At 38.4% G+C, this 72,089-nt stretch overlaps 2 protein-coding genes and 1 long non-coding RNA gene across 5 annotated transcripts; 1 reads left to right on the forward strand and 2 right to left on the reverse strand.

Annotated features, from left to right (window-relative positions):
- Positions 1-1,932: 1,932 nt before the first annotated feature.
- Positions 1,933-11,470, reverse strand: LOC136780468 (uncharacterized). The gene is made up of 10 exons (XM_066738842.1): positions 11,266-11,470; positions 9,453-10,436; positions 7,640-7,825; positions 5,932-6,291; positions 3,685-3,761; positions 3,048-3,148; positions 2,841-2,940; positions 2,572-2,784; positions 2,385-2,498; positions 1,933-2,314 (listed from the first exon to the last, which is right to left on the reverse strand). Exons 1-10 carry the CDS (start codon positions 11,468-11,470, stop codon positions 2,159-2,161), a joined length of 2,496 nt encoding a protein of 831 aa, XP_066594939.1. The 3' UTR covers positions 1,933-2,158.
- Positions 11,471-19,450: 7,980 nt separating this feature from the next.
- On the forward strand, positions 19,451-22,644 carry Atf-2 (Activating transcription factor-2). Of its 2 annotated transcripts, none has more exons than XM_066738750.1 (7): positions 19,451-19,944; positions 20,058-20,151; positions 20,229-20,374; positions 20,442-20,743; positions 20,812-21,037; positions 21,106-21,427; positions 21,545-22,644. In XM_066738750.1, the coding sequence occupies exons 1-7, from the start codon at positions 19,894-19,896 to the stop codon at positions 21,958-21,960; spliced, it is 1,557 nt and encodes a 518-aa protein (XP_066594847.1). In that variant the 5' UTR covers positions 19,451-19,893; the 3' UTR covers positions 21,961-22,644. The 2 variants fall into 2 exon arrangements, with proteins under 2 accessions (XP_066594847.1, XP_066594848.1); XM_066738751.1 differs by having other exon boundaries at positions 19,452-19,944; positions 20,232-20,374; positions 21,545-22,640.
- Positions 22,645-22,711: 67 nt separating this feature from the next.
- On the reverse strand, positions 22,712-55,353 carry LOC136780416 (uncharacterized). 2 transcript variants are annotated; one of them, XR_010823757.1, is made up of 4 exons: positions 54,870-55,353; positions 30,637-30,741; positions 30,203-30,557; positions 22,712-22,814 (listed from the first exon to the last, which is right to left on the reverse strand). It is a non-coding gene; the product is annotated as an uncharacterized lncRNA (long non-coding RNA). The 2 variants fall into 2 exon arrangements; XR_010823756.1 differs by lacking the exon at positions 22,712-22,814 and having other exon boundaries at positions 29,994-30,557.
- Positions 55,354-72,089: the final 16,736 nt, after the last annotated feature.

A 72,089-nucleotide genomic window follows, 5' to 3' on the forward strand; every position in this document is an offset into this window, starting at 1 on the left:
AAATAGAAATGTTAGGAAAGTGAAATAAGCAGCAAAGAACGATTAGAGTGATGCAATAATGTGAAAGAGGGAAATGAGAGATTTTTGTGGTAGGGGATTGAAATAGAGAAAAAGCCTGAAAACGCGCACGGGGAAAGTAAAATAAGCAGGAAAAACGGTTAAAGTGATCCAATAATCGGAAAGAGAGGAAATTTGACGAGTGAGATGAGAGGTTTTAGTGGATAGAGATTGAGCTAGAGAGAAAGAGACTGTGTGATAGGTTTGTACATGTATAGGAGGAATGCCAAGTAATCCCAACTTTTATAGCGGTACACGTTAAACAAAGGGTACGGCATAATTAAAATGTCACGGACAATAAATAGTTGCATGGACAAACATAGCCTCGTCGAAACAGCTTGAAATCGAGCAATAAATGTTCACCGACCGTAATTTATTCCACCCCCAATAATAAAAGCTCTTAAACGAACGAGGATTTATTTGGATCTTATGTCGCTGCAACGGTTCATCCATGAGAATAATAAAATGGGGTAATTTGTTAAACAACAATTGAACAAAGTGTCCGAGTAAGAGAAAAGAAGGAAAATGCGAAAAGTTTAGGAATCGCGGGACACTAGTCCTAAGGGTGCTCAGTTTGAAAACCACTGGCGCAGGCTGATTACCGCGGTAACCACCCCCCGAGCGCCAATTAATCTTAACTTTTACGGGGCAAACACTTTTCATTAAGCCCACCCCTCCCATTGCTCTGCAGGCTGGAGCACCCCCCACCACCGCTCTACACTATCCTTCGACTACCACCACCTTCCTTTTCCTTCCTCTCCTTTTTTCCGCCACCACCATCTACACACCCCCACCTCATCCCGCGCACCCGCAATTCCAGCGACCCATCCTCCTTCCAGGCGAGGAACGGCAAGGAAAATGGCTCCCCAGACAAGCGTTTAATCTGGCTCTAATTAGCAACTTACCCTTCACCACCACCTCCCACCTCCCTCGTCATTCCCTACCACCCCCTATACCTTTACTTATACGATCTAGGAAAAGGGAGGGAACAATCCTCTCCACTTCCATTACCCAGCCTTCTTACTATTATCTCCTTTTTCCCAGTTCTCTATTTCCACCTATAACGTTTGCACTTTTAGTTTTTTCATACAACTGTTTTTCTCTTAAATTTATTTCGACCTTTCTTGCACCGTTGGTGATTCATTTTACATCGATTTTTAATTAACGGTTTACTCGATATCGAGGCAATAAACTTTGTTGTATATGGTGAAAAGCTCTGGTTGAGAGATCAGAGTGATTATTATTTTTTCATTTTATTCTAAAATACTTCATTCACAAAAATTTGGTATCCATCGTTATACAATTTTTGTTTCTTATTGACATTTTTTTAGAAACTTCGGTAAAAAAAGTTTCCGGGACGCCGATTTATCAGATTGTGATAAAAAGTTTAACAAGCTTGGTAAGGCAGATTCCTATTACAGTATTTGAGGGGAAACGACTGTTCTATATCGACAGGCGATAACAAGATTAGCTACTGAGGAAAAGAAGAAAAGATCATTACCAATTTATGAATAGACAGTGCTGTCAAATTAGTTTAATTAAAAATTACTTTTCTAAATAAATTACCGCATAATTTAAAATATTTTATCATAAGAATTTTACAATTCACTTAACTTTTCCTAGTGGATTTTCTTACTAATTAGAGATATTTTCATCGATTGCCTTATTATTATCGATCACGTGCTCAAATAAATTTAGTGCGTTCTGTGATTCGCTTCGTTTCAACATAGGTTTACAAAACGTTTCAAATATTCCAGATCAAGGAACGAACCGCTGGACCTGCGTAACTAAATTAACCCAAGGTTAACTCAAGTGCAGTTTCGGACTTAACCTCGATAAGATTTAACATATTCATAATTATTATCAGCACTTTGATAGAAATGCCACGAGTCTCGAGGTATTAAAATACATTTAAATACTCAGTCATCAACGTTAACTTAGGAGAAAGTGTCCTTTTTCACTCGTATAGGAAACAGAATTCGAATGTGTCCTTGTTTACAGCCAACTTTGGTAACAGTTCTCTCGTGTGGAACACTAATCGATTCTTCCTTTTATGTGTTTGGAGAAATTGTGCCTTTCTCGAGGCTACCCGATGTTTTTATTAACTCATAACTTTGTCTATCCATGGAACGAACTTTTGGATGTTGGTGTAAACACCAGGTAAGTGTTCACGGCCACAGCCTATTCCCCAAGATACCAAACCAATGAGAACGTGTCTTCCCTCTACGGACATCGTCAGTGGTCCACCAGAGTCTCCCTGTGATAAATTAATAATGAAAGAGTCGAGCGACTATATATAATTAATGACGATTCTAACTAAGACTTACCTGACAAGAATCCCTGCCACCCTCTTTGTAGCCAGCACATAGGAACACATCATGAATGGTTTCTCTCCTCCCAGCAGCCCTGAACCATCTTTGGCATCTTTCGTTGGGTATGACCTGAGGAGATTTTAATTTTTAATAGGACATTATTCCGGGACGTCGTTAATTTGTCATAACGAGCTGCACTTACTTCAACGTCAACCTCTTGAAGCACGGATGGCGCCGAAGTTTGTCCATGTCTTGTTCTTCCCCAACCAGCGACTGTCGCAGTACGACCGGAAAGCTTCAGGTTCCTCGCTGGTAGGCACACCGGTACAATATGCTGCTTGAAAGCAACCGTTCTGGAAAGTTTCACGAGCGCGACGTCGTTTCGGAAATCCGTAGGTGAGTATTGAGGATGCACCTGAGAAAACCGTTAATAATTTTATTGAGTTTCCGGAACAACAAAAAGCCACTTACCTCTTTTCGTTCGATATTATATTCTTCGTGCAAAAGTCGCTCCGATGAATCACGAACGTCCCATTCGCCCAGTCTCACCTTCAGATTGCTATTTGGTGTCCTAAATGCAACAATTTACTGTTTATTTTTTTAATCTATCATCGTTCTTCTTTCTTCGAGCGTTTTACTCGTTTCTTAATAATAATATTTAATCATTAGTTTACTCACGTAGCGACACAATGGGCTGCTGTCACAACCCATCTGTTATTTAACAAAGCACCCCCACACGAGAGCTTCTTTGAAAGGAATCCTGACTTAATAATGGCTGCCTGAAAAATAAATATGCAAATGCAATTGGTCCCTTAAAAGAAAAATTTAAAATTAAAAATTAACTGGTCCATAAAAATGCTGCTCTTTGATATTTCTCGGAGAATGAGAGTGCGATAATAATAGCAGCTAATTTGTGAGTTTATCTCGATTTAGTAACGTGTATTTGAAAGCGCGTTTAAGAAAATTAGTTCACGGATCATCGTATGGTATTTTAGAAATTCGTTCGTAAGTTATAGCGGATTGTATATGTTGTAAAAAAATGTGTGATTGAACGAACGCGTTTGCTGTCTTGCTTATATTAAAAAGATCGAACGTTGAAAGTCAGTGTGATTTTCATTCGTGTAATAATAGGGGAGATTTTACAAGGGATCCCGCGGTTCGAATGGATTTTGATGAATAATGCAAAGGAAAGGAAGAGTTTGCTGGTAAAGAAAGTGGGCGTGAAATTTATGGTTCGGAGCCGGTAAATTCAGAGAAAGACCGAGAGTATCTGTGGAAAAAGATGTGGAACGGTGATTCATTGCCAGTTTCTCACCTGCCACGGATGACTGCCGAAACTTGAGCTATGACCACCCACGATTCTGTTGCTCCTCGTGTATAATTCACCGCAACCTGTTATATTAAAGAACAAATTCTTAGTTTAGTAAAAGCTTCAATTGCTCGATTCAGGAAGCAATTTTCAGAATAGGAATTAAAAATGCTGTTGGACATTTAACATACAAGGTTTTTTACAGTGTTATCAGTTTATCAATGAAAATGCAATAGTACATAATTTAATTTGAAGTAATAAATAATTCTTCAATCATTTCTTACTTAATAATTGATTAGAAAATTAATTTGAACTTTTTGTTTTTAAATAAATAATAGTATAGTTTCCACAATGGAATTTTCATGTGTTTATTGTCTGAGCTTGTGCAAGTTATTTACATGAGCAGCTTTTATTCATTGTAAAATTATAATAAAACATTGATGTAACATGATGAATTTAAGTGGTGAAACAGTGAAGCACAGTGTGCAAAAGTATTAACCGTGATAATACACGTTAATTTAATGGTGAACATTGACCGTGAATAATAAACGTTTCTTCAAAAAGATTGGGCTGCAACATTTCTCCACAGCTTGGCGTAAATAAATGTTATTGCAATGGAATATCAAGTAAGTTTTCACTTTTCAAAAATTAAATCTAATTAGGGTCTGAATGTTATGAAACACAGGATTTTTGTGAAAAAAAGAATTTATGTTAATTTACAGTATTCAGTCAAGGTCATCTGTAGTATTCTTCAGGACCAACAGTCGGTGTTTGCTGTACAAGTTAATTATACATTTTAAAAGATCACTTCTTAAATCGATAAAATTGATTATTTTGCGAAGAATCTTTATAGATAATTTCCAAAGACTCGTTTGTAAAACATATCGTTTCGTCGGTTGAGTTGTATCTTCTCATTGGATGTTAAACTTTTGTCATTCGTGTCGACGCGAGCTGGGAATGTAGTCCTTGCTGCGCAAAATATCCTTCTTCTCCCCTGAGCAATGAAAGTTGAGTAAGCCTCATAGCTATGCCAAAGCACTCACGTCTAATAAACTGTAAGCTTTTAAGTTTTGATGTGTCCGACTTTTGCATATCTCCCGTGCATTTACACTCTGGTTTATTGATTCTCTTTAAACTCGTTTGTATGTATATCTAGCATCGAAAACCATAAAATATCTGAAATTTGATTTAAAATCGAACACGATACAGTCAATATTTTAGACTACATTTTTTGTTGCTTTCTTAAACGAGGAATAAGTGGATTTTATGGAGGGATCTCTTATTGAATTTTTCGAATAAATTTCCGATGTGCAATGGTGCTCCTTCTGTCAAGTGCGTTTCTTCCTTCGCTAGCGTGCCCTATCCCACTTAAGTAATGCAGCAGTGCATAGAAAAATTTTCAAGTACCATGCAGAGTAAAGAAAAGAGAAATCCGTGTGCATCTTCCTCCAAACTATCATAATGGAGATGCGTCGTAATAAGTAAAATGCAGTTTCCAAATAATCCACTTAATGTTTCTACCTTCCAGAACATTTTTCTCTCGCACATGACATTGATTTTATTCGAGCAAAGTCCTAAGTTGACTCTCTCATGGAATTTACCGTGCAATTCTTTGGCCTACTCGCAAACCCGAAACGACTGTCTAGTCGCGTCACACTTTAATACATACAATATTTAGAAAGTCTCCTTACAAATAATAAACATACATTTCGCACGTAACGTGTATCTTCGTCGTGTATTATATCGTAGAGTTTCAAAATCCAATTTGAAAGTATGTGGTGCAAGAGATAGAGCAATCGATAGAATATTTGGTGCGAGTTTCAGAGAGGTGCATCGTTTTTAAGGCATGAAGAGATACGTAGTCTCGGCGTAGATTTCCAAGAGGTAGGATACACCAGGTGTGCAAGATTAATTCGTGCCAACGCTAGAACCGTCTAGGCAGAACAGACGATTCCCAGTAGAAAATTGCTTGACTTTGGATCTTAAGAAAAAATTTATTACAAGAATGAAAAATTCTTTGATTCCAAGATCTCTATATATTTAACAGAACTACCTGAAATAAAAGAAAGATTTTTGATTATAAAAAAAACTCGAGTCATGCTTCTCAAAATTTTCTTCTCAAAAATCCCCTAATTCGTGTACGATTGTTGGGTTGGCAGGAAATAAACACACCTTTAGTGTACTATATAGTGTGCATTTGAATAGTTGGTGCGAGAATTTCTCGGTCCCTGAGAAGAGTTTCATGCGGATTACCACGATATTTGGAGTAATCGACGGAATTTGAGGGGTCCTCGGTGTCGTGGACGTTTTGCATGGCAGGGTAGCCGTCGTATTCGTCCTGTGGATATTCGTGGTATCCCGGAGGCCGATTGGACGGGTGAACCGATGGCCGATCGTGGCTGAGATCATTGGGCCGATCGTGGTCCCAACTGGAGTAGAGTGGATCATAGTTGGTGTTGGGTTTATTCGCGCTGAGGTACGAGAAAGTTGGAGGTGGTCTGTGTCCCGTCTCGTGGCCATAAGACGGTTTTAACGATTGCGATCCACCACCGTTATAAATCTGCACGTCGTCGTCCAGGTAAGGCCGCTGGTTCCCCAGGTGTAACGACAGAGCTACGTGTACAAACATTCGCTTTACTTTCCATCAAATTTCTCTCGTCTCTTCTCTCATCTTCTTGAATTTTCTTCCTCAGTCCCTTTCTCTCCATACTCATCTTCACAAGTTCAGAGTCTTCCAATACATATTTTATATAATTCGATTTTGTTGTCAATGTGCAATTGTAAAAATTGCAGAGTAAAGGTCATGCACTTTTGGTTTAAGGTGGAGTCGACAGATTTGCCTCATTGTTGTTTAGTGGCTGTATCAGTATTGTAATATATATACATACAAATAAACTTGACAAAGAGAAATTATGTTATTTATTTATATATTATTTAAAAATTGAGGTCACGTGGTGAATATTGTGGAGGATTCGCGCGAGTACTTGAACCCGAATAATGGACTATTGTGATTTTGAGTGGTCCGATTTCTAAGAAGGGTATCCGAAGTTGCACAATCGTCGACTGACTTGGCTTGGTACATATACGACCTGGACGACAGTCTTACACTTTCAAATACAGTTATTTACGCCTAGTTTGCGACAGATACCTATACACACAAACTCGACTTTTCCCTCAATCCGTCTCGAATAGTCTGCCACGAAAGGATCTCAGCAACCTCCTAACTCTTCAGCAGTAATCTTTTCCACTTCTCAAATATTCCACCAATTTGATCATATATTTAATAAATTGATCTACTAAACACTCTATCAAATTAATTAAGAATCTACATTAATTAATATAACTATAAAACTCAACAAGATTTTTTTATTACTCTAACCTGTAGAAATAATAATGTGGTAGTTTTAATTGGATACAATTGCAAATATCTATTTTATTTACGTGTAAATATCGAGGAGCAAAGTTGGTTATCTGCTTGTGCTTTCTTAAAGGATTAGAGAGGGCAACTAGATTCTTGTTACAGTTGAGTAAAACTCTGGTTTATCAACCGAATTGTCACGTTGTTAAGGTTTCAACGAGTAAAACGAACGGCGAGTTAATTAAAGCACGCTCGATCTTGGAGATTAAAAATATTCTCGTGAGAAAATTCAACGATCTCAGGCCATGCCAAGAAAGCTAAATAAATTAAACCCTCCAGTTTCAAAATTAACCCTCTCTAAATTCCTTCCTGTCAACCAAATGCACAAATAGGAAATTATGCTTTCATGTTTTAATTAAGCAGAATTATTACTGCCAAATTTTTTAGAATTTTTATCTTATAAAACAATATATTTACATGGATGCTTATTATTTTAATACATTGAAGTATTTATTAAGGACGTGAAAGTTGATTTGAACCAAGTTTATTCGTAGTGTAGCTGTAATAAAAACAATAAAAAGGATATAAGTGTCTGCTACTCACTGGCATTCTGTAGGAGGCCAACAGTGGGCCGTGGAATTTTGTCTGGAATATCGTCGTCGTCCACGCAGCAGCTCCAAATGAGTCCCCCCGAACAAAGGTCGACTGGGCGACCTCCACCTAGTACGCAGCTGATGCTCAAACCGCACTCGAATTTCGCTCCCTTGTATTTACATGTCTGCGGTATCACTAAAAAATATGCACGATACGCTTAGATAGATTCTATTGGTTTATTCGTAAAGTCACTGCAAGAAAGTGGTTCGATGACTCAACTTTTTACAAATTTAATCATCAAACGTAAAAGTGTTAAGAAAGGTATCCAGCTGATCGAAACTAAAGTTCAACCGAATTTTAATGCTGAGCCAGCAGCTTTCTATTTTGAATTCGACACGTCCAAATCCATATCAATTAGATAAAAACTAACTTTTTTTTCCTCGTCTTCCATTGTAAGAAAAAGTTTGCTAAGAAGAGTTTCTACATATATTAACTCTTTTAACGCTGTGCCAATTTCATGGGGGGATTCTATCGTTTTTTTCAATTATGTTATTTTCATCATTACATTGCTCTGATGGTTTTTAGATAGTAAGAATATTATATAGGGTATACAATTTAAATTGGGCCAAAGCACGGGGATAACAAAAATTAATTCTCCTAATTAGAAATGATATTAGTTTTTTATAATGCCTTACCAAAACCAGCCTATTTATATATAATACTTTGAATTATATTTTCCATAAATAGATTTCGTGGAGCCAGAGCAAAAGGTTGTTAGAGAATTTTTAAAGTCCGTTGACTGCGCGTAAACAAAGTGTGAAGATGAGGGCATTAAGCCTGGGTATAAACGTGCCACTTTACCGGTACAGTTATACTAATCTGGACGACTCCTTCACAAGCAAAACGATCAAATGTTTGAAACCAACCTTAGATAATTATTTTCTAAAAATAATAATAATTTTCTACCAATTTTATTAAAGCCTTTAAAATTTCAAGAATTCCATTTTCATTCAGAAAATAATTAAAAAAAAAATAAAATAAAATCAAGATATATCACTGATTAAAAAATTAGTAACGATCAACGATGCAGCGTGAAAATTGTATTAGGAAGTAGTTGAGCGAATAAAACTAGGGCGAAAGGTTAAAATTGGGGGCTGTCGTTGGTAATTTGGAACGACTGGTCACCTTAACGTTCCGGAGAGCTGGGAAGTCACGTATATTCGTCTGCTCTGTTTCTCAAGGTAAACGATCGGACACTTTCGTTCCGAATGGCAGTTTCGTAAGTGAAATTTAGGACTTAGGAGCGCGGGCGAACGTGAAAGTCCCGGGTGATATAGTCGCCCGCTCCGTAGTAGTCACATCGACGCTCGTTTGTTGGCTCGCCAACCGATTCTGGTCTGGCTCGAGCCTCGACTGACTTAATTGCCAACGCAATTACCGCTTCGCCACCACAAACACACCCGAGTCTCCCATAAACCCGGTTCCACCAATTTCTTCGTTTACCCCATCAAACTAATTCCAACTAATCACTCAAACCCTGATCAACACCTCCCCCTAAAATCCTATCCAACTAGATTCACCGACCAGACTCAAATAGAATAATATACTACGTTCGATCTACAATTTTGCATATCTTACTTCAAACACGCACCCTGCAATCCCCTCAAAATTTCTATAAACACAATCGAGTCTTGGAGAACGTCCAAACCGAAATCTCGCAAGACAACACGAAGTTGTAACAGAAGATTGACTTCACGACGTGATTAGGACGCGTTTGTTCAACTAGCATTGTGAGACTAATCTGTGATCTTCGTGAACGTACTTCTGCCAAGCATATCCATAATACCACTCTGAAGATTGGAGCTATGTCCTCGATGGTCATCCGCGCCAGTGTAGTTCCGTTTCTTTCTGAGTGTCTCCACTAGTAGGGCACCCTGCTCCTGGCTAGTGAGTTTTCCACGCCTCCCCTGCCTGTTCTGCTGCTGACCACTCGCCAAATTCTTCAATTCACCGTTTATCCTCCTCCTCCTGATGTCATCGAGAAATCCCTGAACATCCACCTCCTCCCCCTCCGATCCGACCACGTTTCCCTCCTGATTATCGTTAAAATTGTTCACCAACGCGGTATTCGAGTCCCACTGATTACCGATCGTCACGCTCTCCTCGTAGGAGTTCGTAGAGTAGCTTCCTTTCGCGTACTCGTCCTTGGAGCTTTCCGGCTCCATGGTGGACTCACCAGCGAAAGGAAGTCCCGTATAAAAACGATAATTCTCATTTTTAATCGACGACGGTCTACCACGCTCTATAACGTTCTTCAGATTGCTCTCAATGGCACGATTCTCCCGCACTAGATCGTGCCTCTTCGTAGCGACTCCCTTGGAGTTCCAGAAAACTTCTCCATCATCTCCCTCCTCATCCTCATCATCCGGCACATCCCTAACGCTCACGCTTCTAACCGGCTGCGAACTTTGCCCGATACCATCAACTTTATCCGATCCTTCGATCCTCAAACTGGAGCTGTCCTTGGATCGCGTGGATCTCCCAGGAACCACCGGTCGTCCTCGATATACAAATTCGTCCTTGATCCTGGATCCAACCGGATGCGACAACCTTATCTGGGAATCTTCAAGTTTGTCTGGCTTCTCGTCAAAGTCACCGGACCATTTCGTGGCTAAAGCCACTCGAGCTGCTTGGTTGTCCTTGACCCATGACCTCGAGACCAACTCACCCTTCGCGTCAAACTGATCAAAGCTCAATGCACTCGTTACCATCAAGCACAAACACAACGCGCTTATCTTCATCGTTGCTATAACTTCCAGTTACGATTATCACAATTTTCTGATCACTTTCCTTCGATCGACCACGAGTAAAATTTCAAAGATCTCAATAACTCGTACGTTGCTCTCATCTCTGATCAATGTTGCTCTGTGAATTCTATATAGAGTTATCACTGGATAACGACTTCTCTTATCGTTTACCATGAAACGTGAATAAACTCACGGGTAGACGACGAATGACTAAACTGCACTACAGACAAATTTGATTCTCGATGATCCTCCACCATGGTGCACCATCACTCACTGGTTGAATTTTTTATATCGATAATACCGATCAGCAAGGATCACGGGATCGATCCGGAGTTCTTCATGGACTCTGATTAGCTTATCGCATTTTTTATTAATAATTACTGTAGATCTAGGACCAATGATGTGTTAACCGAAAAATCATCAGGGTAGTTTCTTCGTCATTGATCCATCGATAGCAATGATCCTGTAATTAACGTTGGTTCGTCCTCTGGTGTAATTTAAACCATGTTGTATAACTGGTTTGCGTGACTAGTTGAAGGGCAACGGTATACGGATCGGGCCGGTTCACCAGGTATAAGATCACTCGTTTAGGAATAATGGTCCAAGGTCACGTAGAGGTGGACGAGGGATTTTTCTGGGAGTTTTTCCTCCGTGAGGAGAGGCAACAACGAGGAGGAGTAGCAACACTTGCACGTGGACTGAAGCTCCAGCCGATGTCTCAGCCACGTCGCGATCGGGGTCTGAGGAGGAGCTGCTTGCCTGCTTTCACCGGCAACAGCTTTCCCGCTGACTCGCCCGCTCATCCCCGTTCCTCTTCTCTTTTATTACTCCCCCACTTCCACACTTCCTTCTTCTTTTCCTCTTCCTCTTCTTTCGCTTCCTTTTCTTCCACCGGATGAACAAGTTTACTCTTCACGCTCTCCCTTATTTCTATATTTGTTTCTCTCTTTCTCTTTTCTCCCACTTGCTTATCTTTTCCAATCAAAAACTCTTCCCCACCCAAAAGGCCCGTATTTTTTTTCAGTTTTCCCATTTCTGAATTTTTATTCGATCTTTGATAAAAATATTAATTCGGTCCATCCTAATGGTACTGGATAAAAATGAAAGCTTAATTTTTATTTTTGTTTTTTATTTGTCGTAAGTCGTAAAACAAAGGAAATAACCAAATAAAACTAGCTATTTCTTTTAATTTCTATCATTTTTCGAGCTATTGCTTTATTTGTATTTTAAATCATCGAGAGAAATTTCTTTTCAAGAAGCAATATTAATTTTTTATGGAGGAGGGTTAACTGTATATATAGTGATATAAATTATACAGATGTTTGAATTTTATTTGACAATTTGCTCGAACGACTCTGGGTACACTATGAAACACTTGTTTTTACTCTTTCTTTCCTTCATTTTATAGAGCTATATAGTCACTTAAAATCAATTATTGTGCCTGAATACTAATTATTTGAAATTACACGAGAAATGGCCATTAATGCTTTTAGTTACCGTGACGATGTACTTTCTTTTTTTGTTAAATAATGTCACACGACAAGACGGACTCTTACGCCTGTAAATTAAAGTTTCCTATGATTTAAACAGGAGTTTGTGCGTTAATGGAAAATTACAGTCTCAATCGTATCACGAGGGATTAAAAGATTCGATCCAATGGGATTTCGCGACCCGAATTCATCGCTTCGTTTCACTGAAAGTATTTTTGCTTTCGAAGGAAAGATCTGCATTTATTAATATCATTAACAATAGGTTCGTTAATCATAGTCATTATCTCGCTAAATGATTATGTCGTAGTCTCCTTTCCAAACGACTAAAACAAATCTGTGATAAATAACAAAACAGCTCGATCAAAAATTTTAATTTATGATGTTTATTATCGGGACTCAACAAAATAAACCAAAGAGAAATTTTAGGAAACAGACTTGGTTGCCATTTGAAATTAAATTTTTGGTATAATGGTGATAGTTGAGTATGTGGAATAAAAAAGGAGAAGAGTAATGGAAAATTTGTTTGGGGAAAATTATACGTTTTGTAAAAGTGCTTTTCGCAATAGCTGCGAAAATTAGGACGTGCACGCGACACGCGTGGACAGTTGTAGATGTTCTTGTAGAAAGTAAGCGTCAGTAAGTGGCCTTTCAAGTACAACTCCATTTGTGTTGGTCCCCGGTGTTAACTCAAGCATGAATCGCTAAATTTCTTATCATCGTTTTACGCTCATAATGAAAATGGAAAAACTCTCGCGTTTCCTTTCGTGCCTCCAGCGTCGCGAAAAGTCAACAGGTCAAAGTGAGATCTATGCTTTAATATTGTGCTCTACATTCAGGCCAGGAAATGATTCTCTAGTGATTTTATTTCATTCAATGCACGACGACATCTTCGTCGTTTCATAAGTGTACATATCCGGTAAAGAAAGACCGGTTTTTCTTGTGAGCATTTTTCATCACTACCGGCCTTTCTTTAGACCGGTTAATAATCCTTTCTGCTCTCTTAGGGCTCTCTAAATATTTTATAAATTATTTTCGAGCGGCGAATTCTTTGAAATTTATTCAAGGTTTTTCTTATGATTGCGAGTACGTCGATTGTGCTGTAATAGCATTGAAAGGATGATGAATATGCTGTTTGAATTTTTAAATAAAAAATCATTGTAATGTAGTTGGAAAGTTTGAAAATTGAAATAGCTTAAGATGATTATTCTCGTTATTACATCCTGCTTAAAAATGCTTGGAATGTTCTGAATACGTACAATGGGACAATATTTTTCTCGTGGATCGAGGAGAGCTTCATTTGTATTCAGTACTGAATCTATACACGGCCTTTCTCTTTCAGATGAGCCATCGCATACAATTTCTTGCCAATGTCTCGTTATCATACAAGGGTCTCGTTAAATCACGTAATTCGAGGTTGCAAAATCTGACATTGTTGTTGAATATTATTAATCAAAAGGCATTCCTTCGGAAAAGTATTAAACTTACGTCCTAGCTCGTCGAAGAATTTCATTTTCCCCCCAGTATCAATATTGTTTTCCGAGTTTTCTTGCTGTTCTACCAAACCTGAAAAATAATCTCAAAATAATCTACTGATATTTATTCGATATTAATTATTTTAAAAAAACTCACCAAAGCTGGATAAAAATCTATCATTTCTCCTGGAATTAATAATCCAAGACTGGCCGAGAATTAATGAAAGTATAAAAAACGATGTGAGCGAGTTCATTCTTTTGTTTAATTTGATTCCCTGATCGAGTAAATAATTTAGATAACAGCCCCCAAAAAATTGATTTTAGATGAGCTCGTTCGATAGTTCAGCGAATGGTTCATTTTTTAAAAATAATCATTCTGTGTGTGCTCCAGCGTCACTGAAAATAAAAATATAATCGTATATTAAAAATTTATGCACTCGAACATTATTTTATTTAGAAGAAATATTAATTTCGTCTTTTCAGTTTCTTTTTTTAACTTTAATATCAGACTGTAATCGCATTAATTAATCCAATTAGACTTTTCTGTGTCACATTAACACTACGACTTCCTTCATCTTGTCTAGCTTTGCTATAAACGTGAGTTTCACGAGACTGTTCTCCAAAAATATAAGATTCCACCTATCGATTCTTTTTTCTGTACAAATCAATGGTGACCTAAATTCTTCGATTAACAAGGATACAATCTTATCAAATTTATATAAATTGTACATTTATCACAGTGTATCCACAAAATTAACATACTTTCTTCTTTAAAAAGAAAACGTGATTGGATCGCGTCACTTTCAATCTCCCGTAATGGGTTTGGTTCGGTGATAAAGGGAGGACTTCCAAGGAGGTTTCATGAGTTCTCATTTACGAATAGCGTTAATTACCTCGCAGTAGTAAAATTCGTATTTAGGTAGCCGTTCAATTGGAGCGTGCAATCTTTAAAAGGCTTTTGTTTAGGTTTGCATTTTTAAAGGGTCAGGGGAGGGGGGGGGGGGGTATCAGGAAAATGTGAACACATTGATCTTAAAATTTTGCATGTCGACTTGAAAAACATTTCAAGTTTCCTCGACATACCATAAAAATGAACAAGGAGTTCTGTTATTGTGTATAGTTATATAGTATGATCGTACTGTGATTAGTAAGGCATATCTTTATACGTGTGTGTAAGTGTGTATGTTTGTGTTTTTGCCAGATGTTTTAATCGTTTCCCTCGGGAGTCCTCCAGTCGGTGTCGTCCGAGTTCACGAACCGTGGCGGAGGCGTTCGCTGGCTGTACAGTCCGGGACAAAAGTGGGACACGAAACCAGGTCATCGAGACAAGTGGCACGGCTTTTAGTGCTTCGTAACGTTTGGCTGTGCGGTCTACATGCGGAACCGCCGCGGCATTATACCTTTGCTTATTAGTGAAAGTTAGTCGGTAACTTTCTACTTTGACAACGGCGCTTTCGGTCTGGCCACGACTCTGGACCGACCCGTCAACCAAATTCGCATCGTATTCGCTTTTTTTTCAACGACCGCTTGGGGTCCTAATCATCCACCCACCACCGCGATGCGAACGCATATATTTATATATGATAAAACCCTTAGGAATCCCACAGGTTCATTCATGAATCATAAAATAACTTTTATCTGGTCAAAACAAATTCAGGATTTTTTTAGTGTAATTACAAAAATTAATTACACGATCAAGACACTTTTCAATACGTTTATTCAACATCATTGATTGCAATGGTTACTGCTGGGAAAAAGTAAAATGATCTGATAATTCACGGTGCTTTACTTTATTACGACGCCTTGCAAAGAGTCTGATTGCCTTTGAGAAATAGCGAGGAAGAAAAGCGCGAATCACCATAAAACTCTGACACTAACGAAGCGAATTGCAAGAAAAAGCTGGAATGATCATCGACGGTGTAACGAAGTGTAATATAAATTGCCGTGGACGGGTTAAGCGAGATTTATGAGCGATTAAAATTGGACCCGATCAACCTACATTACTGGAACGAATGGGCGGATGGAGGCAGAAGAAAGGGAAGGGGGTGGCAGGCATCCTTCAAACGCAATTTAATTGGAAAACTAGTTATCATATCTATTGGAGAGTTATTGCATCTCATCGATGCATGACGTTAATCAGATTTTACAGCAGGAGTTAAATTAGACGGATTTCGAACCAAGCATATAAAGTGAGTTGAATATCTGATGGATGGGTAAATTAAAAAATTGAATATCCGGAAATCTGACGAAGATAAACAATCGTAATAACTGATTAATTATTTAACTTATTGGTAAAAACTTTGCGAAAATAATAACAAATATTTTTCGTCCACAGGATCACATTTCGTTGCGATTCTAAAATATCGAAGATTCGTAAAAAACACTGAATGCATGGTACGTATATATGTGTATATTTTGATAGGTCGGTACCTATAAGGAATAATGGTTGGTAATTATACCATGTTTTATGAGTGCAATTCGTTCAACAGTGCTATAATCTCACTATCGTTTGGACTTTCTGCAACTGAGAGAATAGATTTTTTTATCACACTACACAATACCAATATAACCACTCTGAGCACGTGAATTGTGATTAAAATCATATAGTAATTATTCCTGGGCTTGATAATTTTTGATGATTTGATAAATAAGAGATAAACCAGCCAACCACCAACGTACAATTAACGTCATCTAATCGGAGCATCCTCGGTGAAAAATGTTCAAGCTAATGATGTTTCATCTTTACATCGATTTGGTTCGTTACTTTCTATCGTTATAATGCGGTTAATTTATCCTACATAGTATATTACTAAAGACAATAAGAATTGATGATGAAATTCTAGATTAGACGCGAAGAAAAGGGTATAATGATTTTACGGTTTAAAGAATATGCTGGGTCAAGGCAGAGATTGCAGGTATTAGTGTAGGTGAGTAAAAAAGAGGGATGCACTGTATTAATGGTTCTAGAGGTAGACAGCACTTTCACATTCAAACGTAACGCGGAAGCTGCGAGAGAAGAACAGCTCCGTCGAGTTTCTATAGGAGGCAAGGAAAACTGATCGATTTATCGGATTACTCCGCTCGCTAATCGACCTCACCTGAATCGAGATCAAGGTCGCTGTTTGCTGCAACCGCTGCAACCAAATGTACAGATCGTAGGTCCAAGTGAATATCCAATGCGTTTCGATTTCATTCCAACTGATGATTTTTTTTTTATTAAACACTTAACATCAACTATAGCAACTTTGATCAATCAACTCAATTAGATTCCTTTCGATTTATTTTAACCGAACCATTTTTACAATTTTTTCGTTGTAAGACTTGCATCGTATTTATTAATGTTGTTATTATTTATTTCATACTTTATAACTCTGCTTCACACGGAACAAAATTTATTAGCCAGTTTAAAGCGAATGGTTATTAATCCTCGGAGTAACTTACTGTTGGTAATAAGTTTCACTAAAAGTCTTTGCAAACCTAAACAGGTGATAAATAAATATTTTCATGTCTACGTTGCAACAAAATTACAGTGTGCAGCACGTGTAATAATAGAGGCTTTGATGTTTATTATTGACATAATGAGGATAAAAGCACTGTAATTTATAAAGATGTTTAAACAGTCACAATTGCAACAGCCATGTTTAGGAAGACGAGCATGAAAATGTTACACGTTTTTGATTGGTGGTTCTTTGGAAATAACTGGATAGATTTCCAAAAATTTTAATTGCGTTTGCACCAACGTAGCAAAGAATAGAACACCGCGACACGCGCTTGACTACTGATGAGGAACAGAAACATCAGCATCCAAGACACTCTCTTCTCATCGCTGTCTCTTTCTTTTCTCTCTCTCTCTCTCTCTCTCTCTCTCTCCCTCGCTGTTTCTTTAGTCTCTATGTTGGTCCACTCTACTCTCACTCTCTCCGATATAGATCCAGAATGACCAAACTCTTCCGTTTCTACTCCAGCCTAGTGAAATTATCATAAATCTCTCGATTTTATACTAAGTTCCTTCTTTAACTCTTTCTTCCGCTCTCTACGAATCTTCAAATTCTCTTCGTTTTCTCTATTGCTCACTTTCGAAATATTATCAAATAATAGCGTAGAGGCTTCAATCCTAAAATTACAGAAATAGAGGAATTAATGAAAAGGGAAGTGAGAAGAATAACGAGCAATCATCGTTCTTACTGGTAATCATGCTAGTTGTGAGTGAAAAGCTATTGTAATATTCTTTTTTCATAAGGCCTGCATTCTTTCTGAAGCGTTGCCCTTGGAGGGGGTTGAAGAAGTCGATTGCTGATGGAGATGATCTTTTCATGGAATTTGCAGTTGTTATCATAAATGTTGATTCAAGAGGTGATATTGATAAGGGTGTTATTAAGCATTCGTTTTAATTAAAGTGGAATATTTCGACATGAATTTGTTGAAAAAGGTACCCTTTCTTTGAGGTAATGCAAAATAGAATTCATAGCAAAATATTTATTTAAAGCTCCGTTGACGATAAATAACTTACGAAATAATAATCGAAGGCTGCTGAAAGCTTCTGTAAATCTGAGTGAAAAATTAACAAAAATATAAAAAAAAAAAGAAGAAATATTATCCAAGGATGATTTTTAATTTTAACTTAAACAAATTCTTACAATCATAATAAGCACCTATGACCTTTGGCCAGTCGAGAGTTTCGGTACATTTTGGAGATGAAAACTGTAAATACAATGACTTCATCGGTTTTCTTCATGTTGTATGAATTATGAATACTACATTGGTCCCACTTTACTTTAAACTTGTATTTTTATTGAAATGGATTCTTAAGTGCAATACGAATTATTTATCTACAGCAAAGAATAATGTGACAATTTTTAGGGAGAATTTAAATAACGTGTTGCATTTCAGATCATGAATATTCCACACTCATATCATAGTTTACTTTCTCGCACTTTTATATCTACTGTACAATTACTATTATTGGTCTCATCAGACTAAATTAGGAGACCTACATTCTTAATCATTAATGTTCTTTTTTTCTTAACACGAGGTGCTAAACGAAGATGAATACAATATTCTTTTTGCATCTTTTAACGTATAACTTACAATGGAGCGCAGCGAAAGTTACTGTCAAGCTTTCGTTACTTTCGACGGTACAATGTGTAATTGCCAAGGTTGAAGAAACTATAAAAATACAAGTAAAAGTGTATTGTTTATTTCATTATATCAATTATTCAAAATATAATAATATAAACTTTGTTGATTATACAACTTTTACAAATATTACTAATTCAAAGAACCGCTGCCTGATATTTTCATTACTATACGCTCTTAAATTTAATTATGGCTTATGAAGATAATTATTTTCAAAGAACATGTTTTTTAAGTATCGTAACTATGTGAGTGCAACATTTATATAATTATAACGGATTCAACCATTATAGAGACAATACTAGGAAGAATAATTGAAGTATCCTGTGCAGGTTGAAAATAGATTTTACTAAGTGCACATTTTTAATTTTTAATCATTTATTTTTAAAAAAGATGTCACGATTAAAAATTCTTATGGCAAATCTAATAAAGTCCTAACGTCTAAGAACACAATGAAATAATAGAGTTTCGAAAATCAAACATAACGTTATTATTACATCAATTGCACCAATCAGTACCAATTTTTGACTATAGAGTTTTTGTCATATCCAAATGTTCCAAATCCGAAGCTGGTTTATTTTATTTACGTCCAATCAACGTTGAAAACGCTTCGCCAGAGCGCAACCACTGGCTTGCATGACCGCGGGAATGCGCAATGCAAAACGTGTTTAAAGGTGTACAATGAAACTTCTCACATAGAATTTTCACTTAAAATCAACCGGTATTTTATATTAATGTTATTTTAACTCTTTAATTAGATATCCTAAAGAATTTGAATTCAGAATTTTCATTTTAAAAGTTTTACGATCAACTATATATCTAAGTAAGCAAGAATCACGTGGAGGGGGAACCGTTCCTAAATGCATTAGAAAACGTCTGAACCTGAACACCATAGTTGTCGATCACTGTACTCGCTTTAAAAAGCAATCTTTGAAAATTATCACCCCCTGCTTGTCTTTTCACTACACTCCTACCCTTTCCGAAGAAGCGGAGAATATAATTGCTTAACTAATGCTGTGTTAAATTTTCCTGTTCCTATCGTAATCTGCTGAGAGAGATTCCTGTCTCCCATCCTATACTCTTCAAAAACAAAAAGATGGCTACTAAGTTTAAGATCCAAGAAGTATTAATCTGTCATGTTCTTCTTTCTTTAAAGCCCTATAAAGATTGTGCTCTGTTTAAATATGGTTTATCTGTTTCTTAGTAAACTATAATTTGTAATGTACAGCTGTTATATTCATTCAAGTTGTTTGCCTTTTAACTGATATCATAATGTAAAGAAAATTTTGATTATACCAGAGTTTCAACTGTAAAGAATTGATCTACGAAGTTGGATTTTATTATTTATTAAAAAAGTAATTATGACTGATACTGAAAAACCATTTGCCTGTTCCTCTTCTGGTTGCAATATGGTAAGCTGACAATAACTAGTAAGCTGATATCTTGTGCCTAACCTATAAACATCAATGCTTATTCAAAATGTACAGTATAAGGCAAATGTTTTATTTAATTCTTTATTCTTCAGAGTTTTGCGAATGAAGATCATCTAACCGTTCATAAGAAAAAACATGATATGGTTTTAAATCTTGGTAGCACTGGAAAGAATACTGTTTTTATTGGTATGATATTACAGCTAATTACTTTACATAACAGTACACTATTTATGTCATTCATTATCACATTAATTATTGCTTAGCAGATCAAACTCCAACGCCTACAAGATTTATTCGTAATTGTGAGGAGATAGGTTTGTTTCAAGACCTCCAAAATGTAAATCCATTCGAAGAGACATTTCGAAGAGCTGTTGAGGCAGGAAAGCCAGGCACATTGACATTACCCGAGGTTACAATTAATTTATCATTGTTTATAGGTTTTTATTCTTCTTTAAAAAAATAATTTTTATTGTTAGACAGCAGTTACGGATGATACTTTACATACTCCACATATATTTCCACATATAGAAGATGATCAAACATCCAACAATCGGTTGCAAGATAGAGATGTTCATGGATGTTCAACAACTCTTGTCAGTGCAGAAAAAGAAAAAGATACCAATGAATCCGAAATATGCAGTAATCTTAAATTAGTTCCAAGTGAAACATCAGATTTAATGAAAGAAAAGGATCTTCATGTAAAAGATAACAATATATTATCGAATGTACACATAACTGTGTTACCAAAATTACAACCTCTCCCAGCAACTCCACCTTTGTAAGTTATACAATTTCAAGCATAGATATTAATGCTTTTATTTTACTTATTTATTTATTAATTTGTAGATCTATCAATGGAGAGGAAGTACAACTATTATTAAGAACATCGGATGGTAAATTGATGCAACTATCTGCTATGCCAGTTAGAGATAACTATTCCACAACACTGAATACCATTAATCAAATTAAGCAATCATCAGTACTAATAAAAACTGAGCTCCCTGTTAGAAGTGGTAATGATGATATAAACGAAGCAAAGCTTACTGTACCCAAGTTATCTTTGGCAAAAATGGTAAAAAATTTATCCCTTTGTGTAATTTTTTAATGTTATGAAGATAGAAAATGATTAATTTATTACAGAAATTAAAGCAAATTTTATCTAAAAACGCTGAATTCCCAAATCAACGTGCAGCAGACATTCCATCAAAAAAAGAAAATCAGAAGGAGTTGGTTGATGTGAACAAAAAATTAGATATTTTAGAAAGAAACCGTGCAAGTTCAATGAGAGCAAGAGCAAAAAGAAAAGCATGGATTCAGCAATTACAAAGAACCGTTTCAAATGTTAATGAAATTAATGTTGTTTTACAAACTGAAGTTAAAACTTTGCGCGCAGAAGTGTCTAAATTAAAAGCTTTATTGCTTGCACACAAAGACTGTCCTGTTACAAAAGCTATGCAAAAAGGTAGACTTAATACTTATTTTACTATTATATTTTTTTAGCTAATCAAAACCTTTGTTGTACATTTTTTCCAAGTTTTAGTTTATCTTAAAATTTCTTAAATTGAATGTTTTTTTCTAGGAAACAGCATCGTTTTAGGTCCTAAAATAATATCTGTGAATCCTGAGGTTATAAGTTTACCAATTAGTAATATCCCAGTCAACAATGTTTCATCCAAACGACTACATACTTCAAATATTGCACCTAGTCCAAAAAAGAAGCTATCGTTATCCACAACAAAAAGCCCGGTGATATTTCCAAAGATTGATATCAATATTGCACCGCCCATCCAAACTGCTGCTCTTGTAAAAAACTTACCTTCCCTTAAGCTTTTGGATGTTAATCAATTTATAACGGAAAAGGAAGAACATAAACAAATTTTAATTGTGCAGAGCACACAAAAGAATATTATAGAAACTACGGCTAATAGACAAATTATTCAAATTAATCCTAATTATGAGATGGAGAATGCTGCATCAAAAAGCACTGGTGCATAGATAGGATACATCTTAATGAAAGACTTAAGTGACTTTGATTTTCGATAAATTAATTTAAATTAGATTTATTTAATAAGAGCTACAAAATCATTGATCACAAGTATACTGAAACAGTTCTCATTAATTACATTCCTTTTGTATTAGAAACTTGAGAATTTATTCGGTTTGTAACAATTTCAAAAATTGTATTAAATACAAAAGCTTAAGATTTATAATATCTAATCAGGCTAGTATTCCTAAGAAAGTTTTTTCGAAAACTCAATCATTTGTTTGCCATCTATCTAGTATAGAGACACCAGTATTAATAGTCTTTTTAATTAAATTCCGAAATCGGAATAAAATTGTCTTGTTTTTGTAAATTTGCTTTATTTATAATTTCATTGTCGCATTTGCTGTTATGTATAGTATATGTATACATTTTTCTGTGATCTCAACAAAATTTATACAAGTAAATTGCAATGATAAGGATATAATGATAGGTAAGCTTTATTCTACAGCAATATATATTTTGTATTTTCTCTTTTAATAGTGACAACGCAATATTTATTATAAAATCTACATATATTTTATACATATTAACGTCATTAATTCATAATGCTAATAAATATAAATGAAATATTAAATTAAAGCTATTTTATTTATGAAGAATTTCGATTGTATTCTGTTCAATAATCCCTCGATGAATCTGTGACCCTCGGGCCCTTATCAGTTCTCCGTCCAGTCGTCTAATAAATCTACACCGGACCTGAGAATGATAAGGGGCTTCGGGCACGCTCAAAAATCCGTACCAAAGTAGAAACCTCCGCAATTTGTCCTGTATTCTGCTGCAAGGAAAGACTGCATATTTTCTGAAACTTTTTAAAAACAATCGTATACTTCAACTATTAAATCTTATAATATGGTGTTGCTTTAAAAGTACCTAAGTAAAACAAAACAATTAAGGTTACATGAGTTTAAGGAGATCCTTTAGCGTTTGAAACTGTTTACAGCTATTCTTGGCGTTTTTCTTGTAAGAAAGAAAAATGTTTTCTTTGTAGAAGATATATTAAACCATGCTTGCACACGTATATAGATATCTACATCTGTTATACACAACGTGGTATCTCTTTTACCCACTAAAGGAAAAGCACTCACAAATCGAAAACTTTGCTGGATACATGTCAACATAATCAAAGGACGGTGTCTTTTCGATAAACACGTTTAGAACTGGTCGGTCAACAACTGGCTAAAATATATCGTAAGAAAGATGAGAAATGCTCAGTAAACATTGCCAGCGGTTTATTTCTTAAACTGATAAAAGATAGACGAGAATAACGATATATAAATAATAACCAGCAATAAATTTAAATAAATTCATAACTGACAATAGTTTCATAATCCAATCCACACAATTTCACACGACCATAAGAGTTTTCATAGTACACAAAACGATGAGCAGTGTAATAAAATCATCCTTATAAATATTATTCAAGCTAATTAAATTGACTCAGCGAAAATACAGTATCCATCAGAGGCTTATTGATTTCAGAAGTTTAGTATCACTCGAGCATAATAAATACGTTAGACTTAGATCAATTATCTTAATAGAGTAGGGCTGCTATAAGGAGAAATATATCGTTTTGGGATAATCAATTATAACCAGGGCATGGAATTGGCCTTGATAAGTCTGATTCAATTACGAATAAGGCATGTGTGGGTCATCAGTCTATAAGAGAGAGAGAGAGAGAGAGAACCTCGATGAGCAGGTGCCTCGGTATTGACCAATGTGAAAGTTTCTGCGATAATTAACAGGGATCCTTCATCTTTTTAAATAATATTTCAAGTGAAACTAAGAAGCATAGCTAAAAAGAGTCGTTAAAAGAAAACGCAAAGGAAGAAGATAAATACAAGAATAACCATAAACAGGAAGCGATCGCGTTAGTGTGGAAAACATTTGATTGTTTGTAAGGATCAGTAGAGAGGGTCGACCTTGAGGTATCCCACCGAATTGCAAATGAAGTATTTGCGGATTAACGATAGACTCAGCACTCGAGCAGCGTTATTTTATTTGCCGGTAGAAGAGAAATACTGGCAACTCGCGGCTGGGGAATACGAAGAGAGCGAAAATAGATTATGTGCTGCCCCAAGTTGCAGGTGCCTGGCTGTTACGGGCCTGCATGAGCCGCATGGCTATTATACAACATGCAAGCGCCTTCTCTGCTGACCTTGGACCAATCTGACCACGTTTCTTCTCTTTTTCAATGAAGGAAGTATATCCAGCGAGTCTTTTCACAAAGCCGTAAAGACATCTGGCCGAGATAAGATCACAGATCTTGTCCTTCCCAAGACCTTCGACGCTTTTCTGGCCTGAATCTTGCTGGCGTAGGGAATAAAATTCACGAAAATTGATCCCTTAAATTGAACCAGCTGATTAATTTTGTCACAAAGCCTTATCGAGTTCTTTCATAAGACAGACTATAATGTCTTGATATTAGAATCACTTCTGATTAAACTTGAGAATCGCGAGTAAATACAGTTTAGACATTGTATTTTGATACCTTGTTTTCGTTTCATAATGAATACCTTTGTCGAACGAAAATACTTTGTTACATGTTTACGGCTCCAAGGTGGAATAATAAATAGAGGATATTCATGGTAGAATTTTTTTCAACTGTTTTCTTTAACATTAACATATTTAGTGCTACAGTATTTACACGTTTGTCACAACACTTTGGAAATTATGAAACGTTTGACACAAAATGTAAAACTTTAACACTAGCCTAGAGGGTTTATCGTTGTAATAGGAGACATCGAGCGAATACCAAATCTTTGACTAAGCGTGTGTAAGAGTGCTAGGCATTCGTTATCGATTTATTTATGCTTATAGTCTCACAGTAGATGATCTCAGTTTATATTCGTTTATATATGAATGCCACGTAAACATCGCTTTCAATTAATAGGATAATATTTACTTTTAACTGGTTTTCTTGTTTACGCGTAGATCTAGTAACAAAAGCTTCCAGTATAAATATCATTTCAACTGGAAGCTATAAAGAGTCGAACGTAAAAGCCTATTCGTGCTAAGTTGAAACTCAGGTATTCTCATTATGTAATATTACAATCAGATTGTCGTTCCCGCAAGTTGCAAGATCATCCAGTAACCCTGGACCACAAGCTCAACGTTAAAGCCAGAAGGTTGCTCTGTCAATCGATATTGTTAACTAAATTTGGTCATGGACGCGGTCCTGCGGACTGGAATTATTCCACAATGATTCATGATTTTGCAATTAAATTTAATAACACTCGAAATACCCACGGTAGCTCTTTTATCGAGAAAATTAAACGTACTTTAAGCATGGTTATGAGAGATGGAGATTCTCATGTATTTTATTTTCATATTCCTTTCACCATCAAAAGCCCTAGAGGCTTCTTCAAATATTTTAAAGCATCCTTTAATAATACTGAACGCGAGATACTTATTTGTAAGAAATAAATAATCAAGGTTTACCTAACGTGAAATCTGTATTTTCTCATGGTTCATTAGCGTTGATTATGAGGAAAAATATGTGTTTTTGGTAAATTGAAATGGGTTGGGTTTAGGTAGTTACAAGAAATTCACTCCTTCGTAGTGGAAGTACCTTAAGTGAATTGCAGGGTTGTGACATCAGGGGGGGGGGGGGAGGGTGGGAGAGAGAGAGAGAGAGAGAGATAGGGAGAAAGCAGATGGCGAGAATAATCCTAAAGAGTAAGAGATAACGGGTAGAGGGTAGAGGTGGAAGAGCGTAAAAGTGTGCGAAGCAGAACAAACGCTGAATCGTTCGTGCGCGAAATCGTCTCCGTTCGTTCGAAGAGATAAAGCTTTCGATGGCTTCTGGGAAGACGAAAGATAACTTGGCCACGAGTTCCGATCGTTTACACCGAGTTACAACGCGTGAGTGATCTCCCCGCCGCGATTGCTCTCCTTTTTTCTCAAAGACGAAGGTTAACAACTCTCTCTACGTGACCAGCTACTTCTCTGTAACCTGTAAAAGATCCTCCAATGTCTCACCCATTTCTGCAAACCTCCCCATAAAACTCCCATCTATTTTCGACCAAGGGAAAATAGAGAACGTATTTATCGCTAATTTCCGGACGCTCCAACATCCAATTACAAAACGCGCAAAACAAACTTTATCACCAACTACGTATTAACCCTTAATCTCTCCGTTTACGCATTTTTCAATTTACACTCGCAACGATACCAAAAATAATCTTCGTGATAATTCAGAAATAGACCGGTGATTGTGTATACGATTTTTGTGAAGCAATGAAATCCATAAAACTAGGAGTAGTGTATACAGATGAGAGAGAAGAGAATTTCATTAAATTTTTGTTTTAAATTCGACAATAATTAAAAATTTGTTATTTATCCGAAACAGAGGCACACAAGGTAATTATAAATCTCAGTCAATGTATAGATAAACGAGATATATAGAGATAAAAGAGAAGGGGTGTGTGTATGTGTGTGTGTGTGTGTGAGAGAGAGAGAGAGTATAAAGATTAAACGCGCAGGTCCGTAATAGGAGTCTATACACTCCTGATCGAATCGGACAACGCGCGATGGTAGCCTTGAGACACGTCTGCTTCCTTTATTTTTACATCTGACCCGAAATGACGTCGTCGGCATTCATACCCGACTTTCCCGTCACATTGCTAACATAACCTCTACCACGAATTGCTTCACGTTAATCCCTAAGTCTCCTCTAAACATACCTTTACTCGCTACTCCCATTCGTCCTGATCTGTACCAAACAATTATTTGTCTTCTTCTGGCATCGCAACGATTTCACGCTATCAGTGAAAAAAAAAAATACCGTTCGGAAGAATAGTTAATTTCGCCATTGAAATAACGGAACTAAAATGCGGATTCTATGAAAAGACGTTAGAGCGCTAAATATTCGTCGTGAAGCGCGAGAACTGGACACGCTGATCTGGTATTAAGCGCTATAAAAAAACTTGACCGTTATTTTCTCAGTCGACGTGACCCGACTGCGATAATTATTACATTGATCGAAACGTTGCTGAGCTTCCTATTTGTGACACGGCGGACAGCAGCAATTTGAAAGCTCGCTTGGAATTCGTAATATCCCGGCATTTGTGTTAAATGTGGGAAGCAAAAGGAGTTTCCTACGCAGCTTAAAATGGGTCGTAATCAGCATTGCTTATTCGAAACTAATCTCGTCGTTTCTAAGATAAGGAGGCGTCGCGAGGAATACCGTTTAAAAGAGGATAAAGTACAGTACGGTAAAGCTAACCGTGTAGACCATCGTTGCGCGCCCGCGCGTTATTAAACTTTTCTTCAGCCCCGGCGAGACGCATGTGGGGCTTTGCAAAAAGTTTCACATGCGCGGACAACCGTACGCCAACGGATTTGTGTGCTTTGAAATGATGAATTTTTCCATCTGCAATGGGAGAGATGATTTAATTAATACACTCAACGATATAAATCCTCTTACCGCTAATAGCACGCTGTATTAATTTTGTACTAAATTACTGTAGCAGCGAGCGAATTTCCGCTAATCTTCGGCTAACTTCACATGTCTATACGTGTAAATTTCTTCGATGGACTTGCTCGTAAAGCGTGGTGAAAAAAAAAAAAAAAGAATTGCCGAGTTTATCTGGTATTCCACATTGTAAGCAAACACAACAGATACAATTATCGCGCGAGCCAAGTGTCTCGAGTACCTTTCTTACATAACTGGCTGAACCGAACGTATATCACACCAATGAGAATTCGTTCCTGCCGTTACTCGGTATAGCGTACAGTAGCAACACTGCCAACTACGACGACTCCGTCGCTATCAACTATCTCCCAAGGAGAAACTGTTCTATCAAGTAGAAACCCGGACGAAATCCGTAATGAACTCTTTCTTCGCCACTGGAATTACGTCGAGCTCGATGGAACTCTGTGAAATCGGCAGTTGCACGCGATCGAACCATTCCCCAGTGAAATTTATAGTAGAAACAACTTGGCTCTCGTAACAAACACAAAAATATTTATTCCTATTTGCACCATTACGTCCGATTTTCACCAAGAACAGACTCTCTAAGCCTCGGGTCCAACAGATATCGAAAACCAAACTAATTTAAAGAAATTTCTTAACACTGCACAACGATTGATGAAACAGTTTTCGTTGGAATTATACCGAAAACAAGGCAAAATAAAAACAACAAGATTCGTAGAACTATGTAAAGCTTGAATGTTTGAAAACACTGGAGAAGAACTGTTTTTCACAATAATAGCACTGACGAAACCATTAGCGATGGAGCAGCGGGCAAAAGTTGAATTTTTTGTCGTGTCGAACGGGAAGATTTATTTGGATGATGTAAAGGAGGAAAAGGTGAGGGCGCAGGATGCGAGCAGATTTATAATAGGGAAACTAATTTTCTTTGCGCGATATTGGAGAGCGGTTCGATTATTGGAAAAGAAGGACGGGAAAAATTGAAATAGGGAGAGAGAAAGAGATGGAAAGAGAGCGGGAGTTGGATGGTTCGTCCAAGTACGAGGATTAATGAAGTTGAGAAAAGAGAAGGAAATCACGCAAAAAGAGTCTCGCACGCGACTGAGCCGAGGCAGTTGAGCAGGCGGTCGCTGAACGGCAGAACGGTAGAACGGATTTTGACGCTCGGTCTGGCTGGACTGCTTCGCTCGCTGCTGCCTGCTGGTGCTGGCGGTGCTGCTGCTGCTAGTGCTGCTGCGGCGGCAGTGACGGCCGGATTGTAGTGGGGGCAGCCATCTTTGTCTGACCCGCAGCTAGCGCCATCTTTGAAACTACATCCATCCTTCTCCGGTACTACCACCTTTCTCTGCACCGTCTCTCTCGCGTCCCTTGCGACTCTCAGAACTCACCCTCTCCTCCCTTTCTCTTCCTACCTAGTCCATCTCGTTCCCACCAACATCCGAGCCTTCCAGGGGATGAATAAAGGAGTCGGGTCCTCTACCCTGAACCCTGCTTGGCAAAAGGGACGAGAACCACGCCAAGAATCTCCTAACCTCTTTCTCTCTCTCTCTCTTTCTCTCTATCTCAACGAAGACTAGCCAACCTCATGCTTGAAGCTCGGAAATTTTCTCGGACCTACCTTTCAAGAATATTCCCCGTTAAATAGCTCCAATGAATTAATTAAAATTCGCAACTATGAAAAGAATTTTAATTTTTCTTTTGCTAATATAATCTCTTTTTCTAAACCATATTGTAATACTATTTATTAAGTCACAATCCGCTTATCGAGTAATAGATTGCGATGAGACATCCTTATATATAGTCATAGAAATTTTAATGGAAGACTATGAAAAATCGGACAATTGCGCTGCTTCCATTTCGATTGAGCGCAAAAGGGGAGTGTTATAAATTGATAGCGGAATTTTCAATGTTTTTATGAAAAATTACTATTCTAAATGGAAATCTGTATCAGGTTAAATGGGAAGCGACGGAGAGAGAGGCGATTAGCGGAGTGGGTATAACGTATTTCAGCAACTGTCTTTTCCACGAGTGTAATCAGAAATAGTCTATCGAACTGGAAGATAAGCGCTTCAGATGTTTCTGTTATATCGATTGTCGTAAAGTTATATGACAATGACAATACGACACTGGATTTGGTATAATTCCATAGGAAGAGGAGAAATGTGTAAAGTAGGAAACTAGTTAAGTATATAGTATAAAATGAGAGATCCTTCTTGGTTTGTCGTAGCAAAAAAAAGGACCAATATCGAAGGGTGTTTCAGCGTTAGTCCAGAATTAATTCTTTCCTAGCAAAGGGGGATTTTCTCCATTACCATCATGGAACGAGCAGCGACAGAGCAAAGTGCTTCGGCCTTAAAAAGAATGCGTGTACCTACATCAATTCCACCACCTGCAAACTCCTTTTTTTCCTCATTCTCTACTCCCTACGAGGGGTGCCAACTTAAAGAATTCTTTCCCTCATATATTATATATACTACACACACACACACACACACACACATATATATATATATATATACAAAAATTATTATTAAATTTTTCCCATTTTAATTCTCTAACTATTTAATGTGCTACATAGTTTTAAAAATATAGCATAAAAATAAAAAATGTAGAAAATTCGAAAACTATTCTTGTCACCGTGGAATAAATTTAATAAAGGAACGGTAGAATCAATCTTGCCGTCATTAAAATTCTATGAATTGATTTCTACGTATGAAAGCAGCTTTTGTTGATCGTGTTATTCATCAGTAGTTAGTAATTACCTTATTAAGGAAATTTCTTGGAGATAAAGGAAATAAGCGCACGTTCTGTAGGTTTGCCATGGACTAATCTCGAGGTAGAATTTCCTTAGTTGGAAGACTGTCAGTGTTGGTGTACAAGCGTTTAGGTAGTAAATGGCCTCTGGACCAGGAAAAGGCACGTTTCAATAAGGACGCGACTGCGGGTACACGTGTTCGTACAAAGAGCCAGGCTTTCCTAGTACTCGATTTCTCTCTCTCTCTCTCTCTCTCTCTCTCTCTCTCTCTCTCTCTCTCTCTCTTCTACTGCCATCAACTATACAACACAACATGGACAAGGCCTACTGGCTGTTGTCGGGCCTGGTCCACATGGCAACTGCTATGGGAAATAACGTCGTTCAATATGGCTCTCTGCACACACACATTCACACATATATATATCTCTCCCCCCTCCTTACTCTTTCATTCCTTCTCGAGGTTCCTCGCTGCCTGTAGAAGTGCCGGACTAATTATATTCGAGCTGACCTTCGCCAAGCACAGCTGTCTGCTGTTTTTTCTGCAATCTGCGAACAAACACACATTGACTCGTTAGAAATACGAACAAAGCTAATTATTTTTAACCGAACAATAGACCAAACTCGTCATTTAATAAACAATAAAAAAAGTATCTAATTATTTTTGCAAGAAAAAATTAACTTATCGCATACTAAAATATAAAACTACGAGAATAAATATTTAAATGTTAGTCTCAGAGGAACTCAGAGGGGATAACTATGAGGGAAGATTAGAAGAGTTTACGCATAAGCCGAAGAATTTTTCTCTCGCCACATGCATCGTAATCATTGAGAGAGACAAGAGAGTGCTTTTAATCACGGACAAGACGAGCCCGTAACTCTTTGTAGTTCGCTGGGGGAAAAATTCAGGCGTAATAAGAACGGTGTAAAAAGGTACATGAAGTATTCTCGTACAACTTTTTTCCTCATGTAAGTTGTAGAAAATAAATATAGACTCTGAAGAGGCTTTTTGGTTTTAGTATCGGATTACGTAGCAGTAGGAAGAGTACGCGCAGGTATGGTTGGATGTATACTCGTTCATACATATGCAACGGATGAAAATGAAACTTAACGTGCTTGTATTCTGACTATATATATATATATATATATATATATATATGACATAATATCGGAAAGCATTTACGACAAGTTGTAGAAGCTATAGGAGAATGGTTGGCCAACTGGGTGTGGCGAGTTGAGAGTTAAGCGAGGGTCAAGGTTAGCGTGCGAGTACCAATGCTGCAGGGTAGCTCACCCTGTGCGCCAAAACCACCCTTATTTTTCTCTCGCTAATAAAAGCCTCTCTTCAATGAAAAAGCATGCGCTTACCAGTCTCCATCTTCTCGATAAAAGCACTCTATTTTGATGAACCTCATCTAGGACCCGCGTTATTGGATCAACTTATTAAAATAAGTTCGATAGGAGCGCGGTATAGGATTATAAAATGTAGTATTTTATCAAAGCAATAATCATCGGAGGTATTAATTAAGCCACGACTGTGTAGCAGAGAAAATCTATGTATATATATGTGTATGTATAGTCGTGGATCGGTCTTCCACGAGCGAACCCATCACTTTTAATACAATATCGATTTATCAAGTCGAGGGGGATTATTGAATTTAACTGATTTCCGCCGGTGGTAAGCTTGCTCACGCGAAATTCTCCGGAAAAGTCAATCTCAGCTTAGGTTGGTCGAGAGCGTCCAAACATTTCCGGGTCTCCGGCGGTTAAGGATTCGTGGCTAATGGTGTTTCTCAGATTTGGTCCCGCGATACCAGGGACGCCCTGGCGGCTAGAAAGTGGCAAGGCAAGCTACGCACTGATTACAGCAAGAACTGGCGGGACACGACCGATAACCGATTCCCCAGCGTCAATACGACCACCCGATCTATTTCTTAATGAGACCCAGTCCTTCCGAAACCGTTGGATTTATGGCTCGGAGAATACCACTGGGCCCGAAACAATTCGACTGTGCGCAATAAGACCCAGAAATTTTTAGTTTTACCTAATTTTACTTTTTAATCACAGACTTTTAATTATTGCATGTGGTTTGTGTAACGCTAAACGATATTTTTACATCGTTTCCCTCGTTAAGCTTCCACCCTCTCTCTCTCTCTCTCTCTCTCTGTTAATTATTCCTCCAGTCTATACACTTGGTCATCGTGAATAGATAAATAAATAAATAAAAATGGAAGCTTCGGTTACCAAGCAGAACTTGCCTCGTTCGGTATAATGAAACATAAATTTTAATATTCTTTGTTGCAAGCTATATTACCTTATATCTAGCAAATTTCGCTTATCGCGTCTTTATTAAAATACAGCGGAAACTCCCAAGGAACAAGAATTTCATGTGAGAAATATTTGTAGTATGTATATAGAGTAAAACCAAGTTTTACAGTGACTGGTGGAGTTAAAACATTGTTCAGCGATCCTTTTTTAGCTCTGCGAAAGTTATGGACAGAAGTTTGGGCGAGTAATCTTGTGCAGTTGTGCATTATTGATCGTTGCAGTATGAAATATCTACGGTGTTAATGAATTATTAAGGAAAAAGATTCTTTGGCAGGGGTTTTTAATCTCTCAGATTGGCAATGGTGATTACGCGATCGATCAATTTGTTACGTGTAATGAAGCAAAGCGTTATAATTGGTAGATAAAATTTTTGCCACTTAGAGTAGTTGTAGGAGAGAGCTCGTGGGGCTGGAGGAGTTAATAAATAGGGGCCCAGTATTCGTGCACACCACACGTGCACATGTAAGCATATATATATAGCATATTTGTAGGAGAGCACTTTGTGTCATGGGTGCAACGTCTCGCTTTTGCAAAAGTACAGCTTAACGGTTTACCGTGTATATACTACTGTATATATGTATATGTATATACACACACACCGCTCGCGCAAATTGAAATTATCGGCACGACGAGGAGGGTTTACATTACAGGCTCGTTAGCGCGATATCGCCTTTTTGCGGTGTCTTCTCATCTGCTTTTCACATCGAGATCCCTTCTTGCATTACTTATGCATAGACCAAGTTGATAGAATTTCAACGCTTACCTCATTCGTCATATAATTAATAAATGATAAACCTGAAAGCTTAATGCATAAATGATCCTACTCCTTATTCACAGTATTATATAATCATATCTAATTTGCCTCTGCTTACCAATTGTATATTTATTAAAAAATTTAATTATTTACAAATAAAATTGGACATGCATATTCGAAAATTTATTACCTCGTTAAATAGGCTACTTGGTTATTATTATTCAATGACTTACTAATAATTTGCTTTATAAATTAATCTTTCCAGGCTACGTGCAGAATTTCAAGTCAGTTATTTTATCGATCGACTCAACTAAACTGTCAGTGTAATGCACGTACTGTATTTTTATAGCCAAGGTATAATTAAAAAGGAACCAAATTTTGCTCATATTAATTCGAGTGGAGCTACTGGAGTACGAGAATTTTGTTGAACTAATTAAACTCAGAGATTTTATCCAGTGTGGCAATCGTTAAGAATTAATTTGACTGCATTACATGGTATAAGTGAATTCAATGTTTGATCATCGATTAATTAATATTTAACGTGTGTGTGTGTGTGTATGCGTGTGCTGTTTCGATTGACGCGAAAGGCTTAGAATTTAAGAAGGTTTCGCGAAAAAATATCTCTTTCTGCTCCCCCCCCCCCCCCCCCTCTCTCTTCAAGATGCACAAAGTGACATTCGCAAAGTGAATTTTCCCAGAGATGCGAGTATTTTGTTTGACCAAGTTTTTTCCACACGAGAATCTCTACTTTCGGAGCAAATTAATAAAACTCGAGAATGTTTTCCAGCGAAAAGACTCTAGTACCAAAAGACCACTTGCTCTGTACTCTGCAGCAGCGGAACGTGGTAATTAGCTTAATTCACGTGAATCTACAGTAATCTTGAAAATTCGAGGGAAATTACAGCTGTTACTTGGAAAACTTGGCCTCTACGGATTGATAGTCGTCGGGAAGAATTTTTTAGTAGCATGCATACGAATTTGGACGGTTGAATAAACGGGTTCGTTAAAACCTTGGTATTTAAAGCGTCGGATATATAAGGAGGAAAGAATAAAGGAGAATATTTCTCGATGTTTAAATGCAATTTCGGTGGTTAGAAGTGTCGAGAGTCTGGTTGGTAGGTTTTTTCATGGTTGCTTGGGAAGGGGAAAGAAGTGGAAGGGGGAAGGGAAGAGGGGGAAAAGGAAAAAGGGGAGTCTTGGCAATTCTTTGGCGAACCAGGTGCTAAATCTGCAAGTTTGGTGAATTTCAACGTAGCAGGGCTAAGTAGGAAGGTTGGTAGGCAGGTAAACCCGTATCCTCGTCAAGGAAGGAGAGATAAGGAGAGAGAGAGAGAGAGAGAGAGAGAGAGAGAGACGAGTCGGTTTGGATTAGAAGATGGCACGAGGGAGGGGGGGAGTGACTTGCTCTGGAGGGTCAAAGGTGACAGGGGTCCAAGGGCCACACGAAATGCTAATGAGCCAGCTATTGTATTCGAATGCGATATTATGTCGGTCGCCAACGTGAAAAGCTTCGCGCATTCTTATTCTTACTTCAGAGAATCGATCGTGTAACGTTCGCGCTCGTCATCCTTCCTATTATCACTCAATTTCCTTACATCTCATTCCTCCTCCTCCTTCTCCTCGTTTTGCTCTCCTTCATTCTCTCGTGAAACTATTTTTGTCGATACACGGGAAATTTAAATGCTCAGATTTTTAAGGCCCATGGAAAATTATCCTTTTCACTGAAACATTATATTTTCTGCTCTGAGAGTGTACATAGAACAATAAGAAATAATGCATTAATTATTACGTCAATCGATTATCATTCTTTCGAAAATATTTTTTTTTCGACGAAAACAACTCATAGACAATTTAGCATGCTCATTGCTTTTATAATATTAACTCAAGCGACAACGTTTTTAATACTATCCTCGTACACAATTCATTTTCCACTCGCGTTTCTCTCGGGCAAGTAATTTTTCTGCAGCGCGCAATTTTACATTTAAATGTTATTCTATATATTATTTTTTAAACAAAAATCCATTCATTTTCTATAGAATTTTTTTCAGCTCAATAATGAAAATGGAGGTAATTTATGCATCGAGTGTAATGTAAATGTGTACGTAATTATAGCGTGACGTGCTAATTAGCAAGTCCGACTGTAAAATATTTTTCACGGTGTTACTGTTTTTTTACAACGAACCGGAAACTTTGAGCATTCCAAAATTGTTGCATTTTATCCAAGTTTTTTTCTCTATTTAGTGGCACAGTGATAGAAATATTACCGACTTTTATTCTAAGTTGGAAGGAAAGCGAGATTGTTGTTTCAAATATAAATCTTAACACAATGGATAGTTATGAGAGAAAAAACAAAGTTTTCCCTGCTAGTTGTAGTATTTCTACAAAATGATTTTTACATTTTTCACCTCAAAAAAAGCTGACTATACAATTTTTTTGTCAGAAATAGCTTCTATTGTAAAGTAAAATGAAGGAAAAGTTATTATATATAAGCATGAAGTTGACTTTACCAAAAAGCAGTAAATTTAGTTATTGTTGTGCATAAAGAATTTCAAATAAATCGATTAAATTTAGAAAGAAAAATAATTAACAATGTAAATGCAGTAGACCGGATATTGACACACTATTCGAACATCCCGAAGTTTAAAAATAAAAAGTAAAATTTTCAAAGGTGAATGTGGGAGCAATGGGGAAATAAGGGGGACTCTAATATACTCTATTGTCCGATACTCTCACGAGACATTGTTTAAGTAATTGTATTACAGCAGGCGGATTCATTTGTAACATTTGTAGTTCTCTCTCTCTCTCTCTCTCTCATTTTACGCGAGTTCAGTCAGGGGCTCAATAAAAGCGTGATTCTAGTAATTATCTTAAAAGGTAAGTTTCACTGAATGAGCCACCGAGTTTAGTACATATGGCATATACAATCAAACAAGCTGGAACACTGCAAGACTCGTCCAATTGAATCAATTTATTATATAATTCTTCGTCGACGCCCCCCCCCCCCATTTATTTTGCATGCATGCATATATAATACTGAAATATACATTTAAATATTTAGGAAATGGAATTTTTTCTAATATCAAAAATTTACAACGACAGTTATATCACACTTTGAATTAAATATAATAATCATATATACAGTATAAGAGGCGTATAGATACGAAATTGAAAAACTAAGTGTATGAAATAATATTTTTTACTCTTTATACGATTGTCACTAGGGAAGAAAAGAAGACTAAAGCGATTTTGAAAGTGATAAACGTCAGAATGTGATTACGTATGCAAATATCTAGTGGTGACTAAACGAATACTTCAGTTCCACGTTATCTTGACCCTATCTTTGCCGGCTCGCTTGGTAGGTCGGGGTCAAGATGACCGCCTGTTATTGTCGCTGTTCGCTATCGCCCAGAACTATTGTCGATCCTAACAATCGGCCCGATTAGGTCAGACCACTTTCTGTAATTAATGCCATAATCCCGAATCCATTTCCATTCCTAGAATATAGAATATTATACTAAGTGGATGGAGACAAGTCTTTGACTATAAAAGAACTCACTCTATACACATTCAAACTTCATCTCTCTCTCTCTCTCTCTCTCTCTATCTCTCTCCCTCAATTCAATTAAATTTACAAAAATACTGGGAATGAAACGTGTAATTATCATATTAAAAGTAGTCTCACACGACTATAATTACTCTATAGGAAAGACGATATCATTTTCTGGGTCCAATAATGTGAGGGACATATCCGAGGCAATAATACGGCACGTGTTTTTTATTATCGCAGCGAGCATTACGAAACCACGAATTAGTATGTGATTAGATAATAGTGGCTTCAAGTACGCTTCTTTATGCTAGCTAAAATTATATATATTGCACGATGTACATTTTTCAGTTTTTTTTTTCAATCGAAAAAATTTACCATTGCGAAGTACGAGTAACAGAATTTGAATTAATCTGATAATACAATGAAGAATTGTAAGTAAAGGGGAAGAATTGATTTATTTTTTGCAGGAAAAATTTAAATAGGCGAATCGTAGTATTAGAATTATAATAAAAGTAAAATAGGAGTTTAGGAATACTATAGTTTTTAAAGTTTTGAGACAAACCCTGCAATGTTCTCGCTTTAACTAAGTTATTCAATGAAAAGGAGCAGATTGAACAAAGTATTTTTTGTACCGCACATTAAAATAAAAAAATCGTAATATTTCGAGTCACATATAATAAAAATAAATATAAATACGTAGGAAAACATAGGAGGTTTTGGAAAAGTAGTTTAATCGATGTCGTGTTGGGACAAAGGCAGCTAGTGTATAGTTCTCGTTTTAAAGATTGGTGAGAAGCAAGCAGCGACGGCGCGGCGTGCCGGTATAATAAAGCTTTTTGCTTTCCTGGCTGATCCACGGCAGGGCTGTCGGCGTTAAGTAAACTCTGCTCGAACGCTAGCGTTAATGGATTCAGGAACACTTCTGGGGACCCCGCGTTCGAGTGTGCAAAGCGTGAGCGAAAGTAAACCGAGCCATTCTGTCAGTACTTCCGGCGAAACGCTGGTTAACCTTAAACGATCGGATATACTTTGGCTAATCAGATTATTTGACAACCAAGTTTTTTCTACTATTTCCGAGAGAAAACTTTGCTGGATCTTCCATGTGCCTCGGTTTGTTGATTCGGTCGAGGGAATTCAGGCCACGTAGTCCTGGAAATCCCGCGCTTTGATTTTTTAATCGGAGCGTCGCGTGGACTCAAACCGATTTCGAGTATTTCTCCATGCACGGAGTAAAATCGAACGAAAGTTGAAAACGATACGCGGGGAAGGATCGAAATTTAAACGTCGCGTTGGTCCATCGATATAAGTCCCGATTTAGCGTCGATTTTCAACGAGACGCAGTTGCTTGCGCGAGAACTCTTAAAAGCGGGGGAAAAAAGATGGATGAAAGGGACGTTGACTTTGAGAGTTTTACAAAGGAACGGAATCGATGAGAGATCGATAAAGGATGGATTATATCCGAAATGTTGGTTTATCAGGGGAAACGTTCAATTTAGTTAGCACGTGTCTGAAATAGAGACAGGCGTTTCCAATGTCGGGGGTGTGGTACCTTCTTAATTCCTCCAATTGATTGTGTTTATACCGATTTTACGAGGGTCGTGGCCGATTCGCGTGGTTCTCTACGTACTATCAACCTCGTGGCCGGTTCCGATAAACTCCAAGAATTTCGGTGTTTAAGAGAGAAAACGGATGGAAATAGAATTTCCATTGTGTATATTGGCACGGGAGGAAAAATAAAGGATGCGTGAAATTAATTGTGCAATTGAAGGGGTTCCATATGCATCGTTAATTAGTGCAACTTGAAGCAATTAGCTGATCGAGCGCCGTCCACGAATCGAGTTGATGATTCAGATCCACGTATCGTATACCCTTAAAATTACCGAAGGGTTAATATTCTTCTTTGTAGAACAATTCAATGATGGAATTTGACGGAGGAACAATCATCGAGGAGTTTGTTCGGGTTTATCATCGACGAATAGAGGGGAAAATATTCAGAAAAATATCCCACGCACTTTATCATGTATATAGATACAGAGATTTGAGTTTGCATATGCTCGCCCGAGCGAGGAGTGGTATCTGGTGTATTCGGGAGAATAACGGTGGTGGGGTAGTGACGGGGGCAGCAGCAGATAAAAGAAATTTGTAGTGGAAAGGTCGAGCAAGATAGGAATAAGGAAGGTGAGGGGTAAGGGGCTGGATGGAAAGAGATCGAAGCCAGAGCAAGCACAGCAATTGACCGACCACGTGGCAGCCCCAGTGATAAGGTCAATGTTTTTAGGACGGACCGGTCGCTGGGGTGCTCGTAGATTCGACGACGAAAGGAACGAAGAAAACACCCTTGGAGTTTGACGAAAGAAAAAGAGAGAAATTTTCGTGGCTGGGGGATCGAGGAGAAGAAAAGAAAAGCAAAAAGAGGAGCGGTAAGGCGCGAAGGATGGCAAACTTTGGAGGATTCGGAAGAGAGATGCTTCGGTGAGAAATGCAAAAATGTGGAATTTGCCGTGGGAGAGGAACGTTCGAAAATTCATAGAGTCGAGGAAAGTGGTCGCAGGAGACAAAAAGATCGGGGGTGGGACGAGGAAATGAGAGGAATCTGGTGGAAAAGAAAACTACCTCTAAATGGTATATTAAAGATAAATTTATATAGGGATGATGGTGGAAGGACTTTGATCGATGGCTTTTAAATGTGTTAAATAAATAATGATATAGTGCGGAGGGTGAAAGAGGGGCAGAAAAATCTGTAAAAAGATTTGAATAGAATTATGAGAAAAAATGATATAGAGAATCAGAGATAAAATGATCAAAGAAGGCGGAGGATGAGTGGTGGAGACGAGTGAATGAGGAAAAATGAGGAAGCGAGAAAGAAGTTTGAGGTATAGGTGGGAGAGAGGGTCGTAGAGAGATAGGAGGGACGAGGGGGAGAGAGAGAGAGAGAGAGAGAGAGAGAGAGAGAGAGAGAGAGAGAGAGAAAAGAGCGAAGAAAGGGAGAGAATGAGAGGGGAGAAGAAAATGGTTGCCATGGCAACGTTCAAGAGCAAAACGAATATGGGGTTCTCTGGCCTGGCCAAGTAAACCGACGGAGAAAGAGATTCAAGGACGCAGAGGTGTACGGCCGAAGGAAGCTGATAGGGAGAAAGTTCTTGCGAGGGAAAGATACACCAGGAGGGACTGAGAAATATATCTCTTACCTCTTTTCCACTGTCTCTTTCATTACTAGGGTGGCTTTCGAGGTTCGAGCTTGGAGTGATGTTAATTGCACTGCCACTGCTGGCAAGCAATATGTAGTCGGGGAATAATGTGTGAAAAAAGAAAAGAGTCAGAGGGGGGATTAGAATACGAGATAGAAAAGACAGCAAATACCGAGTGAATATAGCGGATAATTCTAAGAGAAGTGGGCTAAAGTTCGCTGTATACACTGACATCCATGAGGGACCTCTAATTTTATCAAAGATGCTAATTGGGTGAAATTGCAGGAGCTAATTTAAATCTCAAAGAATATATATAGACTCGTGGTGTAATGAAAATAATTTAGTCAACGCAACGTTTGGTTGAATGCACCGATGAATGATGAAAATTGTACCTGTTAATCTACGCGTGATTATATTGGGATAAAATATATATATATTCTCGATAATGAAATGCAAACAGAAAAATCTGGCAAATCCATTTGAATAACTCGATAAAATGTATTTTTTATTAAACTTTCGAGTTACGAGGAATTAATGGAATTTTGTTGGAAGATTATTTGAATAAGCATTTCATTTGACCTTAAACGTGTATGGGGTCAGTGGAATCACACGAAGCCCGATACAGGACGAGACAATTGCGCCCAATCTTTTCATTTATTCCTAAATGAATGACCGTTCCAATGCCAGTATAAAAACTCAGCCACGCGTTTGTTGGACAGGGAAGAACAGCTGCCCGCACGCTAGATCCGGATTAAACTTTGAAAGAACTTTAACCTTAAGTGGATCACGTATTTCAACCAGTTAAACATGACAATGCATAAATAGCATGGAAATTAAAACGTGGCAATAAGAATGCTAATTGCTTTCTTTATTTTACCTCCTTTCTTCTTCTTAATCGATGGTGGTAATTAAGAGAAATGGCGAATTTTATCGCGAGCGAAACATATTCTGGTAAATCAGGATTTCATTGTAAGGCGGGGTGGGGGTAATTGTACTTGGCGTGGATAAAACAAATTTGCCGTGGATAGAAATCGAGAAGATTCGAGGAACGGTCAAATAAAGTTAAAAGAGTTTGCTCAAGATAGATAGACGGGGCCTTACCTGGAGAAAATTAAGGAATGCGGTGTTTGAGGATTATTTAAAGCGATATGGGACAAATATTGGAAACCTTTTCTTATTCCCAGATTAAATATTGATCGATACGAAAACAGTTGGATTTTAAATAATCATAACCGAAGGATGAATCCACGTTGAGAACGTTGGAGCTTAATTGTTTAAAAGTTTCAACAATATTCCACTTATCCGTTATGCAGAGATCTGATATTGAGATAGGATTCGATGAGGTTGGAATTGACCAGAGACTACGGGTACCAAAAATATCGATAGTCTAAAGTTTAATCTTTTCGACAGACGAAGCGTGTTAGGTGTCAGAAGCATTCGTCTTCGAAACGTGATTGGACCGAAAAACCATATTGGAATATAGCATAGGCTGCAACTTCCAGCGAATTGCATCAGAATTCTCCAAAGCTTTCTTCAAATTTAATATAAGCTATTTCAAGAAATACGTGATATGCATTACTTAAAAAATCAGCTCGAGAGAAAGAGATCTAGAATTTAAAAAGCGTCAAAAACACAACTCTCCTCTGTGCTTCACAAGCAATATATATATTAAAAGGATTTTATAAAAATGAAATGCAGTAATAACGCTCGAAGAATCAAGTTACGATTGGGAAATGTGAGCGTGGTTGCTCTCGTTTATCGGAACTTGATTTCAACGCCACTTTCGTGTCCCGTGTCTTCGGTGAGTGGCTGTAGGGCGAGCAGTTTCCGGTGTAGCATACGCTTCTTCCGGCACGGCTACAAATACAAACACACGTGCAATGCGATGAAGAAAGACTCCATTGACCGGTCCTTTACAGCTCGTATCGACGTTAGGAAAAGCGAAGGAAATAAGATGTCGAGTCGCCCTCTGTGACGTCAAGCAGTGGTTCTCAAACCATCACCTATATACCTTCAATGGCGATCGAGACTAGAATGGCGTTTTATAATTATAATAATAAACACTAAAACTATATAGGAAATATATACATCTCTCATTCCAGATTTACATTTTTCGCTGCATTTCAGGTTCTTTTTTCACTTTTAGCCGCACGCTGCCTTCGTATATTCCATGTTTCGAGCCTGTACATAAGAGTGTGTGAAGAGCGGTGCAGGGTCTGGAGGGGGAAGACGAGAGAAGCATCAACATGGCCGACAAGTGATAACGGTTCGCTGATAAGGGCCTGCCCTCTTTTCGACGCTTTAATATCTCCTCCTGTGCCTGCCTTTTTAATTATCTCTCCAGCGATAATGGGCGCTTCGTCCTCCACAGCTTTCCATGGACGAGGAAGGAGGAGAAAGATGATGAGAAGATAAGCCTTTCGGCTGCGTGCGTTACTATAGCTCTCGTAGGCCATGAATTGCCAGGAAAACCAACTCGAAATTTATCCCTTCGACATTAGGAAAATTGAAAATTTCAAACTCCTTGCTATACGCGTCCTTGTGAAATTTAAATCTTTCCCATAGTGTTACTTACTCTACGGCTATATCGAGGAGAAAGGTCGATATCTCTCAAACCGACGTCGATTTCGCATCATGATTTGTGGTGTTACAATGGCTCTAAATCGAAGAGGGAGTAAAAGTCTGTTATCTCGCGGTGTCTCTTACAAATTCTTTCACTGCGGCTCTTGGAAATCCAACCACGCTCGCAGGAAGATTGAAATATTTCTTAGAAAATAGAACGGAAAAATGCAAAAGAATTTTGCCTTGTACATATATATATATATATATATTAAGAATGAGGCGAGGAAGAAAGTAGAATTTTCATCTCGCAGCTTTTAGAACGTCGACGAACCGCCACTTTAATTGCAGAAGCCTCGCCGTTATCTATTATTTCCAATCGCGTCAGCGCCAGGAGACACGATATAGTCTCTCAATTGCCTAGACAGAATGTTAAACAATATTTCATTTAAACTATTCATATACTCATAAAGCCAGTGGGAGAGTTATCGATTATCGGAAAAGTCTGTTGATAAATTTAAATATTTGTCGAAACTTCTTGTTTCCTAAAATAGATACTCCGGTGTATATAGCACAGTGTATTTATTTGTCCGACTATAGGAATATTGAAAAAAAAAATGGAATTTTAATAATGAAAACGTGGCATACATATATATATAAGTAATGGAGGTAGTCGAAGACCGCAGAGTTGCTCGCACGACCACGAGCTGACACACACGGGGGAAACTTTTCTTTGGTAAATAGAGTCGTTATTGAATTCACAAAGCTGTAAGTGATTAGGGGTAACGCATCTCCAGTTAGTCAATCTGGGTGATCTGGTTGATCAATTTTGCACATAGGGAACACGTGTGCCATGCAAGGGAAATGGCTTTCGCGAAGATAACTTGTCCTGAGCGCGTAACAAATGCAATATCGATACCCGATCAGGCTGAAACTCGCAGGAGTTAAGCTCCGAGCTTCAACGTCCCACCCAGAATGTCTCTGTTCGAAGTAAGCTTACTATACGGTATAGCTCTCTATTCTATACTTCCTCCCTCTCTCTCTCTCTCTCTCTCTCTCTCTCTCTTCGACTAAAGCTTCGAAGCGGATCGTTGTTAACTTCCATCGAGCTTGCACTTAACTGCAGCTTAATTTCGTGTCTCGCCGAGATGAGCGGTCCGTCGCGTCGAATTTAAGTCAAGGAAAGAGGAAAAGGGGAGGAAAAGCTTGCAACGTTCGAGGAAGCTCGTCTCTAAGGTTAAAAAGGTGTCGGGCTGACTTTTCGCCAAAGTCCCAGGCTTTTCGGACCATTATTTTTTATTGGCCCGTCGGGGACGATCTTCAATCTCTTCCTTTCTCTTTTCTCCGTTTCCCCTCCTCTACCCCCTCCCCCTCCCTTGCCCACCTGTTTTTTTCTCGCTCCTACACTTATTCCCGCGTCTACGTTTTTCCGGCTATCGCTGCTAAATCGTCGAAAAGTCTTCTCGAGAAGGAGCTTAGTAGGGGAAAAATCAGCGAACAACGAAAAACTCCGTGATTGAACTTGCGTGTCAAGGACACCTGAAAGAATTTACCACTCACCGAGGATAACACTTTTGAATAAGCTAATAAATGGCTACTGAGAAGTTAGCACCCCAATTTTTAAAAGTGGCAAAAAACCAAAGAGTTCTAGTAGCACCCGGAAAAGTTCTACAGTTCCTTGCTATTTTTAAAGAAAATTCTGCACTTTTTGAACTCGAAAAACTATAAAAAGATGATTTGGGGTGCCAACTTCACACTGGTTAATAAATATAATACGAAATTATTATATTTATATACGTAATATTTTTTTATAACTTTTGAATTATAATCAAGAAATCGATTGGAAAACAATAACAAATCTTTCTCTGTTATGTATTAACGAGAGCAAATTTATTTTTTAACATTTTATTAATTGGTTTAATTATTTAAGATACGTTGTAATGTATAAATTACATCTCCAATCTTCCGAAGTAGACAACCCTTTTATTTCTTACATAATGCTTCCTATGAGGCTCTAGTACTTTTATTGTATTTTATTGCAAGATCCAAGTTGCGTCGTGTATTTAAGAACTCTTAGCCTTGTAAACTCTATTGCCTCTTATAATTGTCGCAGATAACAAATACTCGATCAACTCTCATCCTTTATTCCACTTAGCAGCAGTATTTATTGCCCTTAGCTTTATCAACGATCCCCCGGATCAATGAATCCTTCAACGCGCGATACCAATTTTCCTTATTTTTTCAGCAAAATACTAGAGGAAAAAGATTAAAATAGCCGATTAATGGGAACCGTAGTCGAATTGTAATTGGAATGAAGAGTACGTAAAGTGTCAAGTTCCATAAAGATCGTTTTGCCAGTAATTTGATGGAGCAGCGTTTGAAAAATGCGACTCGGATGGTCTGAGAAAGAGGCTGGGAGAGAGAGAGAGAGAGAGAGAGAGAGAGAGAGAGAGAGGAGGATGCTTTGTAGCGAGAACTGTTTAGAAGGAAGGGAAAAATATGAAAAAGGTGAATAGACGGAAGAGAGGGTGCGGATAAAAGTTCGATGGCCAAAAAAAGAGGAAAACCGATGTTGAAAATAATGCGTGATGCGTTGGACAGAAAAATCGCAACATAGCGCGCCGTGCCGCGTCAGTTGTGCTTTTAACTTGTTTCACATTCTTTATTCATCGATCGATCGACAAATTATAAAATTTAGCATGCTACCTCAGTTGCTATGCGCGCGAAAACTACACACAAAACCTTCTCCAAAAGCCGTTTTGATCATGATTGTTAGGCGCAAAGTCGCTATACGATAAGTGACAAACGCAATCCATATGTAAATTTTTAAACGCACGACTCTCCAAATAATGTATATATAGTCGGATTATTTTTCTATATTAAATCTTCAGCACGCGAGCTTATTTTAGCCGCATGTATATATAAAAGCAATATAACCCGGCAATGATGAATAATATCTTCACTTTGGCAAGAGCCTCCCGGAGTGATAAATTATTTAACGCTGCTGCACTAACTACGATTTTAAAAGGCATTATACATATATAATAAATCTTAATTTTGAATATCATTTTTATTATCCTCATATTCGAAAATGCTGCAGATAATTCATAAGGTTTTACTCGTTTACCCTTTAATATCGCGTATAACTTGGAAGAACGACATCGGTGAAATATTACAGAGAATTTGCGTTGCATAAAAATTTCAATGTTTCATTTTACATCGAGTCGTTTTCATCCAGCCTTGAAGTATGAAATAAAGAAGAATCGTAAAAAAAAAATGATTGAATTATCAGCACTTGGGAGATTACTTAAGAACAGATTTGTTTTATTTTCTACGTGAAGTTTGCGATGAAATTCTTTGCGCTGGGCATCTGGCAGGGAAAAGGCAAAAAGCTGATAGAAGAACGAGAGAAGGCGCGGGTTTGCCAAGGCGTGTCGAGACGATGAAAAGCGGAAATGAGCCATTAGTCTCGTGAGGAATATTCAACGCGACGGATTCTCATCGCTTGTTGAAAATCCGAGAGAATGGCTTTTCTCCCTTACTTTCTAACCAAAACCCGCACCTCCCCCCAAGCCCGTTTCAGGAGAGCCCACTATCTACAAACGACTGCACCTTTACGATAATATTTACATTACTGGCGCGCAGGGTTATGATAAATTTCTCGTGTACAAACTAATTTCAGGAAGCGTAAACCTTCTTCCAAGGCTTCCCTTCGAGTCGAGCTGCGAGGCGAGTCGAGTATAGTCCTTCGGAAGCGCCTTTCACGACCCTCGCACACGCCGATCACCCCAAGCCCCCCTCCAAGAACGAGAACTTAACCACAGCTTAATCTCAAACAAAATATTCCTGTCCGCCACGCTGATTCACGCATCATCCACCCTCCTCCCAACTCTACGCTAATTTCCTCAGCAATTTATTCCCAAAACGCCATTCTTACCTCATTATTATGCAACAAACGCGAAGACCTTATCCTCCCACGCGATATACATCGAACCTTTAATAAAAATAGCTTTGATAACATTAATTTAGCGATAATACAGTTGGCGTTAATTGGATGTTAAATGCTACGTGGGTAAATAATGAGAAGGAATATATAGGTAGTAAATAACGAGCGCGGTCTCTAATTATGAGCAGTAATTTATGCGCGCGAGTACGAAATCTGCTCGCAGAGATGCCATTTATAAAGACTTTCATCCGTGCAGGGTGCTCAACCTCACTTTCTTTTCTTGGCCGGCTCTTTGAAAAATCGCGCGTTTTAACGGGGATTTATTTGCCAGTAAAACAATTTACAAGGCTACATAACTCGCCATAGTCCAAAATAGTCCTACTTTTACCTTCCTCCTTATCCCCGCGTCGCATTTATCTTTTTTACCCCCGATAAGATTTATGTAATAAATCGTTTTCACGCTCAATTTCTCTTCCTTCTTTTTCCTTCGCGCGAGCAGCGAGACTCTGCCCAGCAGCAGCCTAGGTACTATATAGCGAGGCGGAGAGTCTGTCTACCCCCCCCCCCCCCCCTCTTTGTCCGCATCAATGTGTGCAATCGTCACATTTTTTTCAATCTAATCAGCCGCAAAATGTACACTCAACCCATCTACCATCGTAGTAGTGATGCTCATCTCCCTCCGTTCCCTTATAACGAGTCGATCGCACCTTTAAGAAAGACCATTTTTCCGCGGCCAACGCAAAATGCCATTCTTATATATAAAATTGCATTATAATGTAAAGCTAATCTTTGCTTTATTCAGTGTCATTTTATTATACTTTTCGCCACTTTAAATGCAGCATTTATCTTTCATACTTTCCGCTCGCAATTCTATAACCATAAAATTTTAACTTCATCTTTATACGGCAAACTGTTCGTTATGCTACTTCCAGGCCGACCACATCGTCATTTCCTGCTATACCTTTACTTTTCCTTGCATCTCGCCTCTTTTTTACGCTCTCCCACTGCCCGATTCATCCCCCCCCCCTCTCCCTCTCTCTCTCTCTCTCTCTCTCTCTCTAAATATATATACACACTATCCTCGTTCTAATTTCGTTCGCCTCTCTCATTATTTATACTCGCAATAAGAACAAAAGCAGTAGCTATAAAATTCTGTGATAAATATTTCTATATCTGTACCGAGAAAAATAATTCTTTCAATCATTTCTCCATCCTCGATAAATTTTATTAGTATAAAACTCTCGAAGAGGGATAAAAATTTATTCGTCCGTTTTTATGCTGGAAATAACATAAATTTCCAAAGAGTTTTTTTCTCTCTTTTAGAGGAGTCATTTTACTGCAGTCGAAGCCAATCTGCTTGTCCCTTAATAGGTACATTTAGCCACCCCATCTTTAGCCCTCCTTGTTCTGCATCGGGGAAATAATTTGGCAATACACACCAACTTCTCGCGTTGTGTCTTCGACTTTCTCTCGTCTCGGTAGGTAGAAAGGGGGGGGGAGGGGGGGGGGGAGGAGGATACGCCAGTCGAGTCGTTGCGCACTCTCTTCGGGGAGGAAATTACGTACGCGCGTCGAGAGAGAAGAGACTAATCCGGAATGAGAAGTAGACATTTTGCCGAGAGGCACTACCGCCGCGGGGAGGTCGTCGCTTTAAGATGGCAACCGCCTCAATTGCGCGAATTAACCTCTAACGAGAAATCTCGACCTCCCTGTTAAGGATTGGAGAAGCATCGCGAGAAAAAAGGGAGGCCAGAGACATTTGGCTCGCGAGAGAGCGAGCGAGAGCTACCGTTTTACCACTGTGTACTGTGCACTCGTCGTGAAAAATTCACTCCCTAACTGAATCTTTTTCATCCGTACACCCTTTCAACATTTCGCAATTTTTCGCACAAATTCTCCAATGAAAACGCAGCTTTACGAGAAACATTTTTAATATTCAATTAAACCATATACATTCGCTCCGCAATCAGTGTCCATGTGTGCGTGTGCTATTAAAATTTATTTTCTTACTTTGGCCAAGGGATTTTTCAACGTTACAGGGACAAATGCGGATTTCGAGGGTTTTTAGCAGTTTCTTTCTGGATATCCTGTCATTAACAACTTACAACTATTCTACCGTAAAACGCACCACGGGTAGAAAAAGAGTCGCGTCAACGTCTCGTTTCTTATCTTATACACAAGTCGAAACTCGATGCAGTGGTTATCAACCGGCAGAAAAAAGATATGTAAAAAAGGTATTCCATCGTAAGTAAAAACAAGCTGGTTTTTAGGTAAAGTTTTCTAAAAATTTGCACAAATATTTAAAGACGTAAAAAAGAAGAAATCTTCAACAACGATGTTCAGCAAAATAAAATTATTCTATTAGAAATTGAATTTCACAACGAATTATCCATACTGTTTATGTATCGCGTAGCGAATAATAGCCAATCGCTATCATTTTTATCTAACCATCATCCGCTAATAAAGACACCAACCACAAGTTTTCTCGTATCGATCATCGACTTATCCAAAGAAATCCAATAAAATATGAAAATTTATTTCTCCTTAATGGCATGTTTCAGGATTTCACGTGGAGGGGCGGATAAGGAGAGATAAGATAATTGCAGGGATGATTGAAGTGGAAAAATTAGTATTAAAGAGCGAGCGAGAGAGAAGATGAGAATAGGTTTTGCGCCCCGTCAATTAACAATGTAGGCAGTTTTGCAGCACGAGGGACGTAGGCTTGGATCGCTAGAACTAAACTGAGAGATAATTGTCTGCTATCAGCTGACCCTTGTTGTACAACGAAGCTTCCCCCGTTCACGCCTTCCTATCGTCGCATTGCCATCGTTGGCCGCGTTGTATTGGTCGAGTTGGCTTTGCCAGCGCAGCGAGCGAGTGTATCCGATGACTCGCGCGCGCGCGCGCGCGCGTTTATCACAATCTACTCTTTCATCGTATTTGTGCGCAGTTCTCTCTCTCTCTCTCTCTCTCTCGCTCACTCTCTCAATTACAACACATTTTTCTCTTCCATCAACAGTCCTACGGGATTTTTCTATTCCATTTACACGTCCTTTCAATTTCAATCACACGTTTTTCCGTCCAACTATTATTGCAAATTATAAACCTTTTGTTAAATTTGACTCTCGCTCTCCCACAGTGTATTCAATTATCTTACGAACACGGACGCACTCACCGAGCGTCTGGATCAAGGTGCGGTAATATCAATGGATTATTTTTCACTGGCTCTCGATATTCGGTGCTTTTGCAGAATCTCGCGCCCCGCCTTGCGTCGATAATAATAATAATACAGCCGTAGCTCGGTGAACTTTCTCAAAAGCAGAAATATCGCTACGTTTCCTCGCACGTTATATAGCTCCGACTGTATCCCACCGACAAAAGCAATCGTAAAATTTACTCAATGATTGTGATAAGTTCTTGCTTCGACCAGCAGGCTTAAAAATAAACCGTGGTATTGACTCTGTGAGTAAGCCAGCTTATATAGCTATAACGGATGTTTGGGATCGTGGACGTAAGAATTTCGCAAATATAATCTTCGCGTATATTCGAGAGTGTACAATTAATAATTGTGGGGCGGGGATTTTTTTACCCGATTATAATAATGCAGTGGCGTGAAAAGCCGGAGGTGGAATCTTGTTAAGGGGGTTCTGGACACACGCGTGTGGTAATAGAAAAAGCCTTAATTGTCGTCTCGAGCAACAAGGGAAATGAAATGACTGTGCGCGTTGGCTTCGGTGTAGGTCGGTCATGCTCGAATCTATCGTGTCGATATATAGTACGTGGTGTAGGGGGGTAAAGCGTCAGTATCTTTTCGAGGCAATCAACGGCCACACGGGGTGCTGCTGCCAGCTCTAGACAAGAAATGAAATTTGGCCGCAGTAACGTCGACCGACGGTATCCTGCTCCCTCCACTATCCCTCCCCTACTCGCCCCATGTATATATACGTATTTTGTCTCTCTTCCTTCTTCTCGCAGCGCCATCTTCACTCGCACGTATTCCCATCTGTCCCAGTGGCGTCGCAGCAGCCCTCCTCTCTCCAAAGCCCCTTCTTCTCCAATCGAATTTGCGACATTTCAACAGATCTCGAAAAATGAAATTCTATACCGTCGTGCTGCCGGTAAAAGTATTACACCGAGACTCTTACCCGTCGAAAACTCTTCAGTTTCACACGAAAATAACAACTGCCGTATTTATTACCTTCCTCGCGCAAAAACGCTCCCGCACTTTGAGAATCAATGTTTTATACTCAAAGTTGTGTCGAGCGAAGAAAGTGCACGGTTTAAACGAAGCAAATTATCAGAACTCGTTAAATTTAATTATTTATCGGGAAAGGAGCACTATGCGAATTCAATAATGAGAGCGAGAGAGTGAGAGAGAGAAGGAGAGAGCTAGGTCTTTTCTTATACTTTTAATTCAATTTTGTCGCTCCTCTTTCTCTCTCAGCGGCCCTTATATATCCTTTAGGGAATTTTTGTAGTTATAGACGCAACGTGGAATCTGTTCCTCGATGCTCGTAATTTTTAGCGGGATTTTGCCGGGGGGGTTCGGCCAGCTACGCGCGCGTAGAAAAAATCGAAGCGAACAATTTCTCGCGTTAAATTCGTTTTAAAAATATTCTATGCAAATTTCTCGTTGTCCGCGTGTGTTCCCCATGAATTTCATCATTAAAATTGGATGGCAAGAAAATGCGAAAAATGTATTCGCGAAGTTTGTAAAATCACTCGTATTATTCGATGCTAATTTTTATTTTATTTTTTGTTTTTACGACAGAGTATAGTTAAAATTATTGGCTTCCGTTAAAAATTAATTGATATCGCTGTTGTCTTCATTCACGATCAATTTTCAAGCAGTCTCTTCAACAGTTTCCCATTTCCTATCGCAGTTCTTTTACTTTTGCACAATTTTGGTTTTCCATATCCTTTTTATCACTCATTCACTTTATGGTTCATTTTTTATCGAATTTTGCTAGAGGATATCGACAGGAAGCTGTACACAGAAAATGGCGCGAGAATAACAAGGGACTGGCCGCAGGGGAGAAAACTGATGTGGAGTAAATGGGAGAGGGGGATAGAGAAAGAGGGAAGGGGGGGGGGAGTGAAGAAGGAAAAGGGTAATAAAACAAAAGAGGTTGGAATAAAATTGACAAAAAGATCATACTTTTACACTATATTCTCGCCAACCACTGGAATACCTAACGTTTGACAGAATACCCTAGCTTGCCGAGGTGAGAAAATAAGCTTCGCAAAGAAGAGAGTTGCGACTGCACGAAAAGTATCAGAGAAAACAAGAAGATGGAATAACTAAAATAGACGAAGAAAAAATTGGCCGTGCTACGAAGGAATCGCGAGTAAATTTGACGCGGGACAAAGAAACTGTGCAAAGAGTTTCTTCGTGGAATAGCAAAAGAGACGGTCCACGCGATGGAATAACAATAATATCAAGGAAAACAGAAAGTAGATAAAAAAAAGCGTTAAGAAAATTACGATGAAATTGGTATTTTGAGAAAATGGAGAAAAAAAAGAGGAAGGAGGAATTATTGGATCTGGAGAAATTGAGGCAAAAACGGTGCAAAGGAGGAGCTGGTAATTGGGGGAGGCAAGGGAAGATGGCGAGGGAATAAAGAAGATGCGGAAGTCGTGAGAAAGGGGTTAGTAGGGTGGGTATGAGGCAAGTGTGAGTTGATGGAAACTAGTTGGGAGGAGAAAAGGGGGTGGTATTGTCTCAACGATTATTTATGGTGAATTTTAAACCCCTAAGTGTGGCTGCAGTAATAATTAACAAAAGGCATTATACCGTGGCGACCCTCCGGCTAAAGGGGGGGGGGGAGGGGGTGTCTCGTTCGTTCCTTCATTCGTTCATTCTCCAGGAAAGATAACACCTGCGACCCAGCCTCGATTGCCCAGGGCTCATTTACTAATGACTACGGCCCTATTCCAGCTCGCTACCAGCTCCGAGTAATGTGCTTCTTCTTTTTCCACTTTAAGCCCTTGCTTCCCTGCTTGCCCGCTTTTCGAACGTACGTTATTCGCCCACAACTCGCCCTTTTCTTTCCCATATTAACGTTCGGATACCTCCTAACCACGTAAGCTTAACATATAATACCGAACCATTTTACTAATTTACTCACACAAACTTTCCTATCTTATAGCGAAACCCAGCAAATACCCACCGAACTGTGCCCTTCGTTAAGTAGCCTTTTAACAAATTCTTCCTTGCCACTTTGCTAAAACTGCTGAAAAAATAATTCATCTTCCATCCAAGAGTACTATACTTTCTTAAAATTCAACGTTTCTCTTTTTTCATATTGTAGTATATACAAATTAATTATAGCAATGGAAATTGGTAAACCAATCTGTTGAATTTAGCAGCGAATTCGATTATCGTAAAATTTGTTTTTGTAAAATTGAGACACGATAAGCCTTTATAAATATAAATAAATAATCTTTCGATATTTTAACGCGTCTGACCTTTCTTGCATCCTTTGTTTATCCTTATCAGTTTTTTCTCTAGCGTTATCTCGGGCCTTTCCTCTCCGCTCCTGAGCGAGCGTGCTTTTTCACTCGTTCGAAACCTCTCTCTCTCATAAACATATCGCTCTTCCGCTCTGTGATTCGTCACGGAGAGGAACGTTGGCCTGGCGTTGTTGCTGACGCAAGGAGTCTCGTCGAACGTCTTCCCAGAATGGCGTTTTTCTCTCTATATATCTTTGCCTGATACGGTCCTCGAAGCAGGAACACCCCTAGGATTCCTTCACAATCCCCTCCCTTCCCCCCTCACGTTACTTTTTATCCTTTTCCCTGTCGATATCGCTCGCACACACATACACACACAAGTCGCTCTATTTATAAGGACAGAATAAGTTGGATTGGCGCCTACTATGCATTTTGCATTCCTGCACGACCAACGGTACACGCATTTCTCGACGAGCTATGCATTTTTCAATAAAATAAATAATTTTCCCTCTTAACGCACACCAATATTACAATATGTATCATGGTGTAAGAGATAAACAAATCATGAGTATAGTCCACGGACAGGAATAAGTTGATAAACGTTTTATGTAAATTAGACTCAACCTTCAATAAATATCAAACAAAGTGATATTTTAATTAAAATGCGTACATTAATTAGTTTATTTAATTTTTTTATTGATATAATATGTATAGTGTTATCATTTTATTTTTAACGATGCTGGATATATGTCATTTGTTCAAATATTTCGCGATTGATAATTGGACGCCTTCTTTTCTCGTAAATTACGCAATTTACGTACCTTCGCTTGAACGAGATATAAGGAAGCAGCAGCGAAACTTACTGGAAGAGCGCGCGAGTAGTTAATCGTTGAAATTTAGAACAGTTTAAGTGGCATATGGTGGCATTTTAATTGACAGTCTGGTTAGATCATCTGTATAAAGCATCCAGGAAAGACAAACGTTTCAACGGACAAAGATGAACGCTTTGCACCACGTGGGGAGAGAAAGAGCATTGTGGGAACCGAGTAGCATGCCACAGCCGTATGTTTCGACAAAAAAAATTTCCAACTCTCCAGCTCATATTTTGTACATTTGCACCGTCTCTCAATAATCAGCAAATTAATCTTGTAGATCAATTTTTAGAACACTCGAATTCATCAATCGTAAGTAGATTTTCGAATACAATATTAGTTGATCACTGCAGATGTAACTGCGTAACGATGGAATCTTGTAGAAAAAGAAAGCCAGGGTCGTGAAGAAGATAGTCGAAAGGTACGGAAATCGCGTTAGCACTGGCAATCTTTGTAATCGTAGCAATAAAGTTATCACGCCTAGCGAAGGACACGAAGGAAACTTGCGTGTTCGTTGTGAAATGCAATAACCGCGATTACGTAGCATGTAAGTAATATGTAACAGCATAGGGAAGAGTTAAAAGCCCGTTAGACGTTGCAAACGAACGGTACGAATTGAATTCTTCTTGACGAAGGATTTCGTGCACGAGACTATCTCGAGAACATCAGTCAACAAGGCCTTATTTACAAATCATTTATAACCGCCAGCTTAATAAGCTATTCAAGGCCGCAGCCCTGGCGTTATAATTATAAATTAACTTCGGCAGAATTGAAGCTGCTTTCCATAATCTAATATCTAGTTACGTGCAACCACATCACTCCCTTAATAACGCGAAGGCTTGCAAGGAAAACCAGCGTGATTACACATGCAAGCTCTCTCTAAAGCAAGTTTCAGAGGAATAATTAAATACACACTTCCACGGTTAATTGTACGCGTTTATAATGCAATTGTTTGCATTTTGTTCAATGCCGTTTACTCGACAACAGTGTTCTGCTGCAAAGAGGAATAGTGCTGGTTCGAGATAAATACCTTTCATAGGGTTTTCTGGTTTTTCTGCATTGCTCGCGAGAGTAGCCTGTCCAGTTCTTCTTATCCGACTACCCACAGATGCACTGTATCTGTGCCTAGTCGATTACAAACGTCTGCAAAGTCCAACTAGTCCAAGTTGGCGTTGCACGAAAAGACCCGACCAAACGCGCGGACGTACGAGAACTGACGAAGTTCCACAAAATTTAATCGAATCTCCGAGCTCCCAACTCCGTAGCGTTCCTCGTGCGTCGACGATCGCCGCTGACGGAGAATCACGAATGTCGACGAGAAATTCCGATTCCGTATCGGACTGACGCGAGATTGCACGATTCACGTCGAGCAACCACGAATTTCCGCGGAAATATCCGAAACTCTATTCTCCACGAGGCAATGGACGAAATATTTTTCACGCGACCAACTACACGTTATATTGCGATATAATAGGATCCATTGCGTAATCTATGTACGCATGGAAGCATCCAGCTTTAACCTGAAACAGACAAAAAGTGCACGATTAATTGAGAAACATAGCGTTAAAAGTTTTTGTACAACTTTTTTATGAGAAATATGTGATTTTAGTTTTTTGCAGAATTTCTGGTAGCGTAGAAATACTTTTAGTACTTTCTAAGGATATCCATACGTGTTTCGCACACATAAACACAATATGGACGCAATTTGGACATTATGCGCTGTATTAGGGTGGTATGATAGAAGAAAGTTTTGTATGTAATAGATATTTTAGTGAGTTTCTTTTAATTATATTGGTAACATAGTAGAAAATAATACACGTGTTCGAATAGTAAATGCCACAGGACATGCAACAAACTAATAAATATTCCCTGTAGTTCTCACCATAAAATAGGAAGAATGAAATCAATTCCAGTGATCATTACACATCCCATCGTTATTCCTCCGCCCCATCGCGTTGAAATCTAGAAACTTATTTACGAATCTACAGAGGACGAATCTCTGGGGCGTTAGAGTATTATTATTTATCTCACGAACGAAACGGAGAACATGCCTTGACCATTAAAATTGTAATCGTTCGATTCGAGGCACGCTAGTTTTTTGCAGAAGCTCATATTTCAAATTTCAGGTAACCCACATGGTGAAAAAAAATTATTTCGATTAAATAATTCTTTTCTCCGCAAGGGTTTTTTTTATAACCATGGAAAAAACGCGTGGAGTCGAAAAGGACAATAAAGTGACTTTAAATTCTGATCTTCAAGCGAGAAATAATATTTTTCATCTGATAGATTAACTACAATTTTGATTAATTTTCCGAAAATCAATAAATAGCAAAATTTGTTTAATTATCAAGTTGAATGATTTTATCACACGTTTGGTATTTTCGACCTATTTGCACTGTTATATTTATTAAAAATGAATCAACACTACATTTAAAGGTTTGACTAAATAAATAAGTTAATTCTAAAAATAAATATTTTAATAAGCAAGAGTAAAATGTGTGAGCTGATACGAAATCAAAATAAACAAAGATACTATCGTTTACTAAACATTTGGAATATTACCATTCCTCTAGCTTTTATATGTTCTCATTTAATTATAAAATTGCTAATAAAATATGAGGTTTCATTAAAAATATTGGCCATAAAATCATTTATATCATAAACTTTGTAGTAACTTTTTTTTAATAAACAATCAGTTTATTCGGAAAATGGTTTTTAGTATTAAGTAAATAGATGTTATTGTTATACGTTTTATAACATTTTTCTGATTAAACAATATTTGAGTTATCAGCTTTTCATAATTACAATGTAAGAGCTACAATTTCTCTCTCTCTGAAAGGCATATTTATGTAATATATACACACACACACAAAGACTCGATATTTATCATTTACATTTTTTCCTTTCACCAAAGAAACAAAAATATACAGAAATTCGAAGCGTCCTTTACGTAAATATTTTCTTCGTCCAATTTCAGAACAAGTATATAGATTCTATTCGTCGATGATAAAAATAAATCATTTCTAATTAAAGTAATATAAATCTTAGAATACAAGGTTCGTTAATTAAGAGACATAACAGGACGAAAACATAAAATAATAGGAAAGAACATTTTTGACGTCCAACTGTACATTATACGACATTATGGAAATATCTATTACAGAATAAATATTCAACGGTAAGTGAAAATGATTTTAAGCCGAGAGGTGTGAGATATAAGTAAACTTCCAGCCACGTTAAACTCAACAATGTACAATAACAGTATGTAATGCCACGTGGTAATTATTCGAAGAAAATGCTCATGTTCCATGGAATGAAATGATATTAACCAATTTGTAAAGTTAGAACTGTGATATATAGAGAGGGGGGAGGGGATGGTCACATCACGTGTACCGGAATAAATATTTAGGTAAGGTTAGCTGGTATGAGACAGAATTTCATTTTACTGTATATTGCAGTCAAGTTGAATGAATACTGCTGAAGTAAGGGAAAATATACTATATTTCACCGTAAGAGTGTTTGCACTTTATCGGCCTGAGACGAATAGGGCCGAATATATGAGGTCCATATTTAGATACGCTTGCATCTCGAGTCAATAAAAAAATCGTAGGAAATGCTGGATATTTCTGGTCTGAAATCTGACGAATCTGCCAGACGAGAGGTAGAGGCTATATATATGTTCTCAATTCGCAAATGCATCCGTGGACCGGTATATAGTAAAGTAAATTTGTTTTGCATGGGGAGGGGATAATCAGAATTTAGGAGCGAAGCATTTCGCTGCCGTGAAACGATTATGTGTGTCAAATTATATTCAGGTTGATAAGTGTAATTATCGTTGGCTGGGCGATAAGCGTGAAAGACTAGTGGCCTGTCACGCATGACGCTTCTCGATTCGTAAATGTTTGTAATGTGGTTGCGAGCTACATCGGTCCGGGCAAGGTCAAATGGGGTCGTGGCGAACCCATTAGTCACCGGAGGAGTCGATATACCATCGCGCACTACGCCCTTAGTGCTTCTCCCTAATGCTCTCCAAATTAGCTCCCACGTTTCTTTCTCAGAGATTTGAAAGAAAAAAAACTCTCTTTTTTGCTGCCATTATCGTCTATTGGATTTTCGAAAAAAAAAAAGAACAATTTTACGAACACCTATAAGAGACCAAAAACACATTTATTCCATTTGCCCATTAGAACGTAATCCGACCAAAATGAGACACGGTGGAACACGTTCATTTTTTCTGAATAAACACGATGCTATAATGAAAGGTGTAACCACTTACCACATTTATCAATAGAATAGTTAACACCACTGTCATAATCACAAATGATAGTGGCATTCAGCTTGACAATGCAAACTCTTCTTTCATTGAAAGCAAACGATAAATGTCTTAATTAATATTATTTGATGTTTGGTTGATAAATAATATTAGAGACTACCAGTATTATATTTGTGTAATACGTAAGTGTAGCGTGAGCATATACCGTGACTCATGAATGCCCATTGAGATTCATGTAAGATAAATTCATTCTGTAATTTTAGTACCCGCACATACATGAAGCGCTGCATGCATTATGAGCCAAACAAAAAGCAAGCGATGAGAGTAGGTGTGCATATTGTAATGTCTTTATTATGTTTCTCACTTGAAAAAATTTTTTTGAGTTTGCCTTAATATAAGCACAAGGTTTTAGGGTATAGCGCGCACGCGCGCGTTTGGGTGTGTGTGTGTGCAAGCACGTCTGATCGTTATAAGTTATAGCTCAGCATTCAATTTTATTGGAAAAAAGGATTTTAGATTCACCTCATTCTTTTCTCGTACATTTTATTACTCACTTCTGAAGAGAGTCGTAACCCAATTAATGGAGTTGGTGCATTTTACCTTATCTTGGGTCAAAGTGCCTATACTTAAGAGCCTTATAGAATAGCGTTTGGAATTCGAATTTCCACAACAGTTTCTTTTCCCATTCTGTATTTATCGAGTTTACGTATGTATTGAACGTCGTTTCTCTCTCACGTTTCACCCATTCGATTTGGAGCACGTAAATTAAGAAAACTGAATTCACCTTTCCATTCATTGTTTCTTTGAGTGAAATTCAGGTTTTTCACCAATTCCTCACAAAGAAAACTTTGCAATAATGTAGTAGACGAGGTTTGCAATGAAAAGGAGTCAAGGAAACTATGCGAGATCCATATTTATATCTCGAAAAGAGCGAAGAAAGATTTGTTATAAAGAAACTAATTTTCCAACATTAATTCGACAGTGTTTCACGGAGAATAGTCTGAAAATTAAAGTGCGACGTGTCTGGTGGAGCAATGACCTTATCGAGCGAGATACGAGATAACCAATTTAAAACGGAAAAAAGATGTGATCGAAACTTAGAAAACAGGAAACATTATTAGAGATTAGGTTCCGAGGCGAGAAAATATAAAATATTGTTTAGAGATAAGTAAGGCTATCTCCAAGTGAATAGAGCAAATAAGTTAAACAAAGGGGAAATGGAGAGAAGAGAAATGTGAAAAAGTAAAGGAAAGTGGCAGGGAAGACACAAGAAACTTGTGCCCATATTTTACCTCCGTGTTGAAAGATTGAAATTCAGCAAGGTAGAGAAATGAAAAAATCGCTAAACTGGGAAGGAGAGATGAAAGTGTCATCTCATAAAGGAAAAAGAAAAATTGACAGGAGAGACGTCATAAATTATATCCCATGGCGTGAACGAACGGTAGGAAAGGTGAGTAAATTGAAACAAAGCGGATGAAACTTGTTAAAAAAGTAAACGAAGATGCAGGATCGACTTGTTTTCTTTTTAATATACACACGTGACATGCCTTGTGTGCAATAAATTCCAAACAAACTCACCTATAGCACTTGATTAAAATTTTAGACCTCAAAAATTGTAATATAGCATCGCTAAAACGATTTATTGGCAAACAGATTGCTTTTAAATCCAACATTTTATCCTTCTGAAAATTTCTTTCCCTCTCTTCAATTTGGTACAGATTAATCTCACATCCGATATATATTAGTACAACAAAAAGCAAAGCGTACGAGGAATTGAGATGAAAAAAAAATAATAAACGAGAATATTGTTCAACATATACAAAATACAGAAAATCTGAAATGTTAGCTTCATTAATGTGATGGGATGGAGAAAGCGTGATTAAGATATTTTCTAGTTGCATGAAATAAGTGGGTATTGGGTGAGAAACAAGGAGAATAGGAAGGAAAATGGGGAACGAGGTTGCACCCCTGCGAATGGGGAATATGCGAGGAATTTAGGCCCGAGTGAGGATGACGCGTTTGCACGTTGGGTGGAAGGAAGATCCACCGTTGTGAAGAAGAGGAGGGAAGAAAAGAAAAAGAAAGAGATTTTGAGAGAAAGAGAGAGATGGAAGTAGTAGCTCGGAAAGCACGGGCTGGGTCGGCCTTTTGTGCGAGAGACTCTTTTGTCGTTGCGACAAAGCCTGAAGAATATCCATCCTTCAAATGTGGAACAGCTGCCATCGAATGGGCCTGCCGGCTTTTTTAGAGTCCCGTGCACACACCGCATATAGCACGGATAGACGTGTGCATGGTTTGTACTGGCCTGTGTGCTCTTCCGTACTTTGCCTACGAGTTGGACGAGGAACTCTAAATGGAGGAAGAAAAGGGGGGGGGGGGGAGTGGAAGAAAGAAAGAGAGAGAGAGAGAGAGAGAAACGACCATTAAAGGCACCCAGAGAAATAGAGAGAGAGAGCTACATTGTTTCCAAGTGGCAAGATTTCGTGCAGCCTGCCTTTTAAGCGATCCGTAGGAGCCTCTCGGCCTCCAGTTACAAATGCGCGATAACGTATTTTCCTCTTCGTCTCAGAAAAATCCCAGAATTATCACTGACGGACCTAGTCCCTTAGATTTCACACCCCTCCTCTTTAAAGGTTTTATTCTTTTATCAAAATCACGGTTACATCCTTAACAAAAACATTCTCGTCTCGATTTACTCTTCTCCAACATTTCTAAACTATGATCAAACATGGCAGTCTCGTAATTGCAGTGTATAACTCGAGGAACGATCGCTAAAGCTTGTGCCATATAAACTTGAAAAATTTGCGGAAAGAGAAAAGGCTAAAGTTGAACGGTCACGGAATGATGGGAGAGAAAAAAGTGGAGCTGGTACGGGGTGAAATTGAGCTGGAAGAAAGTTTGTGGGAATAGAGCGAGGAGTTTGAGCGTTTTGGGAATATATCATTGGCGTGCCTGTGAAATAAGAGCATTCTGATTATGCGGTTGGCGCAGTGCATCGTTGAAATAGCGATTAGCTCCCTGATTTCGGCTCGGTTGGGCAACAAAGTTCCAAATGGGCCAGACCAGGTCGGACCAAGATAGAAAGTGCTTGGATATGCTTCTATTGGCTGTATGTGTGCGTGTTTAGGGGTTTGTGTAAGGAGATGAGGGAGAAAACGGTGGAATCCTGGCTAGCGTGGCAAAGTTCCTCCGCAGCACCAGATGAAAATGCCTCGGTGCCGGATTAGCTTCAACTCTGCTCGATTATATCCCCCCCCCCCTCCTCTCCTCTTTTCAGTCTTACTCACCACTCACCCAATCCCAGCGGATCTCCCTGCATCGCCATTTCAACGTGGCCCACTCCACGCTCGTGTATGTGCGCTATACACATTCCTATATAATACATGTATGTGTGTGTGTGTATACGTTTCACCGTCGGGTTTCCGGTACGCGTGCTTCCAGCCTCCGCCGACCGTCCAGGGCTGTCTTCAACGACTTCTATTCCCCGCTCATCCCGCAACTTTACACGCGCTAACAAGATCCCACGAAATTCTCGCATTATCCAGCTGAACGTTGCACGGACACCGCTGTACAGTATTTATTCTACGCTATCTGTAAACTTTCAGCAAATTTCGAATAGCGCTTCATAATTGGCTGGGTGGAAGACTGAGACCTAATTGGTCTGGTATTAAGAGTATTAGTGGTGTCCCTTGGAATAAATATAGATGGACGGAATTCATGAATATTTCGGTATAACGAGGCTGAAACAGATGCAAGAGGATTTAATTTTATATCGAGATGGAAGAAAATTAATCAAGATTATCCCATTCGTGTTACATCATCGGAATGCTAATGAGGTGGAGAAAAGTGGCTGAGTAAGAGGCTTCCTGAGGTATACCAGGTTAGGTTAGGATGTTGCTCTCGCATGGTCGTGATCCGCTCGTTACGGAGTTCGAGGCACGCGTGTGCACGCGTGGGGGTTAAATACGGGGCTGTTCGCACGTTCGAGACGTGACTGTACAATTAAGCGGGTGGCTGAAATGGAATTAGGTCTGAAAAGTAGGATGCATTTAATGGGGTCCGATGCACCACGTAGGCTCCGTTTGATTTATGAAAGTGGCGCAGCCCCGCGAACCCTACGTCCACTGCAGCTTCCCATTTCTACCTTCAGCTGCCAACTTTTCCATCCTCCCACCCTCCCTCTTCCTCCTTCTCTTCTCATTGTTCTTACTTACAAACTTGCCCAATTTTATTTGTTCGCTTTAAAATCTTCATCCGCTCTTTCGCTTGTAATTTCCACCAACTTCTGCCCCACTCAAACTGCGTAATTAAAAATTATTTTTATTTTGCTGCTATCTTTGCTCGTAATCCCTAAATGAGCAATCGACCTAACGAAAATTATTCGAAATGGGATATACACGCCCCAGAGCACATACAGGCATAGCAAGAAAATGTTACCTCGTTAACTATAAGAGATGTGAATTTTTCGTGTTAAACCTTTTTCGAGCTTCTTTCTGTTCGCATTCCAATAAGCCTTGGGCAAAAAGTTGGTCTCTCTTAGAGTTACGCAGATGGATAAATTTTTAGGTTTTAATAGGGTGTTTTAATAAGTATTTCTTGATCCTATATATATATATTCTGCGAAGAGATCAGCATGTCTCGAATGGTTATTTTTATTTAAGTCAAAAAATAAGAGAGAACGTGTCTCGAACGTGAGATGAAGAATCGCTGAATCCTAACCGGATTTGCTTTGGTCGAGTGGCGTTTATGGAGATTCACGCGTGACTATGCCAAAGTTTGGTAAAGGCGCTTAAAGTGACTGACTGAATGGGAGACGCGGTGTCGTGCAGAGGAAACGCCAAATTAACCGCATCACCCCCGCACCAACCCGCACCAAGGGCCTCTAGCATAAACCACCTATTATCGCTTCATGCATTATACATGTATTCTTATACCCCCTTGACTCTCCAAAATTACGCCAACTTGTCGGAAAACTAATTATTTGTTTGTCAATGTTTCTAGGTCATAATCTTTTCTGCAGTGTCACTGTCGGTGGTTTTACTGCGGGCTTTCCACCTAATCAGCAAGTTTTCTTCTTTTATTTGAACACTGACGCGGCGAATAATCCGGAAAGAGACTAATGGTCAGATATATACCCTGTGTGGTCCTCGTTTTTTCTTCCAAGAATAATAGAAATATTTTCAGATGACTAATACGGTTTATGAGCGAACGTTTAGAAGTCTTGCATCTTGCAGGCTCGTATAGATGGGTCTTCGGATTAGAGGCTTAATTAAGATTCGAGGCTCAAAGCGTTCAGGTGGTCGCCGAAGATCCATTCCAGTGGTGTTCGGACCACAACTTCCGGTCAATAGGTCCAATCGTTAACGCTCCAGGGAAGCGTACAGGCTATCCCGGTAGAACAGTACAATAATTATGCATGTTGAATTATAGAACGATGATAATCCCAAACTGACAAAGCTGTCAGGATATCATACATTCGAAGGTCGACTACGCGTAAATTTCAACGAGGCTTGAATTCTTTATATGTACAATCATCAGACTAAAAACTCTGTCCCTCATTTCTACCTTTGTGCTATGTATAATACTGCAGATCGAATAAATTTATTTTAATACAAAAATACTTGACATTGCGGCGTATACACTTTGAAATGTGTTGCTTTTGTTACGAATTTTGTAATTATAAAACGTTATTGTTGGAAAATTTTATTCATTTAACCGAATACACTGTAATTTGTTGTAATAATAATTTTGGAGTGGTATGTGTTTTCAAATTATACAAGTTATATGGGTAACGGTGTACTTGACACAAATTCATTGAAGTTTTTATGTGCAAATAATCTTTTGATCAAGAAATCCCCGCGAACAAGAGAGATGATTAAATACCGAAGGAATGCAAGAAAAAACTGTATTTTCAAGTTTTTGAGTCGTGGTGAAGTTCGTTGTGGTTGGAAAAACTGAATTTCAGTATTATAAATGGACAGATGGGAGAGATATGTGATAAAAACTTGAAAAGATTTATAGTCTGGTTCGTGGCGATTTTAGAGTGATTATGATTTCGCGAAACTATGCCAAGTGGCAAGCCAACTGGATTGCGAGAATTCAAGACTAGCAACGCATTATCTATATTATTGCCGTAGGCGTATGAGTAAACGCGTTAACTAAACATAATTGCCTCTACGATCATTATGGCACTAAGCATGCAATAAAACAAAAATTGAAACTCTGTGCCAAGCATCATCGCGTTGACATCCTCACGAGCTATACCGTGAAAAACTGCCTGCGACTCTAAATATATTATAAAATAACGCGTTAAATGATATTTATATATATATATTAGAATAGAATTAAATGAAAGGAATCGACGTTAAAGCGAATGCGATAAAGCGAGGTGATATAACTACGTCAAAACATATTTTACTGGATTATTAACAGGTAGGAAACGTGCGATGCCATTAATGTTTGAAAATATATATAGAATATTATATTGAAGCACGTTGAATGAAATTATGCTTAAATGAAGTTATGTTAAAAGGAATAACGTTAATTTGCATTGGGCTGAATTAGATGAAAGAAGAAGGGGTGGAGGGAAAGGGTTGGTGATTATTGAAAAATGGCGCTTTCATTATCGGATAAAGTGGAATTTCAATAGAGAAAGTAAATTTGGGCGAATGTGCTGGGTCAATTCTGGTCTCGGGGGTGTTGTAATTGCGGCAGGTGATTTCGCTGCGTGGTAAATACAACTTTGAAAGCGAAATCGTGGCGAGGCACGACTCGTGTGTCTTTTATTCGTTTGCGCGGCATAAAGGTGGACGCGACAGGAATTTCGATGTCCAAGTGTAGGAAGGGCACGCGGAAGCACCGAATTAGGAAGGTTAGGAAGTCGTACAGCGACGAATGTTTGGCATTCTAATGAGGAAGCCAGCGTTTATGCGCTTTTAAGGTCGATTCACATTAGCCCTCTCGTAAACACTACTCTACCTTCCTACACACTCTCTCACGTACAAACAAATCCTCCCATGCATATCATGACAAATTGCAAGAGAATATATCTCCACTCTTTATTCCATTAGTATATTTTTCATAAAACTCGAAAATCCAACAGATGCACTTTTGTAATACGAATTAGTCGAATAAATCATGTTTCCAATGGCGATGTAATTTGCATGAATTTCCATCACGTCGATGCATATATCAATTTAGAAACTGTAACAAATACTTTACGCTACATCCGGTCACTCGATACTTCGTGCAACATGGATTGCACTTGTGAAATAAGGAATCAAATATTTATAGTACTTGAGTATACACCTTATTGCAATACACCGAAGAAGAAATTTTAATTTGGACAGTGCTAATTAAAGCTATATACACAGTTTTAATAAATACCTGATTCATTTGAAAAATAATGATTTGAATTTCAAAATTATTTAATTAAATTCCTCTTCAATATCAAGTAAATATTTAAATACCATTATTAAAAATAAATATTTTTATCACACAATATTTCTCATTAATACCAGAAGAATGTAAAGAATATTAAAAATGATATCAATGTAATTAACTCAGACTATTTTTTATCTACATATCAAAATTACTTCATTCCAAATAATCTTTTGCATAAACACTCAATCAAATTTCGTCAGAACGCACAAAAATTCACAGGAAGGAATGAGCCACGATCCATAAACGAGACTGCGTTCATTTCGCGTGACACTGATTGTGCCACGACAGCTTTAAGTTTCATTCGGTGAATAGGCTTGTGTGACCAGCATCGCCTGGAGATGTTTATCGCGATCCGCGTGTTCCGATTTGCGCGTGTGCTGATCCTGCGAAATTCGCCCGAAGGAATGTCCGAGCAATAAGCGAGTATTTACAACGATTTACGAGCACGTTCATGCACTAACTTAGCCAAGCATCCCTATAACGAGGCTCTAATGAGCACACGCCTTCTGCAACGACACTCAAGTCTGCAACTTATCGAAACCCACTTGTCAATTACATCATCTACGCCATACCACGTACTACATGCCCCACTAGAGAAATTTTTATCTTGGGCTTAAATTACCCATAAACAGTTCCCTTGCAAATAATAATAATCGATATCGTTCTCTTTCTCTCTCTCTCTCTCTCTCTGTATCAACGCCTATTTTATCCCCACGTTCATTTCGACTCCCGACCATTGTTTGCGTCGAACAATTTCACCAACGTGTAATTATACGGCTCCAGCGATCAATTAGCCTCGTCATTAGGATCTCGTCAGGCGTTCTGTAAGATCGTGACACCCCGTATATCAAATTATCACGCCAAAATAGTGTACTCGGGGTTAATGAAGAGGATTAATGGACTGCGGATATTATTCGTGAAATTCAAAGAGCATATCGTACTGTGAAGAGTATAGGGGGTGGGGGAGAGGGTGGGTGGAAGCCCTCCGTGAAACGGCCGGAGAAATTACTGTCACAGTTTGGCCACGTGATTAACCTCGGCGAGGCCGTGGTAACAATTAGAGAAACCTTGAAGAGATTGGAGAGGGGCGGAGTGGTGCAAGGAAGGGGGTAGAAGCGGAGGGGGAACGAGAGAGGCTCGATTACATCTCTCCCGGCAATATTTCACGTCACTTCCGGTTACACTCGGGTCTCCACTGGAGCTTATGAGACTTCAGCAGCCGAGAAGGAGAAGTGGGAGGAGGGGAGGGGGGGGGGGAGGGGTGTTAGGGTGGCTTAGAGTGAGAGGCAAGCGCGGGTACTGGGTGGCCCAAATGGGACGGAGGAGTACGAGCGTGGACCTCTGGAAAGGGAGTCGCGCAACGAAGATGGAACGGAATGGTAGAAACGAGAGGACGAGGCGACGAAAATAAAGGACGAAATGGGAAATATATCAAACACTAGAAACGGGAAAGGATCGCAGATAGAGGCATGAAAAATGAATTTAAAGGGAATAACGAATCGGTCGAGTGCGCGAAGTGCAAACGAGGATGGAGAAAAATGGATAAAGGGGGTGGGGGGAGAGATGAGACCGAAGGGAGGGGGGATGAAATAACAAAAATTGAAAAGCCAAGGAATTTTTAAAGCGAATTTATCGGGCAAATGAATTTGGACGTTGCATTGCGTTTTTATAAAATTTAAAAGGTAATTAGACTGGCAGGGAAATATATTAATATTTAGCGAGACATGAATATGAAAGAGTTTGAATATGAAGCATAATAAGAAACGCTTCGAGTGTGAATGGAGGTAGAAAAATCTGGACCGACGAGTCGGGCAAAATAGTTTATGAACGGCAGTGGTTGGGAAGATGCAGGTCTGCGTGAGGAATGGGGTATGATAGGGGGGGGGGGAGGGAGGGGAGGGGAGGGGCGGAGAACTAAGAGAGAGCTTTCGTCTGAGAATTAATTTCAATTGGATTACCGGGAATATTGTCAGTGCTTACGTCAAGAGGCCGTCGCGTTCCTCTTGGAAACTAAACGGGCCAACGTGGAAAGTCGAGAGAGCGTACTCTTTTATGGAATAATAACGTCCGGGCGAATAATAGATCATCGTTAAAAGCGCAATGATAACCCCATAAAAGCTATTTTACGATTTGATATCTCCCCAATTACAAATTTAACTTCTTCGAGAAACTCCCTGCTACCAATTTTTTAATTTTATAATAGAATTTAATAATGCAACGATTTAGCGATAGATTATACATGTAATCAATTTGTAAGAGCCGGAGTGTTGATAGAAAAATTACAGGGAACTTTAAAGTTTCGTTTTTATATACAATCTGATTAGCAGAGTTGTTTCCGAGTTGTATGCATGTATATATATATATATATATAGAGAGAGAGAGAGAGAGAGAGAGTAGCGAATCCCCTCAAGGATCGTGCCATTATATAGTACAGGTGGCTCTAAGTTTTTCTTGGCAAACAAAGCGAGACATTGAAGAATCGGGCTCACGCTATATAGTATCATTGTTATCGTCTATCTATAGGAATAATTCATTGTGTCCAGTTTCGTCCAAGCAATTTACGCTTTCTTTTCTGACGTCACGGAAGGGAGAATAGCGGAAATGGGCGCACAGGATAATGCGAAAAGTTTATTTCAGCTCGTTATCGCATTACCTTGAAAATGTTTCAATACGATATGATAGTAATAGGGGGACTTGGTCAGCAAAGTTTTCTCATGCTCTTTGGCTCCTCTAGCTTTCTTGAATTTTTCTTACAATTTCCTGCCTTTGCATTCTTCGCCTCCAAGTCCTCGGGCCTTTACGATCCTCCCAAAGGGCAGTAGAAAGGGATTCCACAGTATGTATATATATATATATATATATACTTGAAATAGGACGATAAGCATCTTCGTGCCAGTGACAAAGCTGATGTTGATGATGGAAAAGCCAGTAGAAAGAGAAATATATGGAAAAAGGCGTGAAATTTTTACAGCGAGTGTTCTGCAGCGCAAACACGTACACGGGAAATATATTTGCTACTTTATGTATTTAAGCGACAAAAAGCACAAGACTCGCGTAACTTTCAGCCTCGTACAATTCTGTCTTATATGATGACAAAACTTAACAGTAAAACTTATTACAGCGAGAGAAGTTATCCAGCAGAAAATAACGAAGTATACTTACCGGATTAAAGGGGGTGAATAAAGAAAATAATTTTTTAAAATACTTCGTAATTCAATAGTGTTATTTTTCTGGGTAAATTTATGCATCAAAGATTAAACGTCAGGGAGAGGGCAAGAGAATTACGTAAAATGCTGAAGGAAAGGAAAAGTTGAATTTCAAACTGAATAGTCTATTAAACGCGCAACTTGAAAAATTCTCCTTAATGAAAATTAAAGTGATTTTTTCGTCTAAATATTAAGGAATAAAATAGGTGTTTTCAAAGGAAATCTCTCGGAAAGTTTTATTCGATTTGTTGGGAGTTGCGAGGGATGAGAGATGGATTTTTGACGGGATTGCCCGAAGGTACAAACACTGCTTGATGGAACTCGTGGAGGGTGGTGGATTTGAAAAACTAACGTATCAAGGGGTATATAGTAATAGAAGAAAAGGGGGAGGAGGTGAGAGAAGACGAGGCGGAGGAAGGGATCGGAGCGAGTGGGGAGAGAATAAGGAAGAGAGAAAGCAAAAATCGCGAGAGAGAGAAGGAGTTTACTCCTGAAGCCCGCAGCGATCTTCCAGTTCTACGAAAAATACAGAGTCGCGTGTGGTGCGCGTTCAAAGCTTCTTGGGATCGCGTGAAAATAGAAAGCCTTCCTCCCTCCTTCTGCCATAGATAATTTTAAACAAAAAAAAAACTTAAAATAGTGATATAATTGATCGATTAAAGCTAAACCGAAAAATTGAAGATTCATTGGCAATTTAGCAGCTATTAGGGATGAAGGAAAACAGGGCTATATTGAAATTGTAATGCTCGATAATGCTGATTTATCCAATATCGCTGTACAGCAACGGCTAAAGTTATATGGAGATTATTGTTATCAGAAATTGGCAGATCTTCCACCAAATTCATGGAATTCAGTTGTGTTCACAATAGATGGTAACATGAACACGATTTGGCAATACCAATAGCCATAGGCGTCATGCAATTGTATTTAGCTTGGAGAGATTCTATTGTGCCAACGGTAGAATAGAATGTGAGTATAGTGAATTATAGCGATGCTAGGCGTGACTGAGGTTTCGATTCCCTGGATCGGCTACGGATCCAAATGCTTCGTTCGCTAATATAACGTTTAAAAATCTTGAAATTCTCCAGCGAATTCCCCCATTCGTTTAATTCTGGCTGAAGCAATGACGAAATTCAGGATAAAGAATGATATACTATATTTATATATATATAGATAAGCTAATCGTTTTACAAATTAGCACGCTTTTAATAAAGCACCGATTGAGCTACGATATACTGCGAGTTGATTCAATGGAATTCACAATATCATAAATCCCGAACGCGTCTTCTATACGAGTGCTAAGAAGGAACTCGTTAAAAGTTGAGCCAGACGTCGCGCGCACTAAATACCGATAATTATACCCTCGCCATCGGATAAATAACTTTTTCTCAGTCTCATCGAAGTAAGTCTTTCTATGAAAAGGACAGAAAACTTCTCACCGCGCTCTGTGCTCGTTAAAATAATTTTTGTACATAGAATTCAAACGATCGGGTCAGCTTCCCTCAGTAGTACGGTACCTTCGAGAAATGTTACTTCTCAAGGAGAGTTTCGAGCTTATTCAAGCTGAAATATCTCGCAAGGATTTGTGCCTCGAGCTATTTTTGGTATTTATCAACGATAACTCGACGAGGAGCGAGTTGTAAAAGTTAAAAAATACTTACGGTTTTTTGCTCATCTTCCAGAATTTCAAGGTCTTTGTGGATGTCCCGCAACTCGATTATTAGTCTTCTTCTAGTTTTGGGTATATACTTTGCGATTCGATTCTGCAACGTGAAAAAGAGGGGGAAAAGGGTAAAGATTGATCAAACTTGATTTCACGGATTTTTGATTGGTGAAAAAATGCTTATGTATCTATATATAGAATGTTTCAGAATTGAGGCTCGAGCTGCAATAAACAGATAACAGGGCTATTGTTCCGAGAAGAAAACTCTTAAACAATTTTGTAATATTGTTAATATTTCCCGAGTTACGCAACAATCTGTTTAGGTCAAGAATCTACATAAATTGTTTGCTGCTTTGTGAATATAAATAATACGAAAAAAAAATCATTAGCTTTTTATCGCCTATTATCATATCCATAAAAAATTATTCTGCTCTATTCTTTAATATTGTTCACATTTAACGAGTTACATAATATCTCCCGTAGGTTACGACCTAAGAAAAGTACGCCTAGACAGATTTTAATGTAAGTTAAAAAATATTAGCAATATGAAAAGAAGTTATTAAACCTTTTTTATCGTTACTCTCACATCTACAAAAAACTTTTATAAATCTTTTTAACAGTATTAATATTCACCAAGTTACATAACAATTTTTCTAGATTCTTGGCCCAAATACATATTGTTATTTACCCAGAAAATTTTAACGATATTAAAAATTTGTATAAGACTTTGCATCTCAGAATCGGTTCATCCATCCAGGGTACGCAGCTTCGAAATTTGTCGACATACTCCGTACAACATTTGGCATAAAATAATGGGAAGAAAAGACGCATGGTAGGTTGAAAGGCTGTAAATGAAATTTTGATAGGATCGAGAGCGATTATCCGAAGAGAAGCAGATAAAGCGTGAAAGGATATGGCTGGGGAAGTTATTCTGTTGTGCATGTGTCGACGTTTGCCGGTAGCCAAGCAGCCAAGGCGAGCGAAGCCGTATATGCATCGAACATTGATTTTAAACATACACCGAGACCCGTCGACGAGAGAGTATAAAAAGAATTGAATTTGCACAGCTATCAATTCGATCTTCCTCTGCTACTCTCGCCGACTAGGAGCGCACGAACGAAAACGTAGAAAGCAGATACAGAAAAGTTTTTGTTGATCGAGTTATAGAGTTTAGATGGAGGAAGTAGCTTGTTTCTATTAGTGGACGGTAAATTGTTTTATTCCCACTGCTTTTTACATAATCAGTAAGAAAACTTTGCTTTTTATACCCCTTCATGAATAACGAAATAAGCTCTAACGAAATAAGCTCGGAAAATAGTTTAAAAATTTATTTCTAATTATTCCCCTGACTCGACCATTATCGCATCATTTTCGATGCAAAATCATCTCCACTTGCTAAAATACAAATACGAGGATATCTCTAATAAAAACATATATATAACGCAACTATTAATAACCCAGAGGAAAGTGGACCAAATTAATGCAACGTGGGACAATCGACTTGTATGATTAATAAAATTGATAATCAATCAAATAATTAGTAAGCCGAAAATCAAACTTGATCACGAAGTTTGGAAAAGCGTTGTTCAATATTAATTTGGTTTCTTACCGATTTTAGAAATGTCCCAAGTACATGCTTGGTCCGTGCGATACAAGAGCACGATC

The sequence above is a fragment of the Prorops nasuta genome, unplaced genomic scaffold, assembly GCF_024137725.1.
Source record: "Prorops nasuta isolate Cenicafe-Biocafe unplaced genomic scaffold, Cenicafe_Pnas_1.2 PNAS00019, whole genome shotgun sequence".
Classification (NCBI taxonomy): Eukaryota; Metazoa; Arthropoda; class Insecta; order Hymenoptera; family Bethylidae; genus Prorops; species Prorops nasuta.

Bases quoted from the DNA above. Each gene is read 5' to 3' on its own strand.
- LOC136780468 (XM_066738842.1), bottom strand. From the start codon at position 11,470: ATGGGAAAACTGAAAAAAAATACGGGCCTTTTGGGTGGGGAAGAGTTT. The intron at 10,437-11,265 runs GTAATAAAAGAG...TGGAAGTTATAG, and splicing joins GGAAGTGTGGAAGTGGGGGA to CAACGATGAAGATAAGCGCG. The intron at 2,785-2,840 runs GTAAGTGGCTTT...CGGTTTTCTCAG, and splicing joins ATAATATCGAACGAAAAGAG to GTGCATCCTCAATACTCACC.
- Atf-2 (XM_066738750.1), top strand. From the start codon at position 19,894: ATGACTGATACTGAAAAACCATTTGCCTGTTCCTCTTCTGGTTGCAAT. The intron at 19,945-20,057 runs GTAAGCTGACAA...TTTATTCTTCAG, and splicing joins CCTCTTCTGGTTGCAATATG to AGTTTTGCGAATGAAGATCA. The intron at 21,428-21,544 runs GTAGACTTAATA...GTTTTTTTCTAG, and splicing joins TACAAAAGCTATGCAAAAAG to GAAACAGCATCGTTTTAGGT.